General features: G+C 36.3%; 1 protein-coding gene across 1 annotated transcript; it reads left to right on the top strand.

Annotated features, from left to right (window-relative positions):
* Positions 1 to 15046: 15046 nt before the first annotated feature.
* PCDH10 (protocadherin 10) lies at positions 15047 to 58959 on the top strand. Its single transcript, XM_049885323.1, has 5 exons — positions 15047 to 18468; positions 20062 to 20120; positions 20669 to 20775; positions 29062 to 29367; positions 58509 to 58959. The coding sequence occupies exons 1-5, from the start codon at positions 15841 to 15843 to the stop codon at positions 58526 to 58528; spliced, it is 3120 nt and encodes a 1039-aa protein (XP_049741280.1). The 5' UTR covers positions 15047 to 15840; the 3' UTR covers positions 58529 to 58959.
* The last annotated feature ends 13130 nt before the right edge of the window (positions 58960 to 72089 follow it).

The raw sequence follows: 72089 nt of genomic DNA, 5'->3' as shown, positions 1-72089 counted from the left end.
TTTTTTTTTACTCATAGCATATTTATTTACCTGTAATGTTTAAAACAGAAAATGAAAGAAACAGGATAAAAATTATCAGTTACCGGTTAATGTGCAATTCTAAGAGTCCTTTCAGCTTTAAAATGCTTATCTTAATATTATACAATATATATTATATCAACTGGTCAAAGAATATACTTTTTCTAATATATCTTCATGTAATAAAATTAAAAACACTTTTCAACTACTTTTCAGAATTCATATGAGATTTGAAATACTTCATAAAAGCACCTTTTCATCTGAGGAAGTTTATCTGGTGTTCTTATGTTAACAGCAAAAAAGGGGAGGGGACTAGAAAGGGGGCTAAAATGACAATAAGCTTAAAACATATAATTCTTAACCCACTGAAAAATCTTCCCCGTCTACCTGTAGTAAGTAACACATAGAATTTAGCTGTGTATACTGCCACCTACAATTCACTGACGTATAACACAGTCTTCTCAGATCAAAGCAAGAACAGAATAAAAATTCAGCAGGGACAGTTGAACATCAACAATTTAAGACAACAGTGCCATATTAAGTAGAAGTCCTTAAATGTCATGGCCTTTATTTTTTCTCTCATTCATTTTATTCACAATTATTAAACTAAAACTCTGATTAAGGCGCATAACGTTTCTGCTTTTACATCTAAAACTTGTCTTCATATGTGTGGATCTGATTTAGGAGCAAGGAAACAGTGAAGTTCTTGTAACAGTTTCCAAGCTAAGAATCAGATCTTGAACTTCCTGTATGCCCTTAATACATAAAATATTACATAAGCTATTGCGTAATAAGCTGTTACGATGCCAGCTAAACCCATTTGTTTTAAAACACTAACTGAATTTTCCCATCTGGACACAATTTTGACAGGTCATTTAAAGAATGATGATACACATCGATAGTTATTTATTTAAATAAACATCTCATGTGTCCCAGGTTGAACATCTCCTCATTCTATGCTTCTCTGGGAGTACTGGCTGGTGCAAATGGTTAACGCACTCGGCTGCTAACAAAAAGGCTGGGAGTTCCAGTCCACCCAGAGGTGCCCTTGGAATAAAGACCTGCGGATTTAATTCTACAAGATCAGCCATTGAAAACTCTATGAAAACCCCTCTAACACAAATGGGGTCAGCAGGAGTTGGAGAAACTCGATGGCAACTTATTTTTATGCTTTCCTGAGATAGCTGTAATTTCATATATTTTAATCTTGGAAAAAATATAGTTAATCACATAAGGACCAGTGTACTAAAACATAAACAAGCAAAAACTTTTAGAGAAAATTCCAGTGCAAATTTCAGACAGAAATTGTTGCTTTTAATTGCCATCGAGTTGATTCTGACTCATAGGGATCCCACATGTGCAGAGTAGAACTACTCCATGGGGTTTTCAAGTCTGTGACCTTTCAGAAGCTGACCACCAGGCCTGTCTTCTGAGTTACCTCCAGGTAGGTTTGAATTGCCAACCTTTTGGCTAGTAGTTGAACACTTAACTGTTTGCACCATCCAGGGACAGAAATAAAAAAAACATAAAATAATCATTAACTTAGTCTCCCATTAGAAGATAATTCCTTTTGATTAGAAGATAATTTATCAAAGCAATCTATGCATGTTAAAATTAAGAGATTCTAGGATTCTAAAAAACCATTCTCCATTTGGAATCTAAAAAATCGGTTTACTATTTTGAGTGTCTCCGACTAGAATAAGCCTTTTTCTAGAGTTTCTGGGACTTCATCCCCAACAATTAATTGCATAATGGCATTTTTTTTCTCCTCTCTTAACAAGTAATATATTAAAACACTGACAATCTTAATTCCCATTCTTCACACAACAATGTCAAAAGAGACCCACATTGCAGTGGTAAAGAGGTCCATAACTTTCAATCCTGGGTTTCCTACCCAGAATCTTTATTTGTTGCCACCATCAGCAGTTCCCAGTGACAGGGGTTACTTCTGAGTAGCTCTCACAAGAGGGTTGTCTTAGTTACCTACTGCTGCTATAACAGTAATACCACAAGTGGACAGCTTTAACAAAGAGAGTTTTATTCTCTCACAGTCTACTAGGTTACAAGTCTAAATTTAGGGTGTCAGCTCCAGGGGAAGGCTTTCCCTCACCTTTGTCTCTGGAAGAAGACTCTTTGTCATCAATCTTCCCCTGGTCAAGAAGCTTCTAAAATACGGAGACCCCAGGTCCAGAGGACACGCTTTACCTCCCAGTGCTGCTTTCTTGGTTGTGTAAGGTCCTCAACTCTCTGCTTGCTTCCCTTTCCTTTTCATCTCTTGAGAGGACCTTACACAACCAATGTAGTTGAGGACCTTACACAACACAATGTAAAGGGAGTTTCCCTGGGGTGTGGTATAGGCCACACCCCAGGGAAACTCCCTTTACATTGGATCAGGAATGTGACCTGGGTAAGGGTGTTAGAAACCCAGCCAAATCCTCTTTAACATAAAATTACAATCACAAAATGGAGGACAACCACACACTACCAAAAATCATGGCCCAGCCAAACTGATACACACATTTTTGGCAGACATAATTCAATCCATGACCAGGGTACTGCTCTCCATTTTACCGTCTTGTATGATTGGAACAGCTTCCCTATTTCTGCTGTCCTTGACGTGTTTCTAGATTGTTTTTCTCTGTCTTGAGGAATAGACCTGAACAGTACAATATCAAGTCCTATTTTATATGTATATATATTTTTTCAATGCTATTATAGATCTAGTTAACCTGTGATTTTATATTTTTAATTAATGCTTGAATCCATCTGAAATTGCTTTTGTATACTGTGGGAGATGAAAAACAAAACTTTTCCTTTGGCAAGATACACAACTTTCCATTGTAAGCCAAGTGAATTTCTACATATGAGCTGAGTTTGTGTGATAGATTCTTTTTCCAGATCTGTTTACATTTCCTTATACCAAAATCATAGTTTTAACTGTTATGCCTTTTTTTCTTGCCCATGTGTGTGCATGCATGTGCATGCTTTAAAATTATACCTCTTCCTTCTGCTTTAAATCCACCAAGTCAACCAGTCTTTCTTCTTCTGAACTCACAACATGCTTCAAAATTATAATACCTTCTGATTCTACCTAAGGCAGCAAATTTCTCCCATGTTGACCTTATTTACTGTTAACATCTAACATGCCAATTGTGTGTGTGGGGCGGGGGAGGCCCTCTTTCTTAGCTTGTCATCTTGACCTTCTAAAATGAATAAAAATGAATAAAACCATTCAGAGTACCCCAAAGAAAAATTTACATTGTTCTTGTTTTGCAGGAAATTATAATTTTAAACACTGGACATAAGTAATAAAGGAAAAAAGACTAAGCTACATTTTAGTTAAGCTTTGAAATTGTAAAATATCAATTTTGGGCTTTTTCCAGAATCATGGTATTTTATTAGAACACTTTTATTTGTTTACTTCAAGATAGGTTTAAATTTTCTATAGGTGTTTTTAATATCTGATAAAACCGATTAATGAACTTTTTATCATTTTGGTTAAGAACATGGCTCTTTTATTTTAAAATACTGCTTTTCTTATTTCTATAGTTTTAGGATTGAAGGATTCTTTTATTTGACAGAGTCAATTGTATTTCTTCCAATTCTTTGATGTAAAATCTTAATACCTATTACTATATTCATGGCATTATGTACTAAAATTGTCAAAATTAAAAACAAATTGATGAAAAGTGAGTTACTTAAAGATACAATGAACTTATTAGAATGCCCAATTCTGAGCCTTAAGAATGAGCTTCTTGGATCAAGTAGACACATGAGACTATGTTGGCATCTCCTGTCTGTAGGGGAGATGAGAGGGTAGAGGGGGTCAGAAGCTGGCCAAATGGACATGAAAAGAGAGATTGGAGGGAAAGAGTGTGCTGTCTCATTAGGGTAAGAGCAATTAGGAGTACACAGCAAGGTGTTTATAAATTTTTGTATGAGAGTCTGACTTGATTTGTAAACTTTCACTTAAAGCAAAATAAAAATTAAAAAAAAAAGATTAATAATGGTGGAAAGCAAAGCACTCGTTCATTCAGTCAGCATGCCTTTATTAAGTACTAGTTATGTAGCCAGCAAATCCATGGAAATTTTAACCTTTCGCCTGAAAGCTTGTTAGGTTCCTTGGGCTTAAGTAAGTTTCTCTAAACAATACTTCTATCATTAGTCCTATCTAGAAGAATATAAATATGTACCTGCTAAATTAGACACTTGGTTAGGTAGTATAACTAAAAAGTTTTAAAAAATAAAATGTTTAAAGCAATATTTTGGGAAAATCACCACTCGACAATTAGTTTAAACAGCTGCAGCCAAGGTTCTCAAATATATATGCTAACGAATAAGCAATAATATTAGGTTTTATCATAATTCTCAGACTGAACATTGGCTATTAGCCCAAGCCATACCAAAAGCATTACTCAAGTCTGAATGCTGAATTAGGATCTTACTCATGTCTGCTGACCTTAAATTTTGCGAAGATCTTGAGGAAGGGTGTGGGGAGGAATAAATCAAATGAAACAAAATTGAGGCTGGCTGGCAGCATGGGTTTAAGAAACCAGGTTTAAAGTCAGGATATTGGCCCATAATTGAAAAGATTCACTTTGCTATTTTTACAATCTCTATAGAAAAGCTTTTTGCATCCCTGCCTTCACTTCTTTAATGAGCAAGTCCCTATAATCTGCTTTAGATATTTCTTTCTACTAATCTGTATCACTGTTTCCTTTAAAACCATGAAAAAAAAAAAAAAACTGCCCTTCTCTAGAAATCTTTGTCTAATTAATTTATTCTAATCTTTTCTTTACTCCCCAGGCACTCAGCAGTCAGTCATTATATGTATTTAGCATTGTTTTATATCGTTCAATGAAATTATTTAAACCTTTCTATATATATTCTTTTTTTTATCAATTTGATTATGAGATCTTCAAGAAATATACCATGATTTACATTTCGTTCCCATGATCTCAGTATTCCTATGGTAGGGCTCCTATCACGCCAACATCAGTGCACGTTTTTGAGAGACACTGCTTCTCCAGTCATAAGAAGTTATTACAGGGATTGCTAATAACAGCAATACTGGGTAGAAAACAGCAAGGAAGATAATGATGAAGACGGATGTAAAATATAATTGAGGCTTAAGGCTCAGAATTGGGCATTCTAATAAGTTCATTGTATCTTTAAGTAACTCACTTTTCATCAATTTGTTTTTAATTTTGACAATTTTAGTACATAATGCCATGAATATAGTAATAGGTATTAAGATTTTACATCAAAGAATTGGAAGAAATACAATTGACTCTGTCAAATAAAAGAATCCTTCAATCCTAAAACTATAGAAATAAGAAAAGCAGTATTTTAAAATAAAAGAGCCATGTTCTTAACCAAAATGATAAAAAGTTCATTAATCGGTTTTATCAGATATTAAAAACACCTATAGAAAATTTAAACCTATCTTGAAGTAAACAAATAAAAGTGTTCTAATAAAATACCATGATTCTGGAAAAAGCCCAAAATTGATATTTTACAATTTCAAAGCTTAACTAAAATGTAGCTTAGTCTTTTTTCCTTTATTACTTATGTCCAGTGTTTAAAATTATAATTTCCTGCAAAACAAGAACAATGTAAATTTTTCTTTTCAGTACCAATAAGTCTTTATCCATTCTATTTTCCCAGGGAAAAGAAAGGTGAAGCTAAAAGGATGAGCATTTGGTACAAAATGATGGAGAAGGGAAAGGAAGTACTCAATACAGTAAAATAAACCATCAAATAAACATATCCCAGGAACGGGGGTCATCAAAACCCAATGGGGCTCAGCCTACTGCCTTCAGGAATGAGGTGAAGGGATCAGACAGGTATATGCTTTCCTACCCTCCCTCTCACCCAATAAATTCAAGATTTCACACAAAGCTTTGGTTTCTAGCAGAAACATGGAGTTACATTCTTCCCTGTCCTATTAAACAATCTTGCAGCCACTTTGACAGAAGTTTCTTGCACCTGCATGAAAGTTCCTGAGTGGCTTGGAAATACACTCATCTTCTCTTTCTTGGTCTCTCACCCCCACTTTCTATGTGGAAGTCTCCCATTGCTTCTCTCTATCTTATCTTTGGAGATTAAGTAGCTTTTGTCCATTGAAAAACAAGTTTTGGCATGAATCACATCAAGGATTGACTGGTCTTGACTCAGAAGGCTGGAAACAAGGAATGGACTGTACCTAGCTTCTTTAGGTTTTTTGAACAAGATGATTAAGAGTTGTGGAGACACCCCCAAAATAAATGTGTATATGTGTGGGTTTAGGGAGGTGCTAAGAAAGTGGTAAGGGTAGGAGTCAAATTTTTAGGACAGATGATCTTGCCCAAAAGAGAAAACAGGAGAAGGGAAACACAAAAGAAAGGATGATTCAAGGTTCCCAATTCAAGAAGAGGGATCCTCAGGCTTATGTTTCAGATCACTTGGCCTGATGCAAAGCCTGTCAAAGGTGTGTTGGCTCCTTCTCTTTCAAAACCAAAGAAGTCTGTAAACAAAAACCCAGAAGAGCATGGAGAAAGACCAACACATTATATTTACACAAACTAGGCCACCTAGCAATCACCAAATCAGCAACTCATGAAGTTCAATAAAACCCAGGTGAACATAATAACTTAAAGGGGGCAGCATTTGGGGGAGACAAGATTCCAGGATCAGACACACATCACCCAATACATTCTACTGCATTTGCCCTGTTTCTCAACACAGAGAAGTACATTTGCAGTGATCTCACAGCATGTAAACGAACCCCCCCTTTCTCCTTCAGTTACCATGACACTATGGCAGCAAGTCAGGACACTGGCTCCGGGCACCACAAAGAAGCTCTTGCTTATGGGTCTCTCTGGAAGCCAAGCAGGAAAAGTCCAGAATTTTAAAAAGGTTAAGTATTTCAGTCCTTGATCATATATCCATCCTGGGTAGCAGAGGATGGGTGTAGAGGTATCATTCTGAAAACTTATGCTATCTAAACGTATTTTCACACTCACACTCCCTGTTGTGCATGGTAGGCTTAACCCAATTCAGTGAAGGGTGGGTCTGGCATGTGAAATGAGTCCCATGCCCTAGCATTAAAGGTTTGGAACAGGAGTCCCTTAGTACATTAATAGACAACCCTCAGCTAACCTCGGCTTCCTTTCTGAGCCTTTCACCTGGCCTAGCCTCTCCTAACCTCACTTCACCACCTTCCTGTTCACACACTCCCATTCTGCCAGCAGCAGGAAATCAAGTCATGGGGCAACCCAGTAAAAGAAGTAGTGTAAATTTTTGTTGCACCTGCTTAGTAAATACTTTAGTTTTATATTTGATAAGAGAAATAAAATCCCATGGCAAAGCAATGCCAGTTACGTTCAACAAATATATCGATATAAGTACCATCACATTCAAAACATCTTGCTATAGAAATAGTTAACATTTACTGGGAGTCTACTGTGTGCTCAGAATTTTATGTCTATCATTTCAGTTTTAGTCCCACAATGACTCCACGAGGTCAGAATTGTCATCACAGTTTAACAGATGTTAAAAATGTTTAATAAATTTTAATGGAATTGCAAGAGTTAAATAATTTTCCCAGGTTCAAATATCTAAAGAAATAAGTATGTGAGCCCAATTTGCCTCAAGTTTATAGTCTTCGTGATTCACCTCACCATTTTCTGCCAGCTTGGGGCCTTCTGAAATGAGTAAGATATAGAACCTGCTCTCTAGGACTCACATTATGCTTTGAATTATTGGGTATACTTCTAGAAGAAATTTGATTTTTGTTCCTGCTGTCAATACTGCCAAAATATTAATAAAAACTTACTTATAGTAAATAAATATGATGTCACACTCATATTCCTGTAATTATTTCTTTCCAAATTTAAAATTTTTAACTTCCATTTTTCTGCTAGCATGCTTGTCAAATAAATTCGTTTAGTTTTCAAAAACTTCAAATGAGAAGTAATACTTTCTGAGCAACACAGGAGAAATGACTACTATAAAGTGATAGCTGAAGCTTTACTTAAAAAACAACACAGTTTCCCTTTTAAATTAAAGTGCAGTTCAGAAATATGTAGAAAATAAATACTAATGTTTGCTCTTTGTAAAGTGAGTGCGCCTGTTTTTTTGTTTTCCTTGCTTTTACTCTGTGATGAACTAAGTGAACAACCCAATGCCTGTGGATCCATTGATCAACGTGATGTTTTTCAAGAATCAATATAGAGAAGAGGTGCTTTCCCTTTGGATAGGTTCATTTTATCCATTTCCATTTTCAGTCATTAAAATCTGATTCCCATGTCAGGCACTTCTGCAACATAAAGAATGTTTGCTTATAATTTTACTTCCTTGTAAGAAAATGCATTCAGGCTTTGGTTTTCCAACAAAATCAAAAACATGTTTATGAATTTCTCCACGGCTCAACTCAATGATGTACTAGCCAACTTTGACTAAGATAAAGTCAGTTCTCCTGTCAGTCTAAAATCTGGATTAACCCCATTTCTGAAATAATTTTTTTTTTTAGATTAGAGGAACACGATGTAGTAGAATGAGCCTGGACATGAACATCAGGAGTCTTGGATTTGAATTCTGTATTACTTTGGGTGAGTTACCCAAATTACAAATGGACTTAGTGTTCTTATCTATAATGTTGGGACAATAATACCTACAGAGATATATATAATAATAAGATAGGAGGAATCAAATATTATAAACCAAACCAAAAACCAAACCTAGTGCCGTCAAGTTGATTTCAACTCATAGTGACCCTATAGGTCAGAGTAGAACTGCCGCATAGAGTTTCCAAGGAGTGCCTAGTGGATTCGAACTGCTGACCCTTTAGCTAGCAGCCGTAGCACTTAAGCACTATGCTACCAGGGTTTCCCAAATATTATAGCTTACGTAAAAATGCTTGGTACCCATTAAAACCAAACCCGCTGCCATCAAGTCGATTCCAACTCATAGGTACCGATTAGCTATTTAAAAACCATTATCTTCTTTCACTTAAAAAAAAATAAGAAGTTATAATAAAATAAAGCATTGTAATAAAATATAGTATTGCTGAGCCTATTTAAATTAGAAATCAAACCTTTTATGCAAAGAGTTATATTAATCAGGCAGTAAAACTGAGAGATATATTTTTATTAAGTATCTGTTTTACTATATATCTTCTGATTTACTATTGTAATTCTAACATAATTCTAATAACTAATGTAATTCTTAAGCTTTGTCTGATATTCTTTCCAAAGCATATGCCTCCAATAATATTTTGAAACTCTCCAGAATATAGCTCTATGACTTTTAACCTTAATCACAATCTGGGTTATCTCTTCCCGTATTTATAAAATCAAGGGACTTTCCCTTAAGAAAACAATTTATACTTGCCAGCCAAACACTAGTATTAAGCTGACTTTGTATGCACTGTCAAACAAGAAATAAACCTGCTGGGGAAGAACAAAGAGACCTTTCTAGGCACTTTCTCTCTTACTCATATAAACTTAATCAGTGCTTGCAATTAATTTTTGAAATTGTTGTATATCGACCTCAATGTCTGAAGCTTCATTTTCTGCCTCTGGGCTCCATCAGTAAAACCCACACATCTCCCTGTTAGCAAAGCAGCTGGCTTTTTAAATGTGATGTCTTGTAGTTCTTATTTACAATCCTAATCACATCATTGATTTCAGTAATCTTTCAGTAACGGTGGTTATTAATGCTGTCAAAGCAGAAGCTGGGATTCAATTTTTTTGTCTTTTTCTTAATAAACCTGGATAATTAAGATTAAGCTTAATAATGTGACCCCAGAGGTCTCTAGGTGATTAGAAGTTTCCTGTGGTTGTTTATGCAATATAGCAAAGACACTACCTTCACTAAAAAGTCTATACCCAAAACCCAAAAACCAAACCCACTGCTGTCGAGTTGATTCTGACTCATGGTGACCCTACAGGACAGAGTACAACCTCTCCAGGGTTTCTAAGGCTGTAATCGTTATGGAAGCAGACTGCCACATCTTCCTCCCGTGGAGCAGCTGATGGATTCGAACCACCAACTTTTCAGTTAGCAGCCAAGCACTTAAGCACTGCTCCACCAGAGCTCCTCAACAGTCTACACGCGCCCCCAAAATACCCACTTATGCAAACCACAACTGGTTAAATAAAAAATGCTGAGTAGTCACTCTTCATAATGCAGAAATAACTAGAGTTTTGTATTTTTCAGACTCAAACACAAGCACCATATAAAATTTTATAGGATTGATTTTTTTTTTTCCTGTAATTTAAAAAAAAGTCCATACAATCTATTTTGGCCAAAACTAAGGTTAAAAAAACTTTAGGAATATGAACTTTTTACTACCTATGATGCATCTTTTCAACACACTAAGGTATAAAACAATGTTATGAAAACGCAGGAAGAAACCATCTGAGGTTGAGACATTTTGGAGAAATCAGACTTTTCAATATCCAAAACCATGGAATAAAAAGGTAAGATGAGGTCATGCATTTTGATCATAGGAAAAAAGAGGTCATGATTTAATAAATATTGTCATTCTACATCAGACCTATTTATTTTGCATTCCTAAAGGTGGTATGGTAAAGAAAAGGGAGTTTCCAAAAGGCTATTTCTTTACTATTAAGAGATGTGTGAAAGAGATGGCAAGTATCATCAATGTTCATCACCTCCACCTCCGACAAGCCCTCTCCAATATAATATTTGGAACCAGGATCAAACACTGTTGCCTAATTTTAAAATATCCCTGGACCTCTTATTGATCAGTGTCTCTTACAGAAAGGAGAAGTGTATAGCGTCTCACTGAAAGAGTATTATTAGAAAATGATATCGTGAGCATTAGGATGTATAATTCATGTTGCCTTCATTTGCTCAGGCCATTGTAAAAATCCATAAATCATTTTCTCGTTCATGTATCGCTTAAGTGCAATTTGTCATTTTGCATTAGACAGGTGCTTCAGCTTATCAGTGCTTTTAATTCACTGTTTAGAGTTTAACAAAACGCTGGGCCTGTTCATAACTGCAAAGACTAAAATTCGAAGCCACACCACTATTAACCAGCTTAAACAAAATGGTAAGTATATTTATACTTTGCACATCAAGGTAATGGTGCTTAATGGAACATCTAGCGTTCTCAGTTTGAAGAACAAGAATTACTTCTTTGTTGGGTTCAAACCTTTAGACCACAGAAACTAAAGCATTACCTGAATGCTTACAAATGCATCATAAATGCATTATACCCCATGCTGTAAATCTTTTCCAGAACGCTAGTGAACATTCCCTCTTTACTTCAGGTGAATAAAAACGAACACTGCTTGTGGCACTGCCTCCAAAGCATTGCCTTTCCACCTCCTATGTTAAGTTACATCGTTACAAATAGCCTATTCATACGTATCAATAAGTCATGCAAAGAAGCCTGACTTTTTGCGTTTCCCCTCTGAGCTGCGCTTCCTGGGAATGACCAAAATCATGTAGCTCAATCGTGGGTGAGCCTGGCGTTTGGAACATCCTTTATTGACAATTTAAATTTTTTTTTCTTTAAAGAAAAAAAAAAAAAAACTCTCAAAGCTCTGGGCACACTGCAATAACAAGAGGATTTAGAAACAAATTGCTTTCCAGTCATGTTAAATCAAGGCAAACACTCATTTATCCAAACGCTGGTTAGCAAACTTGCTTCCCTCCTGCCCTTTTCAGTAAAGGGTAGGGAAGAAAGCAACCCTAGTTTCAAAGTTTGTAGCTATGTATATAAAGGAGGCATCTGTGGGATCCTTAGCGGCCCTTAGCCCATTTCTGCTGCACTTAGTTCAGTGAAATAGAGGAACGTGTGTTATCACTCTAGATACCAAGCAGGACTCTCTTGAAAATTTATTTTGAGCCCAACCTCCCCCTGCCCTGCCTTAAAAAATGCTTCTTCCGTCTCTCTTAGGAAACAGTTTGTCCCATGTCGTTGGCTCAGAGGTGGTTTCTTAAATGGCTAGGGATTGCTTCTCCCTTCCCGCTACTGTAATGGTGGGTAGTAGGACGCAGTGTTTCTTGATCTTCCTCATTTTAAAGAGGTCATCAACCCCATCACCAAGTCTTTTATTTACGTAACCAAGGGCTTCACTAAATTCTGGGAGCCGGAGAGAGGATGAAAAGAAACAGGAAGGGGAGAAAAATCGGCCTGAATACTACAGCACGGTAGAAAGAAAACCGATTACATTTAAGAGGCATCTTTAAATGACAACTTTAAAGTGCTGTTTTGTTTGGTGGGGGACGGGGTGAAGTTGTTTTAACGGCTCCAGGGTAAGTAGGCAGAGAAGGCTATTAATGCCATATCTGAATCTTGGCTTTAAACAAGATGTTCTTGGAATTGCCCTTGGCTGGAGCTGCCTAGTGGGAGGTGGAAGGCCTGGCTCGAGTCTGTGTTCCCCGGAAGAAGACCCCAAAGTCACCCCGCCAGTCCCAGGCCGGCGCCGCAGAGACTGGAAGTCAGAGAGGCGAGCCCTCTAGAGGATCTGGGCCGGGCGTCGCCGGCGCGGACACAAGCCTCTGCGACCCAAGAAATCCCGCAGAGCCCCCAACAGGCGAGCCTTGCTCAGCGAAGGCTCCAAGCAAAATTCTCTCGTTGCCCTGTGCTCTTTTCGCCGCTAGGAGACGCCTGTAACCCACGTTTGCGAAGAGAGCCCCATTCAAACACATCTGCTACCAAAAAAAAAAAAAAAAAAAAATGCAGCTCAAGTGTTACAGTGGACGTAGTGATTATTTACAGGCAAATCTGGCCATCTCTCCTTGTTTTCATCTCTACCTCTGGGAGCTCCCTGGTTCCAGCCAACGTCCCAAGTCAGGTCTAAGTTCATCTACATTTCTAGAGCAGAAACCCCTTCCCCAAACAATTTCTGGGTCTGCATTGTCATTCAGCCACATGTCTCTCACACTCAAAACAGTCGCGCGCGCACGCACACACACACACACACGAACGTTCCAGACATACACACGAACGCATTAGAAAATTACCATCATTTTAAAAATGCTCCTGGATTCTGATGAGTCAGCTTGAAGAGCTCAAAGCATTTCATTTCAATCCTGCAGAAATGAAGAAAAAGAGAGGGGGGAAGGGCGTAGAGACCCAAAGCTGTATTAATATTCAGATACACTATAGTGTCCTTTTCACGGATCCACAGGTCCTTGTACAAACTGCCGCTCCATTCTCAGCAGCAGACGTGATGCTGAGATTATTTTAACTGCTGTGGTTTTCGCTTGGCTTTGGCCGGTCGTCAATTCACTGCAGCTGGAAAAGGATTAGCCATTTTTGCTGGCATCCTTTCCTTCTAACCGCTCAAAGGCAGTACCTATCTCCATGAAGAGGGGTGTGGGGGACAGTAGACACGCACTCACGGGACTCGCAAGGGCTTGCCTCAGTCTACCATCACGCCCACGGACCCTGCCCTAATTCCCTGAGGGGGAGGTAATGGCAACGCACCTCGGGGTCAGAGAAAAGACTCTTTTTCCTACAGGTTTTGGCGGTGTTACTCTCGGGTCATTCATTACCAGGAAGTCACAGGGGACCTTCCTATTTTGTGCTGTAAGAAGACTAAACAGGGACTGCTTTAGCGAATAAACCACCCAGTCCTTGCGGACAGCTTATTAATTAATATAAAATATATTATTTTTTCTTGGAGGGTAGATATTCAAACTACTCTCTATCCGAAGAGTTCGGTGCTGTATTTTAACTTAACAAGAACTGGATGCGTGGCTGCACCGCGTCGCCCCCGAGCCTCGGGAGTGGACACTCGCTGCTCTCCAAGCCCACCCTTAGGGACCAAGGGAGGCTCGGTTGGGGCTTACACAGAACTGTGTGCGGAGCCAGAGACGACCGATGAGAGCAGCAGACAAGTGCAAGTGCGTTCGCTGATACCCGCAGCCACACACACTCGGACCCCCGTGTGCACCTCTGTGTGCTCCGCCCTGCCCGCGGCAGCTGCCGCCTCGCCGTCCTGGTCCCAGGAGCCAGACCCCGGCCTGGGCAGGAATCAGGGCCTTGGCTTAGTATTGGGGGTGGGAGGCAGGGGGGGCATCTCCAATGGCCACAAGAAGCAGAAGGTAGCCTGTCGGCGCAGCCTCCACGGAACACCTGCCGCGCGACGCTCCAGGGTGTTGTTGCGCCTCTTGGCGCCCCGCAGGGGCTCGGTGCTCGGTGCTCTCAAGCCCGGCACTAGGATGGCGAGCTCGAAGGCAGAAGCTCAAATGAAACTCCTCGGTCATTTACCCAAGAGCTCAAAACTCGAAGCTAGGTCGCCAAGCGAGTTAATCTATTGGGTAAGAATTCTGTGGATACGCATATATGGAGGGAAGAAGGCACGTCTAAAGCATTAAATCTATAGGAGCTACCAGAACACACGCCTTGGCTTGAGTCCCTCGGCTTCTTAGGACCCATCTCCGCCGCACTCCCCTACTGCTTTACACACAGCCCCTTCTGTCCCTCACGCTTAGTTTGATTCATGCCACATTTACATCCATTTTTTTTTAAATGTCCTAGCAACTTCTGCCAGAGTCCTTTAATTAGGTAACTCCAGTCAATTAGTGGCTTTTCTGCAACTTTTCCCCCCTCGCGGTGATTTATTTCCACGACCTGGAGCTGGGGAAATACCTTAAAGGAAAAAAGAATGTTAGCATCATTGGAAACCCCGCTCCTGGGAGATGATACCGCTGCTGTTATGATGTTTTTCGCATTTGCTGATGCAAACAGGGGAACCTCTCTATTCCCTCTCCATTACCTGCGGCTGGGGACTGGGAACTTTCCGCGGCAGAGTCCCCAGCTAGCACCTCGGGACCTGCCGGGCTGTTCTCGCTCTCACACTCACACTCACTCGGGTCGCCCAGGCGCCGGCTCGGCCTCGCCCCGCCCGGCTGCAGCGTGACGCTCCTGCTTGACAGCCACACTGGCCAATCAGCGGCGGCTCGGTGGGAGGTGCTCCTCGCCGACTGGTTGGCAGAATGAGGGCGCTGCGCAAAAACAGAGAAGCCGAGCGCTCCAAGCTCAGAAACTGCTAGAGGAGATCACAGGCTGTGAGGCTGAGACAGAAGGAGGGAAAAAGGACTGGAAGGGAGACAGACAGATTAGAGGGAAAGAGTCTTGGGAAGGAAACCACGGACAAGAAACTGCTCATCATACTAACAGACAGTGGAGATAAGGACCGAGAAAGACAAGACTATGAAAGCCAAAAAATACAAATAGAGGAAAAAAATGCCAAGAAGAACATCCATCCGGAGAAATGAAGAGAATGAAAGTTTTATGCTGCAGAGCCGTTCTGTGCTTTTTCGGCACAAAATTCTCTCGCTGTTTTTAAGCCCTTTTGCATTTGCCAGCAGTTGACATTAAGAGGCATGTTCAGCGGTGCCAGCTGCATCTTCTCTTCCTTCACCTCTTCATCTTCCTCCTCCTTCTCCTCCTTCTTTTCCTTCTCCTCCCATCAGCAAGAAGACAAACCGAGGACAGTCTTGAAATATCGAAATTTCCTCCTTGGGATTTGCCAGCGCCGCGTTGCGCCAAGACTGTGCGAATAAAGGACGCTGACTATTGTATTATCATTATTTTATTAATTGGTCAGTGGGAAGATTACAGATGAGGAAAGGGGACGCCTGTCACCCTTCCTGCGCTAAGATTGAAAAATGAGGTTGGACTGGGGGAAGCCCTAAAATGAAGCAAAAGGAATAAGATTTTTAACGACAGAAAGCCACAGAAGCTCCCCACGTAGCGCACTTTTATTTGTATTTTTTTTTTTTTTCGTGGTGGTGGGGGAGGTGATTGGGTGGCTGACTGGCTGCGGGAAGCTGCTTCCTTTCCCTTTGGAGATGATTGTGCTATTATTCTTTGCCTTGCTCTGGATGGTGGAGGGAGTCGTTTCCCAGCTTCACTACACGGTACAGGAGGAGCAGGAACATGGCACTTTCGTAGGGAATATCGCTGAAGATCTGGGCTTGGACATTACAAAACTTTCAGCTCGCAGATTTCAGACAGTGCCCAACTCAAGGACCCCTTACTTGGACCTCAACCTGGAGACCGGGGTGCTGTACGTGAACGAAAAGATCGACCGCGAGCAAATTTGCAAGCAGAGCCCCTCCTGCGTCCTGCACCTAGAGGTCTTCCTGGAGAACCCCCTGGAACTGTTCCGGGTGGAGATCGAGGTCTTAGACATCAATGACAACCCCCCCTCCTTCCCGGAGCCGGACCTGACAGTGGAGATATCCGAGAGCGCCACGCCGGGCACCCGCTTCCCCTTGGAGAGCGCATTCGACCCAGACGTGGGCACCAACTCCCTGCGCGATTACGAGATCACCCCCAACAGCTACTTCTCCCTGGACGTGCAGACCCAGGGAGATGGCAACCGATTCGCCGAACTGGTGCTGGAGAAGCCGTTGGACCGAGAGCAGCAAGCGGTGCACCGCTACGTGCTGACCGCGGTGGACGGAGGAGGAGGGGGAGGAGGAGAAGGAGGAGGAGGCGGCGGGGGAGGGGGCCTGCCCCCCCAGCAGCAGCGCACCGGCACAGCCCTACTCACCATCCGAGTGCTTGACTCCAACGACAACGTGCCCGCCTTCGACCAACCCGTCTACACTGTGTCCCTACCAGAAAATTCGCCCCCGGGCACGCTCGTGATCCAGCTCAACGCCACGGACCCAGACGAGGGCCAAAACGGCGAGGTTGTGTACTCCTTTAGCAGCCACATCTCGCCCCGGGCGCGGGAGCTCTTCGGACTCTCTCCACGCACTGGCCGGCTAGAGGTGAGCGGCGAGTTGGACTATGAAGAGAGCCCGGTGTACCAAGTGTATGTGCAAGCCAAAGACCTGGGCCCCAACGCCGTGCCTGCGCACTGCAAGGTGCTGGTGCGAGTACTAGATGCTAATGACAACGCTCCAGAGATCAGCTTCAGCACCGTGAAGGAGGCGGTAAGCGAAGGCGCCGCGCCCGGCACAGTGGTGGCCCTGTTCAGCGTGACAGACCGTGACTCCGAGGAAAATGGGCAGGTGCAGTGTGAGCTGCTGGGGGACGTGCCGTTCCGCCTCAAGTCTTCCTTCAAAAACTACTACACTATCGTGACTGAGGCCCCCCTGGACCGAGAGGCGGGGGACTCCTATACCCTGACTGTGGTGGCCCGGGACCGGGGCGAGCCGGCGCTCTCCACCAGTAAGTCGATTCAGGTGCAAGTGTCAGATGTGAACGACAACGCGCCGCGCTTCAGCCAGCCGGTCTACGACGTGTATGTGACCGAGAACAACGTGCCGGGAGCCTACATTTACGCGGTGAGCGCCACGGACCGCGATGAGGGCGCCAACGCCCAGCTAGCCTACTCTATCCTCGAGTGCCAGATCCAAGGCATGAGCGTCTTCACCTACGTGTCCATCAACTCCGAGAATGGCTACTTGTACGCCCTGCGCTCCTTCGATTATGAGCAGCTCAAGGACTTCAGCTTTCAGGTGGAAGCTAGGGACGCTGGCAGCCCCCAGGCGCTGGCAGGCAACGCCACCGTCAACATCCTCATTGTGGATCAGAACGACAACGCTCCTGCCATCGTGGCGCCCCTGCCAGGACGCAACGGGACTCCGGCGCGCGAGGTGCTGCCGCGCTCGGCGGAGCCGGGTTACCTACTCACCCGCGTGGCCGCCGTGGACGCGGATGACGGCGAGAACGCCAGACTCACCTACAGCATCGTGCGAGGCAACGAAATGAACCTCTTCCGCATGGACTGGCGCACCGGGGAGCTCCGCACAGCGCGCCGGGTGCCAGCCAAGCGCGACCCCCAGCGGCCTTACGAGCTGGTGATCGAGGTGCGCGACCACGGACAGCCGCCCCTGTCTTCCACAGCCACTCTGGTGGTGCAGCTGGTGGATGGCGCTGTGGAACCCCAGGGAGGGGTCGGTGGCGGTGGTGGGGGGTCGGGGGAGCATCAGCGCCCCAGCCGCTCCGGTGGCGGGGAGACATCACTGGACCTCACCCTCATCCTCATTATCGCCCTGGGCTCGGTGTCCTTCATCTTCCTGTTGGCCATGATCGTGCTGGCCGTGCGTTGCCAAAAGGAGAAGAAGCTCAACATTTACACGTGTCTGGCCAGCGATTGCTGCCTCTGTTGCTGCTGCTGCGGCGGTGGGGGCTCGACCTGCTGCGGCCGCCAAGCCCGGGCGCGCAAGAAGAAACTCAGTAAGTCCGACATCATGCTGGTACAGAGCTCAAACGTACCCAGTAACCCGGCCCAGGTGCCTGTAGAGGAGTCCGGGGGCTTTGGCTCCCACCACCACAACCAGAATTACTGCTACCAGGTCTGCCTGACCCCAGAGTCCGCCAAGACCGATCTGATGTTCCTGAAGCCCTGCAGCCCCTCTCGGAGTACGGACACTGAGCACAACCCCTGCGGGGCCATAGTCACTGGCTACACCGACCAGCAGCCCGACATCATCTCCAATGGAAGCATTTTGTCCAACGAGGTAAGGCTGAAGCGAAAGGACCACCATCTCTCATCTCCTCCATCTGAGAGCCTCCTTTAGTCCGGCCCTTGTATCTCTGGTGCATTGTGTATTTTTTAGGGTATTAGCTTATTTGTATCGTTGTAGGGGCGGGTTCACCTTCTTCCACCCCTTCGTGTGTAACCTAACCTACGTGTTGTTTCTAATCTGCGCTCCACCCCTCCACGTTTATTTCCATTCCCTCCCCTTGGTGCTTTGCCACCTTGGAGCTCGCTATCCCATCTTTCCTTTAAAATCTGAACCTCCTCTCAGTCCTTTCCCTTTTCAGAAACCTTGGGGTAAAGTGGGATGTGCGGGGAGGGAGGGAGAGTGCGGAGGAGGGACTTCCTAGCACTGGCAAAGATCTTTTTCCTTTTGATCTGTCCCAGGCGTTAATAAAGTTGATTCTATTTTGCTTTGTTTATCGACGCTTTCAGTCGCGTGTAAAAGTAACCTATAGATTGTTCTAACTTTACACAGTTGTCTAAACTCGAATGCATGTTTTAGTGAATGAGTTATCAGACCCCTGTCCTCTGAACTCGGGTTGCAGAAAAGCCTTCAGTTCTTCTCTGGACAACTTTCACAGCCGCCCTTGAAGCCGGACGCCCACACAGTGTGAATTTGAATGAAGTTGCTTTGGCACAAACGCCTGTAAGAGTCAACTAGCAAAAGGCTTAAACAATTGTTGTCTTAAATATATCTTTTACCCAATAATCACCTTTTTTTTTTTGCCACTGTTTTTTGATCAAAATATGCTGTTGGCTTTCTTCATCAACTAATTTAGCTTGTCAATTCCGATTTATCTTTAAAAGATGCAGAAGTGGCAAAGTTGGAGGAGGGTGGAGGACAAAGTTGATTTATGTAAAAGAAAGTTTGGACTAGAAAAGGTATGTGGGTGGCGGAGGGAGGAGGAGAATACTGAGGGCTTTTGGAGGGGAAAGAATTGGGGGAGGGTTATGAACTCTTTTCTTGGCAGATTATTTTATTTATTTGAGTAGCAGACATTATTATTTGACTTTCACGAATATTTGTACAGCTCATTTGTATCTTAAACACATTTTGAAAATAAACAACAAAATAATTCCACGAAATATCCAAACTTTTTTTTTTCTTATTGAGCGTGCTCTTTTTCTTGTGTCAACCAGTATGCACAGAAACATTTTTTAGGCTACTAAACACTTTCTTTTGAAAGATCATATGGTATAACTAGGTTGATTGGGTTACAGACAAGTAGTTCATGAGCACTATGAGGCCATTTGCGTTCTCTCCAAAAAAAAAAACACACACACACACACATCTAAAGTCAACCTGTATTTCTGCTATTTAAGAAGTGTAGTTGTTGTTCTTTGTTTTTCCCTTCCAAGCTACTAAAAACTAGATTCAGGTTTCTTTGCTGATGCCTGCTTATCTCCCTTACTCAGCAATCATTAGGCGAAGGTGTTAGGTGAGCTTGGAAATTTCTAAGAATGTGTACACAATTACTTAAGCTAGTTATCGTACCTAACTCAAGAGGAGAGTATTAGTTAGACTCTTACCATTCAAATACTCTTTATTTATTTATTTATTTTTTCCTAGACTAAACACCAGCGAGCAGAGCTCAGCTATCTAGTTGACAGACCTCGGCGAGTTAACAGGTATGGATGTTTTTTCCTAGCTTGGTGTATGGATATTGTACTGCCTAGCAAAGTCAGAAAGTAGGTATATTGTCAGGTATTAAAATACAAAACTTGCTAAAGGATTTCTGATTAAGGCAGGCAATAACTATCGATCACGTTGGTTTTCCTAGATGGTACATTCAAAGATGGGTGTGCTTCATTTATTTTTAATTTACTAAAACATTTAAATATTTTATCAGTTTACACTCCTACGCTGCTTCAAGACTCCCAACTCTTCCAGATGTCTATTTACATGTATGTTTTACGATAATGATATATACACTTAACTCCAATCATACAATAATGCCTAACATTATGTGAATCAGCATTCAAATTGACTGCTAATACTCAATTTCGAAGAGTTAGGTTTAGGTGATGAAAACTAGCTTTATGCACAAATAAAGCCGACTGAGGTCTATGAGAATGCAGCACCACCTGTGACCATGTGGTGGCAGAAGAATGTTTCCTGTTTTTTTCACTTTTTTTTTTTTTTTTTAATTCTAATATTCACATTTTTGTACTTCTAGTTCTGCATTCCAGGAAGCTGACATAGTAAGCTCTAAGGACAGTGGCCACGGAGACAGTGAACAGGGAGATAGCGATCATGATGCCACCAACCGCGGCCAGTCAGCTGGTAAGTGTGGGTATGATCAAAGGGCAATCTAAATGCGGGATTTTGTTAAAAACAAAAAAATTATTCTGAAAAGAATAATGTTCTAGATAATTTTCTGGTAGCATTACAAAAAGGTGGTATCATCCTATACAGATAGTCATACATTCAAAGAGGATTTTAAAAATTTATCTATTGAACCTTCATGGGTTGGAGAGTTAGAAATTAATTGCTGAGTATGTTAGGATAGGAAAAGTTTCTTCTTTATGTAATGTTCTTTAATGGAATTTTCCTGCATACAAAGAGCCACAGCACTTTCACCTGGTCCAATCTTGAGTCTTTAGTCAATTAAGGTATTATTAGCCTCACTTATGAATGAGATAACTGAAGACGAATGAGATTGATTGAATTGCATGAGGTCACGAAAGCATAAATGGATGATTGGGGCCTAGAATCCAAATGTTTTCCAGAGTAATGCATTTTGTGTTCCACAAGGTATTGAATGAAATGTGAGAAAGAATAGTGGTTAAAATTCACAAATAGGTTGAAAGTAATATTTCTAATTTTGGGTCCTTGGGCATACGTAAACATATGATAACATATATTTTCTGCAAGGTCCTCAGTCTCCTCATATTTCCAACAAGGTCCATGACCTGACAAAAGTTGAACTTGTGTATATCAGTAATAGTCGATGAGAGGACTGTGATATGTATATTTTATATTATCTGATTTTACTGGGTTACTTATTTTGTAATCTTTCCCTATATAATTCTAACTTTTAAGTTTTATAGTACCCTTATAACCCTGATTACTAAATGTTAAAATGAAACTCTTAAAAGATATAAAGTACATACCTTGTTTTTTGTTTTTACTTATTCTATTTTGTTTTGTGTTTATCTGAAGCATAACAACCTGGAGAAGCAAGTCAAATTTATAACTTCTAAATACAGCCATCATTGGGTTAAACTCAGTTCCCTTGACACTTGACCTTTACTCTGGCTAATGTTATAACCATAGAGTGACAGGGCCCTCATTTTCAAGGTAGCTTGGTCCTCGAGAGCATCCATTCCTTAACATACTCTCTGAACCTTTGAATGGTGCTGAGGCAGTGTGTCAAAGGGCAGTGTATGCCCCATGGTCGCCTGGCAGCAGCGGTTGCTGCAGGTCTCTCACTTAGCTAATGTGTGCTGTGTGTGCGTTGCCCTTAGCCTTGGGAAACCCAGGCAGGAGGAAGGGGAAAAAAGGCTGCTCAAGGGTCTCTTTATATTGCTGCAAGTCATTAATATGCAGACCTAATGAGACTTGAGAACTGCCAAGAATCCCCGGAGGTCTCTGCCCCTTGCGGGCCTTCACGCTAAGTGAACAGAGCATCTATTTAGTGTCTGGGAACCTGACAACAAACCAGATCTTGCCAGAAGTTTATATTTGAGAACAAAGCCCCTTTCATTTTTGGCCTATATATGGCATATGATTTATTGTTATCTTTTCAAAGCTGTACATTTAGAATTGCTCGTTCCTATTCTTTTTTTCAGAATTTCTAATTTATCAGTCTTTCAACTTTAAAGCAAAATGCTTAAATATTAGAAAAAAAAAAAAGGATCTGCATGTTTCCTTGGATGCGTTTTATTCCCTGCCCACCACCCTCCGTCTTTCTGTAGCACTCCAGTCTCAATCGACATTTCAATTAGTTTAGTCCCTCAGCCATGATGAGCCGTAATAACCTAACCAAAGAGAGAGAAATGAATAAGCATCTGCAAAAGGGGCTAAGTTTGGAATATAGCTGGGAATGTATCCTTATCAGTGCCTCTTACCAGTAGCTGTTCTCTTTGACAGGCACTCAGTGTTACCACTCTTGTAATGTTTCTTTCACATTTTTTGAGATGTCAAAGCATTTAAAGGAGTAAGGAAATGCTAAAATGTGTTTCTACAGAAAAGATTTACAAAAGAACAGTCTGTATTTTTCTTGATAAAAATGGAAAAATCTTTACTATCTTTAAATTCTTAAGCATGTAGAAGTATTACAGAGTTACCAATCTATTCATGTGTTTGATTAGCAGTTACAGGCCGCCACAGCATGCTGGGCACGATAATAGCTGTTTTAGCGTTGTAATAATATACTTATATTAAGAAGTAATTGCACTTTTGTGCTCTGAATTGCAGTCAGATTTACTATGTCTAATTTTATTGTAAAAGCACTTTTGAAATGTTTTCTTTTTCAATATAAAACCCTAAATACAGAGAATTAAAACACATTTACTTAATGACTTCTTTTCAGCCCATATTGATGATGTGTACTGTAAACTTACACCCAGTAGCTCAAGTATTTCCAAAAAGTAAAGCCCATTTTTGATAAATAGGTACAAAATCTGTTTTATTTCTTTGTAAGGTCCAGATGGACATACTTAGGAAATATTATTCATAACACATCTATTTTCAGATTAGGAAAAAAAATAATAGTACTTTTTACTCAGCTAGGTTTTAGATAGGGGAAAATGTTAGATTATCAAGGGGGAAAAAAAAAAAACAACAGTGGAAAGATACCGATATTGGTTTGAAAACTCTTAGTTTGCACCTTCTTCCTATACTATTTAGCTTAGTGTTTCACTTGTTTAAACGTCCTAACTCTTTCTTTATCCTCACTTGCTTTCTCTCTGTTAGCATCACTTGGTATCTATTTATTTAGGTATGCCTTCCATTTATTTGTCTATGAATAGTTTTAGTTTTTTTCTTTCTTCCCCCTTTTATTTTGTTTTATTTTTGCTTTTTTCCTTTTTAAACTATTTGAAGTCACCAGTCCTGCTCATTGAAGGGCTTTAAACACGGAGGCAGCTGCAGAGAGAATTACATAAGCTTTTTCAGTTTTCTCCTGCACCTGGCTGCATGTGTGCAATGGTTCGGCTTGACCACTGCTCTGTGGCACTTTCTTTCTATAGCCTTGTCAAGGTGCTTTCCGTTTTTTTCAGCACACTATTGATGTATTGGTTAGATATGGCAGAAGTCCAAGAAGATGTGGTAAATGCATGCATAAACCATCACAAGAGGAAAAACTGATTAATCACAGCTTTAAGTGGCTAAGAAAGTCAGTAAGAAAGAAAGTCAGAGTGGACTTTAAATAAAAATGTTTCCAATTGTGTTTATTTTTCTGTAATTCAGATTTTAAAATTATGTCATCAGATCATAAGGTATTCTTTCTAACAGAATACTGATAAACATTATTGAATATAAACATAGTTGCATATTCTTGAACATTTTTAGTATTAGTGGAGGTATTTAAAGGAAATCTGTTCGTTAGCAAGAAACTATTGTTAACTATGGACAATGTGCCTATGACTGGGATTAGTTATGAATTTGTTAATAGTACTTTGAGGATTTTAAAAAAATGTTGAAAAAGAGAATTCTAAAAATGATTCAATTAATGTTACTTTTTATTTAACAAGTTACCTGAAAATTTAAAAATTTTTCTTCTCATGAATTTTTCTTTGTTATAAGAGAAATTTAGCCTGTAAATATGCTTAGTTCTTGACTATTATAAGATTTATACATCATACCTGGTTAAAATTTAGCTATAAATTAAAAAACAAAGTGATATGAATTGCCAGTGTTAATCTAATTAGTAGATAAAGTATGTCTTTAATTGCATTAAGTCATTGCACTATTAAAATACCAAAAAGAAAATTCTTGGCTCAAACATAAAATACAAACTTCCCATTCCCAACTCTAACAAGAATTTAGATATTGGCAAACTAGCTACTGGGTTTCTAGATAAAATAAAGTTAAACCTGTGTTTGAAAAAACCTCTACAGGTTTCTGGTGAATCTCGGAGTTACAGTCTGATACTGTGGAGAGATTTATAATGGGGGAAAATATCTGGAAAAATATTGAGAAAAACGTAGACATTTGGAAGGATGATAGGTAGGGAGAAAATGTTTTAATCTTTTTATTAGTGAATGATCATGATAGTTTTCTTCCCAAAAACATTTTCCTAAAAATCATGGCAATATTCATGGTTAAAATTAATATCTCTTAGTTGTCCTGGAAAAGCTGGTGGAGTAGTGGTTAAGTGCTATGGCTGCTAACCAAAGGTTGGCAGTGAGAATCCACCACGAGCTCCTTGGAAACTCTATGGGACAGTCCTACTCTGTCCTATAGGGTCGCTATGAGTTGGAATCAACTTGATGGCAACGGGTTTAGTTGTCCAGTTTTAAGTAGGTAAAGGGAAGACTGGAAATTTCCTCAAAAAATGAAGAGTGTTGATTTCCCTTAAAATTATTTTATCATGTTTGGTTGGAAGACAAAAAAACAAAAAATTTTTTATGAAGACCCGTTGCATGGGAAAAATATACACTTATGACATTCATTAGAAAATAGCACAAATGGAATACAATTCTAATAGTTTTGAAACAACATTTTGTTCACAATGGTGATACCCATTGCCTCTGACTGTAAGGGACAAGCTACTTATCTTTTGAAAATTTGTCTAAATATAACTTTGTATAACAGGCAGTCTATCACGTCAGCTGTCATTCCTTGCAGAGCAGTTTATTTCTGCAAAGTGCCAAAATATAAATAACTTAGAAAAGAGGTTGCAAGTGAAAAAATGTATATACGTTGAAACACGTCTTTGAAATTACTAAAATTTCAGAAATGAGGGTTACCCTTTTTTTTAGCATAAATTCCACTTGTTCTATGGTAAGAGTATTTGAGAGAGAGAGAAAAAAAAGGGAAGTTCAGCTTATTTTCTCTTGGGCCTTCAATTCATGCCATTAAAAAAAAAATTAGGAGCAAGGTGAAATGTATGGAATTTAATTTTTAAAATGTACTATATTATTTGGCATCCCCGTGCATCATGTGGTCATGTATCACAACAAAAAAATAATATTTCTGCTTATTTGCTATTTAAAGTAATATATTTAATAGGATTAGTGATAGATGATAAAAGATAAACCATCGTTGGTAGTACAGTGATCCCTAATGTGAAGAGAGGTAATGGGATAAAGCCATTTGATTTTCAAACTGTATATCTAAAAGACAAATGTATAATATCTACTTTCAATTAATTTTTCTGTTACTTATTAGAAGTTTATTGATTTGCTATCTATATTATATGTTTTTTAAGGTTTTATTTATGTTTTGATATTTTCCTAATGAGAAATAAGTGCATTTGTTTTATCAGTAAAACTGATGAAAAAAAATTCATGCCCAATTTGAGCCGTCTTACTTTTCATTCTAGTTATATAAAGCTGTATGTTGTTGCTATGGCAGTTCCATCTGAAAACCAGTAACGTTTAAGTTTACCAAAAATATTATTTACAAATTTTTTTTTCTTCTATTAAGTTACACTCTGTTCTTCCAACAAAAAACCTTAATATATTTCTCATTTTCTTTGGTATGCACATGATTTATATATATATATATATATATATATATATTTTTTTTTTTCCTACAGATTCTCAACTCATGAGAACTCTGTTACCAATATTAAGGGAATTTTAACTAGCTTCTAGTAATTAAGAATGGCAGAAAATTATACACTAGCAAGAGAAAGAAATGGGCACCCCTGAGTATAAGTGATATGTGAAAACAAGTTATACTGAAACTACCATCGAACATAATCAAACATCTTTATATTAATGTTCAGATACTAGTTTATTAAATTTTTTGGTGTGAGAACTTAACATATAAAAATTCAAAGAGTATTTGGACATAGTGCAGAAAAAGATGTGAAAGACTGTATGGTTTTATGTGGTATATTTAAAATACTGTCGATCATGCGAAGAAAATTGTATTAATTCCAAATTTTAGATTCATACCCATCTTTAGCAGGGGTCAATAATAAAATTCTGTCTTAATATTTGAATTCTATCGACTCTTAAATTTTAATATAATTTAATTTTAGTTTGAAAACAAATAATCATTCATAAAAAATTTTCCACTAAAGAAAATCGCATCTGTCAACCCTCCCATCACATTATAAATAACCCGTTGCTGTCATGTCAATTCTGATTCATAGCGACCATATAGGACAGAGTGGAAATGCCCCATAGAGTTTCCAAGGAGCACCTGGTGGACTCAAACAGCCGACCTTTCGGTTAGCAGCTGTAGCACTTAACCATTGTGCCACCAGGGTTTCCACACTTTAAGTAGGAAGCTTTTAGAGTAAAAAGTACAGTGTGTCAAAATGAAAATCTCCTCTCTGCTCTTATATCTCCTCATCTAGTACGTAAATGTGTGTCAGGGACATTCTCCATTCGCTTTCACTTTCTAAATATCTTCTTGCAAAAATAGGATAAATGACTGAGCTTCTCTTTGTCTAGTGAAACATGTACAGGTTTTAAATGCTATCTTCAGTCTGATTTCCTTAATCCCAGCTTCAGCTCACGTCTACATTCCTCAACAGTTCACTGATCAGTAATTTATTTCCAGGCTTATGCATGGCAATTATCAATGGAATGTTATAATCTAAGTCAGGCTTGGCATTAATACAGTTTAATTTCAAATAAAAAAGTCATTATAAAAAGATTAATAAATGATAAAAAGATTGGTGCTATTTTCTTTAAATTTACCTAATTAAAAAAAAAAATTAACTCTCGTTAATTCCAAAATACTTGTGTAGAGTGTTCATAATTTTGAAAACTTGTTTTCTCTATTTATATATGCAGATATTAACGTATATATGCAGAATATGACAGAATACTGTAAGAATTTGGAAATCAAAACTTGCTCAAGAGCTCAGCTCTCATATCTATAAAAGAAATATCAAGTATCCTCGTTAAATAAATCTTACTCTGTTAAATAAAACCTAGATTTCCGCACTAGACGTGGACATGAGGGTTTCTTCTGTACAAACTGGGGCCCTGGTGGAGCAATAGTTAAGAGCTTGGCTGCCAACCAAAAGGTCTGCCGTTCTAATCCACCAGCCACTCCTTGCAAACCCTATGGGGCAGTTTGACTCTCTCCAATATGGTCGTGATTAGTTAAAATCAACTCGATGGCAACCGGTCTGTACAGATTAATCATACTTCAGTTATTTCAAATTGTTTCTTTTCTGAAACATATTCAATAAATGTTTCTTTATCTAGAAAAACATTAAAATGCTACTTTTGTTTTTGTGCTTGCTTTTCTGCATAGTGCTAAATATGAAAATGAATATCAGTACTTTATAGTGCTCGGCAATTGTTACGCTTTATTTAAGAAATTGAATGAGCTTTCTTGTGTCATAATCAGGTAATGTTTAGTAGTCTTGTCAATCTAAGGAAGAAATAGAATTTGAAGTTGTCATTTGTAATCTTGATATTAGAGGATTAGTAAGCAAACAGTACTGGGTTGACTGGGCCAAATGTTTTCCAATATAGAGCAAGCAATAAGGCATTTGTCAATAGTATCTGCAGCTGATTCACCCTACACTTGGTTACCTTGGTTTCTCTAATTACAGTCGTTTGTTCTGGGTTTATTAAGGTGGTAAATGATTTTAAAAAAAAAAAAAGCGGTTTGTAATAGTATGGAGTATCAGAGTGTCACTGAGAAATACCCTTTAAGAAGCCATTTCCTAGGAATCTAGAAAAGCCTGCTGTTGTCTACTCATGAATCTTACTTCATTCTTATTAATTGCTGATTTATTAATGCTTATGCTGTAGTTCTGTTGAGTTTCACTTATGTTTCACATCCAGATTTCATAACCTAAATATCATTGCTAGCGCTTGGCGTATTTTTGACTCTAAGAAAAAAAATGTCAGATGACTTATCATCATTATGAATTACTGTTTATGAATTGTTTACAAAAGAAGTGTTTTACACTTCTTTTTCTCTGTCATGAACTTCACAAGAGACCTTTTAAGATGTTCATTCTTCTGCTCATGACTTCCTAGTTATTTAAATAATTGACCTCCAGCATTTCTTCTCAAAACCTTGAGTAGTTTAAAAACATTGTCTCTTTGGCAGAGGACTCTTACCTTTACCATCGCAGATCCTTTTGCCTTTTTTTAAAGTGATGAACAAAACAACCAGAGATTTTTGTCTTCCAGTGGGTAAGCATTTGGCTGCTAACCAAAGGTCGGCAGTTCAAACCTACCAGCTCCTCCTTGGAAACACTAGGGGGAAGTTCTACCCTGACCTATAGGGTCGCTATGAGTCGGAATTGACTCAATGGCAGTGGGTTTGGTTTGGTTTCGGTTTATCATGTTAACCCAAGAAAGACTGGCTAAGACATCTTCACCCTTCACTCTTTATGCAACCTGTAATCTTTCATCTCTAAGCAACTGCTCGTGTTGCTGAAGCCTGCATCTGGAGTTTCTTTCTTTTTTTTCCTAAAAGGTATGGATCTCTTTTCCAACTGCACTGAGGAATGTAAGGCGCTGGGCCACTCAGATCGGTGCTGGATGCCTTCGTTTGTCCCTTCTGATGGACGTCAGGCTGCCGATTACCGCAGTAATCTGCATGTTCCCGGCATGGACTCTGTTCCAGACACCGAGGTGTTTGAAACTCCAGAAGCCCAGCCTGGGGCAGAGAGGTCTTTTTCCACCTTTGGCAAAGAGAAGGCCCTTCACAGCACTCTGGAGAGGAAAGATCTGGATGGACTGCTGTCTAATACACGAGCGCCTTATAAACCACCATATTTGAGTAAGTATTACACAAAATGCTGTATAAAAGTGTTCCCTTGGAGGAAATAAAGTTCAGTACTCCATTCTTCTAAAACTAGAGTTCAGATTGTTTTCAGAAAGAATGGATAAAAGTAACTCGGCTTGAGGCAGCACCTAAGTGTGGGACAGGTTTTTAGTGTGTTAGGTCATCATCGTTAGCAACAATAGAACATAATTTTTGCTTGTGTTGAAGAAAATGTTTTCCAAATGCTCTTCATACCTTATTTGACCTCTCTTGCTTGTGTGATTTTTATGTGTTTTGGAGGGCTAAATTAAGGCAGAAGAACTTATGTCTTGATACTTGAGTTACTTGAGATGTGTATTTTTTTAATTGATGTCAGCATTATTGCCTAATCGTGCTTTTACCATAGTCATATTTAAAACCTTAAGAAAACCCAGAAAACAATACAGACATCATTTTGACCATTTAAAATGATTTAGTAATACATTATGTCTGCAAGTTCCTGATCAGAATTACGGGATCTGAGTGACAGAAATGCATCCATACAGGAATACTCTTCATTTATTTAAAATAATAGGTTCTTCTAACATAGAAAGGGGCCCTGGTGGTGCAGTGGTTAAAGTGCTTGGCCGCTAACTGGAAGATTGGCAGTTCGAACGCACCCAGTGGTTCGACGGGAGGAAGAAGTGGCAGTCTGTGTCCATAAACATTGCAGCCTTGGAAAGCCTATGGAATAGTTCTGCTCTGTCTTGTAGGGTTGCTATGCGTTAGAATCCACTCAGTGTAATGGGTGCTAACATGGAGACAGTTCCTGGATTGTGCAAAGGGTTAGTATGCTCGGCTGCTAACCATAATTCTGGAGGGTCAAGTCCACCTAGAGGTAACTTGAAAGAAAGGCCTCGTGATCTGCTTCCAAAACATCAGCCATTGAAAAACCCTGTGGAGCAAAGTTTTATCCTGACACACACGGGATTGCCATGAGTCGGAATCAACTCAATGGCAGCTGGAAGATAGAGATATGGATAATTGTTGTCAATTATTTCAATATTGGGACCATATTCTCTTGGTGGATTATTTTCTACAACCCCCGTGAACAATAAAAATGCTTTGAAGTTCTGTAGTATATATTTTTTTGAGGATCTTGGTAAAGGAATTATTTCCATTTATGCTCTGCTACCTAGGAATCTTTTCCTTTTAGTTAGCTGATATATACTACTGAAAATTCAGTGTCTTGGTCAAGCCACATGTGAAGAAACTAAGCTCATAGCAACTCAAACAAATAATGACTTTTATCTTACACAGCAAACTCCTTGTACATGGTTTTTCTTACTTTCATCTTCTAATGCAAAAAAGTCATGGGACCATAAGCTAGAAAGATGAGATGTATAGCTGTATCATTTCTATTATGATGCTAAAGTGAGAGGAAAAAAGAAAGAAAAACACTAAAGGAATATGTATTTTAGTTATTATGATTATATCATGGGAAAGGCATGAATTGAATGCATTGAGCCCATGACTGTTAGACTTCAGAAACCAACAATTGTGCTTTCCTATAAATCACTGATTTTTTTTATTTGCTTTATTTTTTAAAGTCATAAAATAAAAGAGCACACCTGCTTAATGAAAATAAATGCGTAAAATAAATGCGTAAACATAATAACTAAGATGTAATTTAGATGCTAAATTTCTAAAGTTTAGCAGACACATCCATCCACATATACCAGTGATTTAACATAGCCTAAATTCTAATTTTCTTAATAAATGAGAACTATGAGGTGGTTTTTGCCTCTCAAATTGCATTCTGGATGCTTGAATTTTATTTTATTATCAAAAACCAAACATTTCCAAAATTTAGGCAGAGCTTTCTCACTATTGTTTTGCTTAAACTAAGAATATACATTATAGAGCTACATTATCCATAATTTAGGGGGAAAAGGTCAAATGACCTATGAATCTGAGTAATTAAAATTTGTACTTATAAGTAAATACAAATATTTAGTATTAATATACGTAACAGATAAATCTACTTCTAATATAGTAAAAAGAAATCAATTCACCCTCATTGTTATTTAGGACTAATCTCGGTGAAGTTACAATTACATATAGAACTGAAATTTTAAATGTCTGCAAATGTCTTATCTTTACTGACTAACTTTTCTTTTTAATTTTAACAATCATAAACAATATTTTAATCTTAAAAAATATGAATGCATACATTTTAATCCAAGTGTCTCTACTTCTTAAGGATCTAATGTTCTCATTTAGAAGTTTGATTTCAGGAATTATAAAGTTGATAACAGTTACGTGTGTTGCTAGATATCAGTGAATACATCTATTATTTTACCAAGAAACCTTAGATTTGTTTGCATATCGTCCAGATATATGGTTAGAATAAATAAGTTTTTAACAAAGCTTTCTTTCAGCTTTATCTGTTTTAGCCCGTTCACAGGGCTCAACACTTAGGGTTTGTGTTGAAGTGTGACCTAGATGGAAAATTAGCAGAAAGATAGCTGTTAGGTTGTTTTTGCTTATACTCTCCTAAGTATTTCATAAAACTCTAATCATGTCTCAATTCATTTATTTTTAACTTCTAGTGTTTAATGTCATCTTGGACTCACAATTATCTTCAAAATTGCATCATGATTCTGATTTAAAAGGCATAATCAATTTTATGGCTAATCTAACACTACAAACTATAAGTCAAAACTATTCCTGACTACTGTATCCCCAAATTCAGAAGGTGAATTTGTTAATATATATATCATTTAACATCAGAAAAGGAAATATTCTTATCATCTAAATTGAAAAGCATGTCCCTTGCGTAATTAAAGAAGGTAAAAATTGACACTAATTACTTGCTTTTAATCAGAATGTTTAAGTAATTATTGAGGTAGCAGTTTTTCTTTTGCTAAACACGAATTTAGTTTTATAATGAACATAGTGTACCTTTTGATGTTCAGAAAAGTAGCTGTATATTTAGTTATTTTTATAAAGATCTAAAAATGCCTAATGAGGCTGCCACTGTCATTTATAAAATGATGACAGAGAAGTGGTGCTATGCTTAATAATACAAATGAGACCATTGTTTATACTCAAGAACTTTCCATTTCTGTACCTCTGATAGCTAAAATCAAAATTAAAAACTGCAAGAAACCAACTTTTACACAAAATGAGATGCATTCACACGTTAATGTACTTTACATTTTTAGAAGAATACCAATACAGTCATGCCATCTTCTCCTTTTCTTCTTCCCTTTTTTAAATATATATACAAGAAAAGATTCATGAAGAGGATACATGATGCCTTTAAAAAATAAAACTCATTTTCTTTGGTCAGGAGTAATTTTGAACACATCTATCAATAGCTGATTAGTTAATCATGAGCACTTTATGAATATGCTTTCCCTCATTTTGGTTTTTAATGTCTTGCTAATATTCTTTAATGTGTTAATGCTTGCTAATACTCTGATTGGCAGCAAAGGTATACACAGGAAGACTGAAGAAAGATTTAAACACATAAAATATGGACCTATACTCAAAACACAGTATTTAGCTTTTCTTTTAATTTAACATCGTTACCTTAAAACGTTAATGAACGTTAGCTTTGCTTTGGGTTTTTTTTCTTTTTTCAGAATATTAAAGAAAAAATGCCATTTGAATTAAAGTGAATTAATTGCTTCTAACACTTTAAATGATAATAAAATAACACAAGAAAACCCATTCTTTCAGGTTTTAAAATAACATTCATTTTTATCATAAAGAATTCAAGAATTTGTTTAGAAATTTTAGCCATCTATCAAATGACATCATTTCAAATGGCAATAAATTATGTGTAAAAACTCTAGGTATTATCAGCAAATAATAAACATAAAAGTAATCTACGTTCAAGAGTGTAATTGATAAAAGCTGTAATTTCGTGTTTAAACACGGGCAGTGTTTTGTTCTGTTATACATAGGGTCACTGTGATTTGGATCCAACTCGACAGCACCTAACAACAACATAATTTAGAAGAACCTCAGTGGTTAAAACAATACTCATTAATCATTCTTATTTTTATGATTTTGGCTTCAAATTTTTGACATTGTCTCTAAAGTACAGCATTCCCTTTATCAACCTAGAGCATTGTTCATTTTCAGTACAGCTTATATTAATACCATGCTAAAGGAACAAGGATTGTTACATGGAACCTTGTTGCTTTCTTGTCAATATATGCAGGTTCATTTCCTAAAAATAGAAGACAATCGTAAGCTAAATAAGCGATGAAATTTTATCTAAGTATGGTTGTGAAAATCCTTCTATCATTTGTTTAAATTCATAAGTAAATTATATTGAATAAGGTGGAAAAAATATATTAACATAAGGATTTTTTGATTTCCAAATCCACATATTTTTTTCTAGAATCAAAAGACCAGAGTAGACCATCTAGGGAAAAGTGTAGTGTTGCATTCCTGTCTTCCTATCAGACGACATTTAGATTACACGTCCTTATATACCAAAAATTTACCCTACTGTCTCCTGACCTTGCCTTATACTCACCAACTTGTGAGCCCCTTTGAAATTTCATCTCAGCTCACCCATGTTTTAACAAAAGAAAATGTGTTAAAACTTTGAAACATTGTATTTAAAATATTGACAACACTTTGCCTAGACCTGTTCTCAGTAAGCCTCATTTTGGAAGAATCTTTTAGGCACCTATATTTTTTGTACGGAAGTCCTTGGGTGGCACAAACGGTTAAGTGCCGGACTTCTGGCCTAAAGGTTGGCAGTTCGAACCCACCCGGAGGTGCTTTGGAAGACAGGCCTGTTGATCCATTTCCTAATGGCCACAGCCTTGAAAACCTTAGGGGGAAATACTACTGTGCATATACGGGGTCACCATAAGTCAGATCAATCTGAGTGCAACTAACAACAACTTTATTTCTGCAGAGCACTTTCCATTAATTTCTTCCAGTTTTTGTACGGATTAGAATTGGAAAACATGTTAGGTTTAGTAGCATCTCTTCCAATCTCTTCATTATCTCAGTCTGCCCTTTGTGAATTATTAACTCCACAATGTGGTTTAAGAACGTATATAGAATTCAATATAAAAGTATTTTCTTATTGGTACACATTACCCTCATATTTGCATACCCCTGTGTGGTATTTAAAGGAGCCCTGGTGGCGCAGTGGTTAAAGAGTAGACTGCTACCCCAAAGTTGAGCAGTTAGAAACCGCCATAGGCTCTGTGGGAGAAAGACGTGGCAGCCTGCTTCTCTAAAGACTTCAGCCTTGGAAATCCTGTCGGGTCGCCTGAGCTGGAACCTACTCGGCAGCAGTGGGTTTGGTTTTGATGTAGTATTTAAGGAGCCTTTTTTTTTTGTGGGTGCAGTGGTTAAGTGCTTGGCTGCTAACTAAAAGGTTGGTGATTCAAAATCACCAGCCGTTCTGTGGCAGAAAGATGAGGTGATCTGCTTCCTTAAAGACTTACAGCCCTGGAAACCTCTGGGGCAGTTCTGTTCTATCCTGCAGGGCTGCTATGAGTCAGAATTAACAGAACAGATAGGTACTTTTACAGGTACAGTATCTGCTCTAGGATTTGTATATATTTCTTTCGTATCATAAATATAGCATCACCTTGTCAAATATTAAAATCCACAAATAAGTGTTTTTGTCCAGAACCAGAACCTTTTAAACATTTCTGCCTTTAGGTATACACATCACATATATATATATATATAATATATATATATATGTTCTTTCCTAATTTCTGTTCAATTTTTCTTCAAGTTGTACTGTTTTGTTGTAGTGTCCTCTTGATGATTTTTTGTTTTGTTTGGTTTTCCCACTCTTCTTTATAAGAAAACATCTAGATTCTTGAAACTAATTTTCTTACTTTTTTTAGTTTGCTCCTGTGATGAAACTCTGGCCTTATAATCCTTCCAGTCATACTATTTTTCCTTTAAATTCTTTACTTAGGAGTTGAGCTTAGATCTCTAATAAACAAAAAAAGGTGACTAACTTCAACCCTGCTGAGCAGGAGACAAATAACAACTCAGGATCAGGAAAAAGTATGGAAAAAAAAAAAAAATAGAACAAAGCAAACACAAAAAACCCAACGGTTCATATTTTCTATATATTTACTGTTAGAAGTCAGTGTTCTGATTATTTGAAAAATGATAATTTATCCACAATTCATGTCATTACTCCTGGTAACTGATGGAGCAGTTGACTGGAATCTCCTTGTAGGACTAGATACATGAGATACGATATTATCTTGTTTTTTCTTTATTTATTGGCTAATGATGTACCACAACTAATCAGTCTTGAAGTGAAGGCTGTAAAACTACTTATGAGGTCCGGATATGAAACAGAACTGTTCATTTTACATCCATATTTCTGGCAATTTATGTAGACAGAATTTGCTTTTTACTTCTTCGGACACCGATACTTCTCTGTGGCTTATATAATTTAAATTCTGTGCCTTTGGGTGCATTGGAACTAGTTAATATCCAAGAAATTTTTATTCCCTTTGTTGAAGAGTTTTCTAAATTCTTTTTATCAACATTCCTATTATCTGTATAAGTCTCTGTAATATTTAAGGTGCCATTTTAATATGACATCAAATTAACTTGACTTTATTTTGATTATTAGACCTGTGGTTACCCAAACTTTCATACTCTAAAAGCAAAATTTACATTGTCATTGTTAAATAGTATGCTTAGCAAATATTGTTTCACCCTTTATTAACCTTGCTAAAATCTGCTTCTGCTCTACCTTTTTTTTGTGTGATACAAGTACTGCCTTGGCATACTTAGACCCATTACCCATCTATCCAAAACAAGCAAACAGACAGACAAACCCGTTGCCATCCAGTTGATTCTGACTCACAGTGACCCTATAGGATAGAGTAGAACTGCTTCATATGGTTTCCAAGGAGGGGGGCTGGTGGATTCGAACTGCCAAATTTTTGTTTAGCAGCTGCACTCTTAGCCACTGCACCACCAGGGCTCCTACCCATATGCGGTATATTATAAATGCTAAATAATTATGATATTAAAAATGAATGCATGAATGAATGTGTGTTTTTAAAATACTCAGATTTTCTTTTAATGCCATCCCTATGCTTTCATTTATAAACATGTCTGCACACACGCAGTTGTGAATATCTCCAAGCAAACAAGCCAAACCCATTGCCGTTGAGTTGATTCCGACTCCTAGTGACCCTATAGGACAGAGTGGAACTGCCCCATACGACTTCCGAGATGCGCCTGGTAGATTCGAACCGGTGACCTTTTGGTTAACAGCCATAGCTCTTAAACACTATGCTACCAGGGTTTCTTGAATATCTCCAGACAAACTTTTTCTCTTCCAATTATTTTTTTTTATGTTTTATTGCTATCGTAGGGTGCTGTCAATTCTGACGTATAGTGACCCCATGTGGCAGATTAGAACTGCCCCATAAGGTTTTCTGGGTTGTAATATTTACGGAAGCTGATCGCCAGCCTTTTCTTCCAGAGAGCTGCTGGTTTGACTCAAACTGCCAACCTTTTGGTTAGCAACCAAACTCTTAACCATTGCACTACCAGGGATCCTTTTTTATGCTTTAAACTAGTTTAATTCCCTGTAGCTTGCACCTGCACCTTTTTATGAGAAGTAGATTTGAACTCTTTCAAAAGATGGAAATGCACCTAACCAGAGCGTTTTGTAAAAAATGATTGGGTTTTTCAATACTTTGGGATTTTAAATTTCTTTTATTTGGTCCTAGGAACTTATTTCATATTCTCCAGAAGAGCTAAATTTGTTTTCTATTTCTTAACTCTCTTAGAATTTTAATTACTCCCTTTTCTTACCTTGTCTGTAAGATCTACATATTTACTCGGCCCCTCCTACATTAGCACTCATCTTGCACTTTTTTATAAAGCTGTAGGCACATATTTCCCTCTGGTGCAGTCACTTGTTTTTCTTATGTAATTCTCATGCAGGACCTATTTACTTGCACGCTCTTAATTACATCTGTGAGTTCACAGATACTTGATTAAATACAAAGTTATACATTTAGTTTTTTAAAGAAGATTTTATTGATAAAATTTATTTATATGTTTATTAAATATTTCACAATGCTCTAGTTTGTTAGTCTATTATTCAAAGCAATTTATTTAATGCATACTTTGAGTTTGAATTTAGCATATTAATATTCTTTATAAACTTCATTTTGTATTACAGATCGTTTTCATCATCTTTCTTGTTTTGTACATTGGAAGTAAACCCATATAAGCACTTTGTCCATCATAAGAGCTTAACAAAAGAAGATTACCACTTAAAATGTAAATAGAATTATTCAGTGCAAAGGATTGTCTACTTGGAATTTTTTTTTTCTGCCTCAACATACTGAAGATTACATAGGTCAAAATTTAAATGCATTAATTTATGAAGGTATTGTAAATAAGTCTAGAATATACAAATTCGATTGCATTTTAATATCATTAAACAATATTTAATACACAATGCGCCAGACTTTTTTTGGGCGAGTGTGTGTCTTCTGAAATCCTTTTAATAGGAATTAAAAAAAAAATAGGAATTAGATAGCATCATTTAGGTAATGTATCTTGGAAACTATTTCAGGGTGTGAGATTCATTGTTCAAAATTAAATAATACTGCCGAATGAAGGTAAAACTCAACATAATGTTATTCAATTTAATGTTTCTCAAAGTTTAACAAAATCCTTGCAGTTTTATATTGAGGTCTTCTAAGACTCTCTAATCACTGAAAAGCTTGATCTATTTTTAGGTGAGAAGAACAGGAGATTTGAACATACGAAACCCCAAAATGTAATTATGAACCAAAGGAACATGTACAATAGCAAATTGGAAGCTAGAATGTTGCAAATAATATTTTTAAGTTATGATTTATTGGTGTGAATTTCACTTCTGATTCTCTTAACTGATGCATGATATGGCCTCATATGTATACAAATATAGTAAATAACAAGGCACTTACTTACCTGTATTCTTTTCCTAGATATACATTTCTTTTAACTATATGGATTGAAGAGATCATATTTGAACTTTATTGGATAAAGTTTGTATTTACACTAAATCCAACCAAACCCATGACATCAAGTCGATTCTGACTCACAGTGACCCTATAGGACAGAATAGAACTGCCCCAGAGGGTTTCCAAGTGGCTGGTGGATTCAAACTGCCAACCTTTTGATTAGCAACCGTAACTCTTAACCATTGCACCGCCAGCGCTCCAAGGTTTCTATATACGTGTAAAAAAAACAAAACTAAACCCATTGCTGTCAAGTCAATTCCTACTCATAACAAGCCTATAAGACAGAGTAGAACTGCCCCATAAGATTTCCAAGGAGTTGCTGGTAGATTTGAACTGTGGACCTTTTGATTAGCAGCCTGACCTCTTAACTACTGTACCACTAGGGCTCCACTGTTAATCTGAATTATCAATGATATCTTTTTTAAGTTGTTGAGTTCAGCGAGTGATAATAAATACATCTTCTATGTTCCTGTTTCAGGATGCAGTTGTGTGGATATACTTGTACACATGCACATCCATTATAGAGGCATTATACTTTTAAGTAGCTTATATCCATCAATTACCAGAGAAAGAATAGGCTGAGATTGTGTTAAATACAAGAGTAAATTTATTTAACTAATGGCTGCTTCATGATCAGAACATGACAGTATGGTGCTTGCTTAGAGCCAGATAAGTGATACAATCAAATTTGGTGTTTGTTTTTTTTTTTTTTAATTTTACTTTTTAAGGTACTGGTTGTAATTTTTTCTTAGAACCTATTCAGAATATATAAATGTAGCAAAAGTAACCATGGCAGTAAAGAGAGTGTTAGATAAAGAATAAAATTCATTACTGGTGAGTCGATTCTATCTCATAGAAATCCTATAGGACAGAGTAGAACTGCCCTACAGGGTTTCCAAGGAGTGGCTGATGGATTTGAACTGCCAATCTTTGGGTTAGCAGCCATAGCTCTTAACCATTGTGCTGCCAGGGCTCCCGGTGTCAGCTACCAGTGTTATGTATTTATTGGGAAGACATTATTTTACTGCTTGGAAAATATTGCAATTACTAAGACTTTTTTCCTCCTTTTCATGTTGACATTAGGCAGAATCTTGCACTAGATGCCAACATTACCTGTGTTGGATATTTACTTACACATACTAGATGATCAAATGTTCTGAGGCTCATGTATGTGCCAGTAACTATTTGGGCTGAAAATTGAGAGTTAATACTTTCTTGCATACAAAGTATATTTTTAAATGTTTCTTGTCAAAATTTTTTCAGACATAAGTGTCTTAAATAAAAAAAAGACGTAAGTGTAGATATAGTACATAAGTAAAATTGGTATCAAATGCACTTTTCTGGATTCAGTTTTGAATCACCCGAAGGAAATATGGGGGGGGTCCCCTCTTATCTCATGTATAAGTAAATTGATACGGCCTTTTGTCACTTAAAAGTAGAATACATGTAAGCAGTCCTCAGAAGATTCTAAGTGAACAGTGGCAACAGTCGACCAAGAGGATCTAGTAATTTTTTCTTGATGACAGAAAATGAAAAATCCTGTAATGGTTTATGTAAGATAAAATGTTTCACATGTAGCTTTAATTGAAATGGTGCTAGAAATAAGTACATAGATTTTAGAGTTAGTGTGGTGGTTTGACAGTTGCCATATATTAGTATACCTCAAAAATATAAGAAACCTAGAGTCTGACCTGTGAAATTAGGATAAAGTTCTTGTTCTTTTTTTTCCCATTAATAAAACTGATGTCAGAACTAAACCCTTTGCTATTCACTAATAGTGCTGATTTGAGATTTATTTTTAGAGAATCACACATCAGATGATTACACTAGAGGCCATATCAACAATACCTACCTATATTTCCATCCTTAATTTATCAAAGTATTTTTTCCCATAAGAACAATTTTAATAAAAAGCAATATTATACTGAGTTTATAGAGTTCTACAGAATTATGTTAAAAAAAAATTTAGGATGGAAAATTTCAAGCATATACAAAAGTAGAATAGTTAACTACTTAGGTTTTCCATCACTCGATTTAAACAATTATAAAAACTTGGCTAAATTTGTTTCATCCAAACCCTAACATCCAAACCCTTTATTCAGATTTAAAAAAAAAAAAAAAATCCAGAGATTCTGTTGTTTCATCCAGTAATATTTCAGCTAGTGTTTAATAAAGTTTACTTTTAACACAAGAGTAGTATTTCACCTTAAAAAAAGAAAAGGAAAAAAAAAAACCCATAAATTTCCTTACTACTGTCAACTATTGTTCATATTTCCACAATTTTCTCATAAATATTATCTCTATTTACAATTAATTTGTTGTGATTCATGATTGAAATGAGGCTCATAGATAGCAATTGGTTGGGGTGTCTATTAAGTATTTTCATTTTAAAACTGTTTACTCAAGAATAATATACATAGAAAAGTACAAAAATCATAAGGTATAGCTCAAAAATTTTAATAAAATGAGCACACCAGTGTAATCAGTAGCCCAAACATTAGTAGGTACTGTGTCCAGTAGCCAAAACTTTACTGATTTTCCAAGAATGCAGAATTTTGTCTCCTATAGTCACTACTAGCCCAAGGGTTGCCCCTGGCTTTTAACCAAAGATAGGTTTTAACCTTTTTATATTTTTAATAAATGATGTAATGCATCAAGTTTGAGTTCCACTAAAATTTAGTAGCCAGTTATTTTCAATGATAATGTAGGGAGAGCTATCCACAGAGCTTGATGTTCATTGGTGTGTAAGCTAAATAGACAACTTAGTTGGTATGTGTTCTCCTTGGGTATGATTTCTTTCACTATCTTTGGAGTTCTTTTCGTGTCTAGTCCTTCAAAAATGCTCAACGTTTGTATTTACACTTTTATTACTGATTGAAGCATAATCTTATGTTATCGTACTGATGTTTTTATGGAAACAAACTTTCAAATATGTTAACCCAAATACCAGTAAAAAAATTGAGATGTTGGTACTTCACGTTTCTCTGAGCCTTTATTAGACAATTACGGCAAATTATAGACTTTAATACTTCGAGGGGACTCTGAATATAGTAAAGAGATTAATATTTTGAAAAACAGTTTAGCTGAAGAGAGTTTAAAGGATTGAGAGTCTGTGAATTCAGAAAGGGAAAGGTGACATAATAGATGTTAAGTATTTAAACGAATGTTATACAGATAAGATAGGGATCAGTTAATCTGCCTCTATTGAGAGCTGAAAAGAGGAAATGGATCTATGTTCCATCTGGAAAGATTTAAATTACAAATTATAGGAAATATCCTGGTCCTGGCATTTGCTCCTGAGGGACGTGGAAACATTTTACCTTGCAAGCCTTACAAACTAAACATATGCATGTCATCTGTGACTTGGTGGAATAAGACTTTCTAGCCCTGTGATGTTATTTCCCAAAAATGCTTTTCAAACCTGGTCCTGGCAACGGGGTGAAAGGGAAGAGTCTCAAAGGAGAAAGATGACTATAGATTTAAAAGATCTTTGTCAAATATTGAGTTTTCCCTTAACCGAGAAGGCTTACTTCTCTTACACTAAGAATTTTCCACTTCTGACATCACACTATCTCCTGCTGAATTTTGAGGAAAATCTTTGGTGGCAGTTAACTGTGAAATGGCCTGGAATTAAATAAAAATGAAAGACCTTATTAATGATTCAGGGACAACTTGTCTGGTATTCTTAACTGTAGTAGTAATATGTGCTTTCATACTTATTTTGGAGATAGAGCAAGCAGGCCATATATGCTCATTACATTATTGGTTGATAATCTAGAGAGCAGAATAAAATGCAGCACTGGCTTGGTAATACGGAAGTGTGAGTTAATCATACCTATAAGAAAAACAAAATGAAAAGGAGAATAATCAAATGGTGAATTCTTTAGCTAAATATTAGGGTTAAAATTAAAAATAACAGTAGTAGCTACCTATTGAGTGCCCATTTTATAGGCATGAATAGGTGATATAAGACATAATAAAGGCACCAATTTCCTAAATATTCAGGAATGTTATAAAGGAACAGTTATTTTTACGAGTCAAAGATAATGGAATCTCAGACCTAGTAAACATTTTTGTGTCAGATACATGAATATTTTATTATTATAAAAATATATTTACTTTTAAATAGGCAATAGAAAATGTGGAAATTCCTTTTGTATACAGATTGGACTGGATTCTAATTTTCTTGAACTTGAATTAAGCTAAGAACTAAGGAAACCTGTATTTTTAAAATTATGTAGTGGTACAAAGATGATAATTTCTCAAATTATATAACAAGGTAATAGACTCTTACTGAAATTGCTGTTAAAGATATACGTATTTTTTAAATTCAGGCTTATATTGGAATTAGTTTTAGGAAATACTTGACATTTAATAATTTAATTTTTATCTCCAACACTTAAAATTAAGCTTGTGACCTAGAAACATAATCTTCGATAATTTAAACTGCTAAAGCTTTGTAGGAATTCTTTGTAGAAATTATAGTTTCACGATGCTTATAGAAAGTATGCTAATATATCTAGTATGATGGAAGATTCTTTCCTTTAAATAAAAAGCTTTAAAATCATTTACAATGGGCATGTAATATTGCTTTGAAGTTAATTTTAAGGCTATGGCCTTTTTTTAATCTTCCAAAGTTTTCACATTTACCAGGCTTTCTTTAATTTCAGAGAGATATCAATAAAACCAAAAAAACCCCGTTGCCGTTGCATCAATTCTGACTCATAGTGATCCTGTAGGACAGGGTAGAATTGCCCAGTAGGGTGTCCAAGGAGTGTCTGATAGATTTGAACTGCCAATATTTTGGTTATCAGCGAAGCTCTTAACCACTGCGCTACCAGGGCTCCATTATTTTTAGTACTACTATTTATTGTGAATAGCAACATGACACTTGAATATTGTTAAAATGTTTTTAATCAGCTGTTTGAGGCAGGTACTCTCAAATAGCTGAGAAAACAGTGTGACCTACATTTAAGAAAACTTACTGTTGAACACCTATTATTCCAGGCACAGTGGTCTTCAGTTTTCTTTAGAACTAGATGTTATGAATGTCCTCAAGGTCTGGGGTATGGGAATGTGGTTATGGCTCATGAACTTATCACAGGCTGGTGTGCATATCAGAAGGTCAGTATCTTAATTTAAAATACACATAAACTTAACTGCTTTTGAGAACTGTCCATTGGAAAAATACAAATGCTATCAGAATTCTGAATGAGAACGTAAAGGAAATTAGACTGATTCCTGGTGATCACACAGAGCCTAATCCTCGTTCTGTATAGGGATACCGTCTCTACTTCACAGATCGAAATAATCAGATCAGGTCATCTCAGCAGCATCTGTTTTAATTACTGACATTTTTTTCCCACACCTCCATGCATACCACTAGCCCTCCATTCAGATAATTTTAAAACCGGAATAAACCAACCTTGGGTGTGTTACAGTGCTAGTGGAAAGTTTTCAACCTCCTTACAGTGTTCATGAGACACAACTTGCTCACCTGGTTGGTCTGTAGTCTCTTCAGTGAATGCTCAAAGAATACTGTGGTCTTAATATTTCAGAGAAGGGTTTTCTAAGTATTATTCATTTTATTCATTTTGTCATTTTCGTAGCTTGGCACTTTCAATTTCATAAGATAGCATTTTCTGATTTTGTTCTGAAAGGATGCATTTCCTTTCTTCACTCTCGTGACCTTGTACGCACTTAGCAGAGTGGTCCTCATACCAGAGCAGTGATTTGCTGCAGTTAAAAGCTCCAAGATGGGGCCAGTCTGTGGCTCAAATACCGATCCAGCCAGTTACTAGCTGTGACTTCTACAATTTCTTTAACCCATCTGTAACTCTTTTCTTCTCATCTATGACACAGATCTGCAAAAGCTCATTTTGGATATTAAATTATTTAATATATTTAAAGCAGTACACGCCTGGCCCAAAGATGCCCTCATTAAGTGTTCAGAGCAACTGTATGTTCAGTTAAAATTGGAACAGAGACATCAGCCTGAGTATGGACAAAATTAAAATTCCAAGCTTAAATAGTCACAAAAGCATGATTATAACTTCTAAATTTTCATATTCTCAGTATTTTACTTAATTTGTGTATTTACAGTGAGTGAAGAAGTCACTTGATACGTGCAGCAAAGAGCAAAAGTAATCTTACAAATGATACTCTTTTTTGAAACAGATTTTATATTTTAGTCTGAGAAGCAGCATCTTATCTTTGAAGGTTATAGAAAAAGACATAAAATACTTTTTCAGTTCAAAAACTTAAAAAGTGATAAAAACCGATGGCCATGTACAAAGTGACTTATTTAGACAATTCTGGGCTTAAACAGGATATGTTTACTTCAAGAGATAATCACCATGTAAAAGACACCAAAACCAAAACCAACCCATTGTCATAGACTCTATTCCAACTCATAGAGACCCTGTAGGACGGAGTAGAACTGCCCCCATAGGGTTTCCAAGGCTGTAAATTTTTATGGGAACAGACTGCCACATCTTTATCCCGAGGACTGGCTGGTGGGTTTGAACTGCTGACCTTTCGGTTAGCAGCCAAGTGCTTAAGACACAGATGCCCTAAAATCATCACACAAAGTTACTGCAGTTTGTTGGTGTGAAAAACTGTAAGATGTTTCAAAGATATCTCTGTCCGCCATACAACAATGTTTAAACACCTGTTGTTAGCTGCCCCAGAGTCCAGCCAACTCATGGTGACTCCATGTACAAGCGAATGAAGTGCTGCTCAGTCCTTCCCCATCCCCATGATTTGTTGCCAGTCGGACAGTCATGATCCATAGGGTTTTCTCTGGCTGATTTTTGGTAGTAGATGGCCAGGTCTTTTTGCCTAGTCTGTCTTAGTGCGGATGCTCCAGACCCAAAGATTCTCTTGCCTTTTTTCTTCACGAAAATCCTGTTATCTGATAAACCTCTCTCAGTCAGCCTCATATTTACATTTTTGTACCTTTGTCTTTCAAATTTAGAGCCAGAAAATGGTGTCACAAGGCTATTTGAGAAATGCCTAAGAAATCAAACACGTATTATTTTCTGTTAATGGTTTATTTATTGAGCTCTCCATGTAGTTCTCATGTTTTTATGACTGTGTGTTTTCTATCTTCTGCCTTCTACATCAGTTTTACATATATATCACTATTTCACCTGAGTAAGAAGAGACCTAACAACTAAGTCCTAGTACCTAATTGTATTTAAAAACCATATATTTGCAAGTCTTTTTAGATTTATGTCTCATATGAAGACCAAAAATTTTTCATAAAATGTTGAAGCTTCAGGCATTAAATAATGCTCTTTCCCAACAATGAAAGGAATAAGGTTTTTAAAAGGTTTAATTCTTTTTTTTCATTTAATATTATGCTTGTGAAATTGTCATAGTCAACTGCAATTAAGAACTCAAATGCACTGGTTTTCAATGATTCTATGTTGTTTTAGTTTTGCATCTTATTAACAGACAAGAAGATACTAATGTTATTAGAATAAAATGTCTCTGGCTATCTTTGTCAAAGATCCCTTTCAGTAATCAAGGAAGGATTCATAGAGCTGTACTTTGGGGTCAATAGTCTAGTACGAACTGTATGAATTTAACTGGTAGAGGCAAAAGGCATTCTAGGAGCAGGGCATAGCATGACCAGAAGTATAGAATTACAGAAGCAGGTAACTGACATGGAGATATGAATATTTTGGGTTGCTAAATATATAAGATACATACAAGAGGGTACTGTATGTTAACGTTTGAAAGTTATGTTTTGAATAACAATACCCAGAGTAATTGTAGCTACGAATTATTGAGAACTTACTATGAATCCTGAAATCCCTGGGTAGTGCCAACTGCTAAGCACTTGACTACTAGCTGAAAATTTGACTGTTTGAACCCAAACGGCCTGGTGATCTGTTTCCGAAGGGTCACAGCCTTGAAAACCCTATGGGGCACAGTTCTACTGTGTACATATGGAGTCGCCATTAGTTGGAACTGACTTGAAGGCAACTGGTTTGATTTTGAGCTAGGCTCTATTCCAAACATTTTTCAGATATTAATCCATTTAATCATTACAATAACAAAATGAGGGAGATAGTCTTACTATTCCCATTTTATAGATGATGAAACTGAGAAAAAGAGATGCCTAGTAACTTGGCCATAGTCTCTTGGTTAGTTAGAGAGATCCATGCTTTTTACTTGGGACTACACCTGATACTATAGCGGGAGTTTATAACCAATTCACTGTTTGAATCCCAGACTTAAGAAACTGGACACAATTTAAGAAGAAAGTCAGTAAGGATTCATCGCATGTTGTGTTTTTGTTTTACTGGCAGAGTCTTACTGTAGTGGTCAAGCTTTGTGGCAATAATGACCTGAACAAAAATACTAGTGGTTGAGAATAAAAATTAAGGGATCACTAAGGTTTTTTTAAATGAAGAAAATTTGGAAAAAAAAAATTCATATGATTAGGAAGGTAAATGTAAGAATAAAAAGTAAAGAAAGTAGTTATTAAAAACAGTTCTCAAGTCTTGAGACTGGACAACTCACAGAAGGGTGCATCCCCAATGATAATAATTTTTTCTTTAAGTTTATGGACAGGGAGAGCATCAGTTTTGATTGAAAAACTGATAAGCGATTAGGAACACCCCAGAAACTGCATTTTAGTAAAATGAAAAGGTAAGATATCAAATTACGTATGATACATGTTTTACTGTGCAGCGAGCCAGTGAGAAAAACAAGCATAGTTTTCTGTTTAAAATTGTTTAAGATTTTGTTTTGGAAATGAAAAGTAGACAAGAGGAAAGATCACAACTAAAAAATACTAGTAAATGAGCTATGAATGGAGTTATTTTTGGATAGAAGAGACTTGACCAATGTACGGGACCTGTGAACACTTAAAATAGGTTATATTAAATATGTTATTTTAAATGACGTAAAAAATTGCCTGTGTGCCTTCAGTAGTTCTGTGAGTTGCACACCAGATCATTCAAGGGTGAAATTTACTCATAAGTGCCTCTCTAGGAAAGAATAACCCCAGAAGCAATCTTTTATAAAAAGAAAAAAATTGAGTCTCCTTGTCCTAAAGTGAATTTAGTATTAGCCTATGATCATTATCTGTCTTATTTTTTCTTCATTAAAATTTGTGGAAAAAAATGTCTGGTTTACTTCCGCAGGTTTCTAGCTTTTATTGATGCTGAGACTACCCGAGGCTTGAGATAGAGGAACAGAGTCACTTCTTTGAGCAAATCATTTCATCACTTTTTTCCTTCTACAATTATATTGAAGGTATCAGTCGCAAAACACCCAGGCAGACTTTCTGACTGCAAAACATTTTGTTAAGTTTTGAAAATCTGCAGGGAGGGAATGCAAACTATTCCCTGATAATGTAAACTTTAAACCCAGGGTTTTCTCCACTGAACTCTCTGAAAAAACACACACTTAGGTTTTCTTTTGCATTCCCCAAACTCAACCCGTCCTGCCTAGTTCGCCAAAATCAAAAATCTGTTTTTCCACTGGAGCCTTGGTAGCGACGTGGTTAAGAGCTCAGGCTGCTAACCAAAAGTTGGCAGTTCAAATCCACCAGCCACTCCTTGGAAACCATGTGGGACAGTTCTAGTCTGTCCTGTAGGGTCACTATGAGTCGGCATTGACTCAACAGCATACAACAACAGTGTCTATTAATTAGATAATTGCTCTATGATTCTAGTGTCAATTAGTTAGATGATTTCTCTAAGACTCTAATATTCTCCTCATTCATATTTTTCAGGCTGTCTGTTGCCACCACAATTACATTTACATCTCAAAGTCCCTTATATTTAATCCCTGCTGACATTTTTTACTTCGTATCATTCAATGCTTCTGTCAGTTTCTTGATACACCATGTTTTCTCAGGCCCTTTTGTAACTTTGCACATTTTTTTCTTCCTCTGGAATGCTCTCTCATCTACCAAACCACCCCCTGTTCCATCTGCATGGCCATCTCCCACTCATCAGTCAAGATTCATCTCTCTTTACCTTTAATGAGAAGCCTTACCGGACAGAATTATTTAGACTTTTCCCTGTAACTTCTTGTAGTTTCTTATACATGATTGCTATTGCAGAAATCTTTTGTAAAACAATTGTTTGCATGCTGTTTTGTTCGTTGGGCTGTGAGATACTTTCGAGCAGAATCCATGTGTATTCTTTTTAGAGCCCATGCCCCAGAACTGTTTCTGGGGCAAAGTAGATATTACATGTTCTCATAGACTACGTCAATGAATCAATAAATGACACATCCCGAAACCAAGGAAACCAGTAGCATTGCTTTGCTTTCGTTGTCTAGGCATCTACCTTGACTTAGATAAATTAATATAATTCCTACAGGCTCTGAATGCCAAAAACCAAACCTATTTCCAGACCTAAAATACAACTCCCCTGGCCCGGATTTCATCTTCTTCAACTTTCCATGGTTTTCTTATTTTTTTTCTGGCCTTAACAGTACTAGTTCTTGCATTCTTTTTTCTGATCCACCCTTTTCTCTTTCATAACTCCTTAACTAATGTGCCATCATCACCAAGTGCTAATTTCATTCACTTTTTTTAAAATTTTCTGTCACATATCATTTAAAAACATATATGTAAACATCAAGCATACGCAAGGCGACTTGAAAGATGAACATAAAAGGGAATCCCATTATGGATACATGATTATGGGCAGGATGTTGTTGATCAAAGTATTGGACAACTATGGCTGGAAGTAGTCATCTGACTTCCCTTTAGGTTTCTGGGGCTCTCATGTAATACATTTTAAGTCTTTGGTATTTTTATTCATCATAATTATTGAATAAGCTATTTTCAAAATAAGCTATTTTCAGATTTTTTTCTTAGTTATGTGTGATTTTGCATTTTATTTTATGGACTTGTGGAAACTAAGGATTATCTCAAATCCATTTTTTAAAGTATGTAGTGTAACAAAATGCTGTTATATTTGTAAGAAATTTATTATGAGATATAAAGGTAGGTTTGTACATTTTTCGTATTTTAATAATGATATAGATATTATACATATAAATTTACTTTGTCAGTAATGTTTAACTCCAACTAAAATCGATTATTTAAAATTTGATTTTTGCCCTGGATTTATTGTGATACTTTCATAGATAACAAATGTGTAATATATCATTTTTGTATTATTATATGGTTAAATACTGGCAATAATTAAAATGGACCATAATTGAACATGAAGCTTAAATTTATAGACGGTAATACAACTATTTAAAGATCTAAATCTTGACATCTAATTAGAATATCACTAAAATGAGTATTTGAACATAATATCTTATTAGCACTTTTTAATGTTTTTAGCTGAATTTGATTCACTGTTTATCAGTTTTAAAATATCTGATTATCTGATATGTTAAATTGAAAGGAGAGGGAGGTGGTTTAATGGGTTTCTCAGATATAACTAAAACTACTAATGTATGTATATATACATATAGGCTTAAGTTTTAGAATAATGAAAAATTATGTTTATTTTGCAAAGAAAAAACATTTTATTTAGTGTGTTACATCAACCTCACAAAAGCAAGGATTTCACTAATAAGCCAGGTTAAAATTTCTTTATGATAAAAAGAAAGAATTTAACTGACAGTTAAAATTTTCTTCACAAATGGTGATGAGGCAATTTGTCATTAAATATAAATTCATATGAAATAACTGAGTTTTATTTCTTGACCTCTTTTTGAATTTTGACAAATTAATTCTAATTTTTTAATAGAAATATGTACACAAGTTATAAAACTACAATCTTACAAAATAATTAGAGAACAAAGTGCAGCCTTTTACTTGCGTCCTTGGTAACTAGTGTTATCTGTGCTATTATGAAATGGGTACCTTGAGGATAGGACTGCCAGATTTAGCAAATTAAATACAGGACTCTCAAATATTGTATGGGACATGCTTATACCAAAAAAAAAAAAAAAAAGTTGTTTATCTAAAATTCAAATGTAACTGGGAGTTCCATCTTTTGTAACAACCCTCCTGAGCCTTTTTACCTATGCCTCTAAATGCTTTAGTGTGGAGGTGTTTTTCCATCCATCCTCTCTGGTCAGCTGTCACTTTTTAGGGTGTCAGTATTTTCAACTCCCTCTGAGCTTACAACTTCTGCTTTTAACCTGCTATTTTCTCTGACATAAAAGTAACTGAATTATGTTTGAGGAAATCAGATCATTGAATAACTAGCCATACGTTTGTGCACAGATTTTAAGTCATTAGGCTGGATGTGTCTATTTTGATAAAAAATATCCTGTATTAACTGAGTGACCAGTATTTTACTTATTGACTCAGAAGACATTTCACTTATTTTTGTGGCTTAATTGTCTAAGGTCGTGTTTAAATTATTTTGAAATCTGACCCTTAGTTTGAGCAGGCTATTGTTCCTGTTAGCAAGCCTGGATTCGTGGGTACCCCATGCACAGCGGTTGCTTCTGTGCCGTCCCTGTAACAGGTGTGGATCAGACCATTGTGATCCACAGGGTTTGGGTGGCTGATTTTCAGAAGTAGATCATCAGGCCTTTCTTCTTAGTCCATTTTAGTGTGGAAACTGGGCAGCATCATGGCAAAACACAAGGCTCTATTGATTCAGCACATAATCATATATTTTAAAAATTAAGGTCTTATGTATTTTTTCTTATATTTTTTCATCTTACATTGCTGGAATTCATGTTTTTGGTTTTCATATAAAAAATGAAGTTGTTTGCATCACTAGTAGTTGGGGTAAATATTATGATAATGATGTTATTTGGCAACAATAGTTCTTCGTAGGCGCCTATATTTGTAGGAATGACCAATCCCATTCAGGCATTTTCCATGCCTTCTGCTTTGAGAAATTAATGCTAATTTCAACCTTTCAGAGAAGTATCTAATTTGAGCTCCTTATAATGTTTTGAGGGAAACTACTTGAAATACAAGTGTCTAAATGTCAGCAAATATTATCAGTTTTGTGATTCTCAAAAATAAAATTAGGAACCATTTATTCTTTAAAGGAGCATATGGATATCTTTTTGGAATCTCAGATACACAAAATAATGGCAAAGTAAAGGATACTTAAATGGAAAGGGTCCTCTATGCTTATTAAAGTAAAATGTAATTGAGTGATTTGTCCTCAAAAGAAATTTCAAGGGTACTTCTTAATTGTCAATGTAATGGATGACATTTTCAAGCATTACTGGAACAAATCATAGTTTCTGTATTTTAGTGGATTATTGCGAAGGATTCCAGAAAAAAAATTCAATGATATAATAAACATAAAAAGGAATATATGTTAGAATTTTTTTTTCTAAGGTTATAACAATGTAGGTCCAAGACATATAAAAATAATTCAGTGTCCAAATTTCATTTTAAGATTCAACGAAGGCAGTGGGGTTTTGTTTGTCAGAGGAGTGTGGTGCCGTGGCAAAAGTGTTATGGGTGAGGTCATGTCCTATTATTATATTTTCCCCTCTAAGGGGAAATTTATTAATCTTTCAAGACATTGTTTTAATCTTTAGGTAATTTTGGGCTAAAAAAATTTTGGGCTAGATCCCTTCAATATATAAAATTCTAGGCAAACACATTGTCTTCGTATTTTACAAATATTTGAGTTTAAAAGTTTCATGTTTTTAACATAGATTGTTAACACTTTTTTGGTCTAGATGGAAAGTTTATGAATTATTACTATGTTTTTTAGATAGCTTGCTCAAATTGACTTAAGTACTGATAATAGTAAAGTGTATTATCTTAATTAAAGGAGTTAATACACTATAGCTGTTTTTGGGGAAAGTTTGAAGCACTCATCATTAATATAGTTAGAGATAAGGGTTTTAAAACAGAACACAATTGAGCTACTATAATTACGTCTACCCTGTTGAGAAGATTAGAGATAGTTGACATGGTTGCAGTAACCCACAGAATAGATATTTACTCATGAACCAGTTCTAAAGGTACTATTGTCTTTGCAAGAAGGTAATTTTGACAAAAAAAAAAAAAAATAGATGCACACACACACACGCATACATATATATATGTATATATAGAGAGAAAAATTCCTATATGCCAATGAATCTTCTTTTTAGAAGGAATCTATCATGTTCCATTACGACTCACTTCCTCATAGAAAGCTATGTGAGGGTAATAGTGTAGTGATACACTCTTGTGATCTGTACTTATGGACAAATAAACCAAAACCCATTGCTGTTGAGTTGATTCCGACTCATAGCGACCCTATAGGCAGAGTAAAACTGCCCCATAGGGTTTCCAAGGAGCAGCTAGTGAACTTGAACTGCTGACCTTTTGGTTAGCAACCTGAGCTCTTAACCACTGCACCTCCAGGGCACCTCTGGACAAATAGAAACTCTTATACCCAAGGCTTAACTAATTCCTTTTCATAGCAATACAGTTTGGATTAAAAGTAAACACTAAATAATGCTAAATTCTGAAATTTTCATTGGTATGAAATTCAGGGCTTTGCAGAGTGCATCGACTCTACTTGATCTCTAGGGTACCTTAAAGTTATAAAATAAATTCCTTCTTTGTACATATCATACTCAGTGAGAAAATTAGGCCAAATTTATCTTTAATCCATAGTCTTCAAATTGATAGTCTCAGGCTAGAGTATAGCCATCTTGGTAATGCTGGAGTTTCGGGAGGGGACTCCAGCAACTCTAAGAATAGAGGATTGTGCTAAACATGTTGCTGTCCTCTCTTAGAAATGATTCATTTTACTCAATCACTGGTGTTTTCTGTTCCACAAAACTACACTTGCCAAGTTTCTTCTCTTTTAAAATATGCATGAATGTATATTTCAATTTAGTAAGCATTTATTAATTGCAAACTATATTGTAAGTATAACACACACATAGACTAAACTAAAAATAAGCTCCTGACCTTACTACGTTTTTCTTATGTTAATGATCTGAAGGGCTGTGTGACTCCTTTATTTCATAAAGTTTCCTTTCTAAATGATTAATCAAGTTTATATATGGGAACCACCTTCTCCAAACAAATTCTTGACTCCCCCTTAATTCTGTCAAGCTAGAATAAAAATGCATACTATTTGATGAAATAAAAAATGTATATATAGCAAGAGGATAGTGTGAACATTATGAAATAAACATAACTAAGTAGTTTATGCTTCACTAAGGCATTATTATTGGACAAAAAGACTATATAATTACTAATATTAGGCTTCCATCTTTTTACAATCCATAATAAGCACAACATGTAATTAGTTTTTTCAGTATATATGTCAATATGTATGTATTATATATATGTATATTTAAATTTAATATCTATTCATAATTTTGTGAAGAGGAAAAAGCATTTACAATCTGAACAATATGAAACTATATTTTTAAAAGTAAAGGCAAATATAAAGGTGTTCAATGCGTAGGTTAAAGACAAATCAGGTACCTTAATAGTTAAAATCTCTATGCTTATTTCTGTATGTAAGGGTTAAACCTTTTTTAAAAAGTCTTTAGAGAGATTTTAAAGAAAATTCTCAAAAGCAGTTCAAGGATAAGACAGCAGAAAGTTAAAAGAACTGATTATTGAACTGGACAAATCTCTGACGGAGGCTTACTTTTAAACTGTCTTTAAGTTTATCATACGCTTTTACGCAGAGAACAGAGAGCAGGTGTTTCTGACTTCCACGGGGGTAACGGGCTCAAACTTTTGTATGCTAGATTCATTTTATATATAAAGAAGTGTCCTGACTGTGAGGCTCATTAAACATTTGAATGAGCTTCGGAGTAGGTTACTGATCTCAGCCTCTGGAAGTTTTTCACTGTAGTGGAGAGTCTCAATCATCTAGGCTGTTTAAAGGCTGTTCTTTCTTTCAGTCGAAGGGATGTATTAGGTTACTTCATAAGATTCATTTATCACTTCAGCTTCTGTGGCTTATACTGCCACAAAGCCCAAAGGGTGTTTTACTTCGTGCTATGAAAGTACGGGGATGTGAATATTCAAATTATTGTCATTTTAATGAATCATATAAAATCATTCTTCATCAGGCAGTTTCCTGGTATAAATAGTATACCAGTACTGATACTCTTACAGTTATTTTTTCAGCATGCATATTACATTTATTCTTCTTAAGTCAGTAGCTAATCGGGATTTTTCAACATTCCACAGCAAAATATCATGTTTTGCAAATTATCAGACAATAACAGGATTCTACAATATAAAGAAAAATATACACCATGAACTTTCTTAAAAAATATGCATATGCTAAATTATAAGGAGGTAGATATTTGCGTATATTTTTGTCTTTATGAACAATTTTTCATGCTATAAGTCAGTCATTAAAATAAGTATCTTAAATCTCACATTTCTATGAAAATACAGTGAACCAGTAAAAGCATAAAGTTAGAAAGGAACACAAGCAGCCCTTTTCCTATTACTTTTAGATTTGATTCAAAACAAAACCTTTCCCCCTCACCGAGTGACCAGTTCCCTACATTTGCTGATGCATAGTGAGGGGAAAAGAATGCGTTTGTGAAACAGAAAGAAAAGAAGAATTTCCAAATGTCTTTGATAATTCCAAAGTTTATATAGACTGGAAGAGAAATCAGAGAGATTCAATATAATTGACCCATTCTGCAGTCGAAAATGCTTCAGGTAATGTATAGTCATATTACTTAAAACTATGGAATACTATTAGAGGCAATGCCTCTACAATGTAATCACATTGATCGGTTTTCCTGGATACTGTCTACCTACTACCATTGCTACGTTGACTAGTACAGTCACAAAGGATTGACGATCATTGAGTATTCAAACTCACTTCTTAAAAGTCTTGAAACAGTGGATGTGACGAGAGCTTTGGAAATAATATTTGCGTGTTCTCTGGATTGCCTGACAGCACTTCAGATGCTTGGGATTAGCTTCGGAAACGGAGGAAATCATCCTTACCCATTCTAATTCCTTCTGACCTTCAAATTCAGCTCTTAAATTTGTCCTATTCGGATTTGCATTCCTAAATTCACCAATAGGTGGGAGGCAAACTTAATAAAATATGATTATAGTTTTCAGAGCACTACCAAAATAGGTAGAGTTTAAAGACAACATACATGTAACTGTAAGGATGAATTAAAATATGTCTTTGAAGCTTACATGTGTATTTATGGTACTTAATATAATATGTACTAAACTTCCTGTGTTCTTATGACAATTAACTGCCTCAATTACTAAATTTATTTTTATCTCCTGACTAAATCAAATGAACATACTATGTCCATGCCAATAGCTTTTCCCATAGGTAATCTTTTAGCCTAATTAGAAATGATATTTGTCTGATTTAAATCATGTGCTAAGTTGACTAATTTCTGTATTTATACTAAGATGTAGCTTTTTTAGTATATTCATTTTTCACATAAGTAATTTGCTTATAGTTTGGGTGATCACTCTTGAGTTTCTTTTGCCCTTGAACTACTTGAATGATGTTTTCTATAAGCCAGCATTTTCTGATTTGTAGTATTAATACCTCCAAGTTATTGTGAAATAGGTAAAATTATTTGTAGGATGGCCATATGCCTGGATTGCCTAGGACTGTATAACATTATGTCTGATGTAATTATTAATAGTTTTCCTTTTCACTCATAAAACTGTCTCCAGGTTGGAGTATACCTTATTTGGTCACCATCATTATTGTAGCCAATAAATTTTATAAACTTCATTTTCTTTGGTGGCTAACTATTTAATTTACTAAAGAATTTTAAATTCTGATTAGTAAAAACAAAATAGATTTGAGATCATCTAATTCAGGCTTTAATGAAACAGGAAATTCAGATTTAAGAGCATAGGAAAATAAGACTTAATTCTATTAAGCTGCACAGAAGGCAAGGTCTATATTTGCTTTTTAGACATTCTCTTTAGCATTATGACCAGCTCGGTTTTAAAGCTACCATGTTATGTTGTTGCTGTTGTTAGTTGCCTTCAGTGCAGCCTCATGGCAACCTCATGTGTGCAGAGTAGTATTGCCTCATGGGGTTTTCAAGGCTGCGAACTTTCAGAAGCAGATTACCAGGCCTGTCCTCTGAGGTGACTCCGGGTGGGTTCAAAAACCAACCTTTTGGCTACTAGTCAGGTACTTAACAGTTTTCACCACTTATCATAATAAAGTCTTAATAATTGTTAGCTACCATTAGTCTTAATCCATATTATATGATATTACAAAATTTTTTTCAGACTACTTAGACATATTACATTGATGATGACTGCTTATCACAGTTTCTTTTTTTATAATTCTTTGTGCTTTAAGTGAGAGTTTATAAATCAAGTCAGTCTCTCACACAAAAACCCATATACACCTTGCTACACACTCCCAATTACTCTCCCCCTAATGAGACAGCCCACTCTCTCCCTCCACTCTCTCTTTTTGTGTCCATTTCGCCAGCTTCTAACCCCCTCCACCCTCTCATTTCCCCTCCAGGCAGGAGATGCCAACATAGTTTCAAGTGTCCAACTGATCCAAGAAGCTCACTCCTCACCAATATCCCTCTCCAACCCATTGTCCAGTCCAATCCATGTCTGAAGAGTTGGTTTTGGGAATGTTCCCTGACCTGGGCCAACAGAAGGTCTGGGGGCCATGACCACTGGGGTCCTTCCAGTCTCAGTCACAAAACAAAATGTTTTGATTGTGTTTAATCCTGGTTATGCAGAGTACATATAAACAATCAATTTAATTTTAATTTCCACCAGTGATGGTATTTGATTTATAATTTTAAGGTTGGTGTCCCTGATAAAATATAAATTTGTGTAGAAATGTTTGATTATTTTGGTCAGAAACTGAGTTGATGATAAAAAATAATAAAGAAAATATCAGAGAAAACAATCTTGGAAAAACAGATGACTAGGTAATCTACTTGAAATGATTGGACATATCATAGGAAAAGCTTTGAACTAATCAACATGTTCTTCCATTTGGTTAAAAAAAAAAGGCAACAATTGGCCAGATGAAAACAATTCAATTGTACAATTTAGCATAGTTCTTAATTTTTAAGACATTTACATATATATGATATGTGATTTTTACAACAATGCATATTTTTATTATAAACCTATTATATGGCAGATATTAATTTCGAGGTTATAGTTTCTTCTCTCATTATACTCACAAAATACTACGTGGATTACGGGTAGGTAGGAAGAAGTATCCTTTTCACTATAAATGAATGAAACACCTAGAAATCATAACACTTGAACGATTGAATCCTGACACTCTGATTTATATGTTTGGTAACTATAGAGCAAAATTGGTAATATCTTTTTCTCTACTTTGGCTTTACCCTCTTTGTGAGAAAATTGATCCCTTTTAGGGGATAAATTTACATATTTTTAATTCTACAGGCAAAAAGAAGTAAAATAAAACTAGAAAGTCTGAACAAGCTTTGAATTTTTTAAACTACATGAATATCTTTTGGTATACTTATTTCTCTATTTTATATTGGTTTTAATATATATAATTTAAAAATTATTAAATTACATAAATTATTCATAGAATTTTCTAAAGACTTCTTTTGGAAATAAAGAGTGTCCCACGTTCTTTGCTGGGAGGAGTTTTAAGGAAGTACTCAAATGAAGAGGTCATTGTTAAAGGTAATGGGAACTCTACCACAGCTATGTCCCTGATTGCATCATATCAGAGCTGTGACAGAATGACAGAACTGCTGTCCACACCTTCAGAAGAGCAACATTGCACATTGCTGTTAATGAGTCAGAAGGAAGCTATTGGGCCTATTAAGTGAGTGCTTATTGCCTATTTCTTTAACTTCAGCTCTGAAATACTAGTATGTATGTGCAATTATCAAATCTAAATAGTAAAGTAGGGATTGTTTTAAGGATAGTTTTAAAAAGCTAATGTCCACATAACTGATGTTTGGTATATAATGTGTACATTTCTCCCATGTAAAACTGACTTATACAAATGTCAGTAACAAATGACAAAATAATTACTAAAGGTCAAGGTCAAGGTAGCAGTGAAATATTTTGACACTGCATGGATCAGGTGTGGAGGCACAACTTGTTTTCAGTTGTATTTGTTTCTCTTAGAATACTGTGCATTTCTAAACTCCAAAAGTCAGCCTCTTTGTCTTAGAGCCTTTTTTTCTGTTTTTTGTTTTTCACAGCACGGAAAAGGATATGCTAGTCAATTCGACAGGACTTACTGAAGCAGCATGATTTGCACAAAGTCGACCAACAAAAGCATCAACTTTTCAACTTCATTATCTTGGCCATCCAGTTAGTTCTGTGCAACCGAGTATTATTAGATTGCTGGCGGAGTCATCGTGGCCAATTTTAGGACATAATTGCTCTCAGCAGGCCTGAGAAATGAGTTGAAATGTGCAGAACTGTAGAAACTTTAGAGGCAACTGACCTTGCCTCTCCGATCAGTGTGTGCCTGTTTACAGCACTATGTATCTTTCTCTCTCCAAATGTCACTGAGCCCTTTAGATGTTTGTATTCACCATGAGAAGCCAGTCATAAAGATAAAGGAAATTTGTGCATTATAAATGCAATATCACTGTTTTAAACTTGACCGTTTTATATTATTTTTGTGTGATCAAGTGTTCCCCAAACTATTCCCAACTTTACAGATTGTGATTATGTTCTTTTCACCTGTGGGTTATAAAAATTGTATTCTGAAAACCCACAAAAATATCAAAGACATTCTGTAGTTTATACACCGTGTTGCAAAGTGTTTACTGTACTATTTCAAAGCTTCTAAATAAATATAAAATATATATATTATATTATATAATTTTCCTAAAATGTGGTACAACTTAGTTGGTTTTTAAATGGATTCATACAGTCCACATCATAAATAAAATAAAAGGTAATTCAGGGTCCCAAAGATAAACTTACTGAGAAAAAAAAGTCATCATTAATAGTTTCCTTCCAGCTTTCATATCCTAGTCAACCCTGTTTTTCCTTGTTTCAAAGAAAATGACGCTCTAAGCTACAAAATTTTGTCAAGAACTCGTACTGAATTTTCAATGCCAAAGATGTAGCTGTCGATGTTATCAGACTGAGCACTGAACATGTAATATCAAAATATCTTACAATCTACATTATTTCAATTCTATTTCTACGGCTTTGAATTTAGAATCACTTAAAACTTTTATAAAGGATCTATAAATTCACCTGTATATGTTGTTAGAAAACAAAAAACAGAAAAAGAACACTGGGTGTTTGTACATTTTGTGGTGTAAAATATGTAATTCAAAGTTACTATTTTAAAAAGTCCTCAATCATAACTCACACAGAATTTTATTTTACATAGTTTTACATAGTTTTGTGACTCTTAATTACACATGAAGATAAAATCTATTTATAACTCTATATGAATATATAGAGATATATAAATATTTGAACTGATAAAGAAAAACTCTAAGATATTTAGGATCCCTAAATTTAAAATAAATAAATCTGGAGATAGAAACATGGTATATTATTGTTGCAGTATTATGTGTGAATATTAATAGCTTAAATGTAGTCAGTGTTTTATTAATAAGAAAATTCTTCATGAATCTCCTCCTTGAAAAGTAAAGTTTGTCTTTTATTTTTGTCAACAGGTTAATTATTAAATTCAGTGAGATGCATTTTCCTTTCTTTTATGTATATATATATTTTTAACTGTTGTTTATTGCTTGTTGAAACACCAGTAAGAGAGAGAAAGATTAGAGAATGTGAGACAGTCTTCCAAGCAAAGAACAAAATCACCACAACTCCCCTTTAAAAAGCCTTCAACATTACATCTAAATGTTTGCCCAACCTAAATTACAGACCTATTTTGAAATATTTCACTTTATTTTAATTGACTTATTATGTTCAATGATAGGCTGAGCTGCACTGTGTTATTGAAGAATAGACTAAAACATAATACTTAAAAAAATGCTTTTCATCTAATTTTATGTAATTTAAATGAGATTTTACTTTAGTTTTAGCAGTAAAATGCGTACATATGTTCAGAGGTCTTTGATGTATACATGTGAGTGATATCTTTGTATCACTGATTTTGTCGTTATCAAATTACATATTAATATGTCATACTCCCAATCAGCTTATATTTAAAAAATTATGTGTGTAATGTTCTAGTCTTTGGGGGATTCTTAAAAAAATATATAAAATTAATTGATCATCTATAATACAAAAAAGCACATTTACATTCCCTAAGTGCATTTTATCAAACTTTTGGCATTTCTACATTAATATTTTGAATAATAGACTATTTTATTAAGAAAATGTTTCTATATAATTTAACTGGAAAATAGTCCGTTGTAATTGCTTTTTAAACAAGAAAGTGATTTTCTTGTTGAACCAGTCTGCTTTAATTAAAACCTTTCATGCATTGGGTTACAATCACGGGGGAAAATACACATTCATCTTCCTTATTACATGCCATTGAAAATAAGGTTATACCTGCTTTACATATAATGGCTACACGAACTAATTTGATTTAAATAAGTTTTCTTTAATTATGTAGCCCTTCATAGTATTGTATATAGTCTCCCTTAAAGCACCTTCTTATACCATATGTTTGTGTATTCGTTACTTTTGAATATATCATAGCAGCTAGTTATACTAATTTGCATTTTAGGGCTCAGATTATGTCATCAATCTACCAAAAACAAAATAAAAGTTTTAGCAAAACTGTGGGACAAATAACATTATTTAAACATAAAATAATAAGTGATTAGGTCATTAGTCAACTCTCTATTGAATCAAAAATAAATCAGCGGTTACAACAAAATAAGGCTGATATGAGTGAATTAGCTAAAATGTCATTTGCAGATGAAGGGGAGTCTAACATGGATAAAGGCAACCAACAAATACTGAAGATTTCCAAATAAACATTTACTGGATCAGTATGTCCAGGACTTTTAGAATAGGCTTTCTATTTAATCTGGTCATCCTAATATCCAATCTCCCATAAATTCTATACTCATCAAAGAATAATAATATCCAGTTTATTAGACAGTCTTTCATTATTTCAGAAAAGACTAATCATGATACCTACTCCTTGTTAACATGGTCAGTTTTAAAGCAGTAAGAAGTCAACAAATTTTCCTGTGGAAACAATGTCATAATGTTTCAAAGGTATGTCAAATGACAGTTTTTAGAAGTATTTCATCCACATGTACCATTCTAATTTTTAACTTGTGAATGTAGTATTGTGAAATAATTTAAAATCAGATATTCAAACATGACATTAGAATTACTTTACAGGTATAATGGTGTCAACGATATAAATGTTTCATCTTGGGAAATATTAAGGAATATGTTTATTTTATTTAATGATGATATTAAATGCAATGCCTTTATCAAACATTGCAAATTAAGTACTATAGTAGAAGATTTACATATTTTAATTACTCATTCTCCCATTTCATTTCTTAGTAGTTTAATAATGTGCAGTCAGATGTTCTATAATGTCAAAATCCTCTGCTTCTGCAGTAAGGAGAAAAACAAAACAAAAACTCCTTGCAATTCTCTACATCAACTTTAATAACCGTGCATTAGTTGTACTCTTTTTCCCTTCCAAAAATTATGAACTGGAGTTAAATTGCTCTTTAAAATCATGACTCAGTCAGAATGTGGCAAATGTTAAAACAGGACAAAAAATCATTCGTGTTGTTGACTGATAATAAGCAGTGTTACACTTCATTGCATGTGTTTTTCTTTCCCTCTCTCATGTGCTTTTACTGCCCGAGGAATTCAAAAATACTTAAAACATTGATATACTTGATCATTTTTCTGAAAATCTTATATTTTTCATATTGTAATTTCTTGGGTTCTTTAACTTTTTCAATTCTAATTTTGTAGTGGTAAAGGCTTTGCACTTAACATCCTTTTTAACAAGGAAAAACAGAAAATGACAAAATTCCATATTTTTTACACCATGGAGTAGTAAAATTATTTTATATATTGTTAGTACTTCAAGGAATAACCCTCTGCTAAGTCAAACAAAATCCTTATATAGTAATTTGTGAAACTGTTCAGTAGAGTATTTTTTCTTCTAAAACTTGGCATAGGTTTTAGATTATAGCATTCTATTAGAATGCGAGTAGATGGGTGCCGCCAGAGTATTGCAGGCAATAATATGACAAAAATTCTAATACTTTTAGTGTGCATGCATGTATTTCTAACCACTGTTATTTTTTAAGTATTTGTAAAATTAGAAAAATGCCTTGATTTCTTGGAAACTTGTCACGTGCTTAGTTTGAAGTTTTACACTCCAGATGTTTTTGAGCTGTGCGAAAATACTGCATTAATGATGCAAAATATATTAAATTTTCACGAGGCTCAAAAACTTCTGAATGATAGAACTCAGACTTCCAGTACATCCATACAGCTTTGAGCTGAAAGGAAGCAGGGAATTTCAGCTCTAACCACACTTTTTTTTTTTTTTGAGACAGTTTATCTGTGAGTGAAAACAGGGTATTATAACAAAAGATGAGTTTCAATCTTAACTATAGTGTCTGTTACTGTGAATGCTATAATAATACATAAGTAAAATGAGTGTAAATGTAATATATTATTTTATACTGCTGTATACATATGAAATAAATAAAAGTAGGATACATATTACGCCATTTTTCAATGCATGGATCTTCCACTGACGCCTGTGGGAGCTTTGAATAAAAATCGCTATGAGTCGGAATTGACTCACTGGCACCCAGCAACAAGTTAAAGACAACTAATGCGGATTTAATAATTTTAGTCTTAATATAACAGACCTAAGGGATCATCTGTTTAAAACTGTGTCTCATTTGAAGGAACATATGCCTAATTTTCAAGGATTTCACAATATTTATGGTTTACAAAGGAGGCAATTCCATATAATTCATGATACCCACATGAATCTTTAAAATGCATATTTTTTCATCTAATGTTATATTTCCTTTTTAATTTTCTAATTTGTAGTAATACCAAGGGTTCACAATGATTAATATAGAGGTTGTAATCAAAATTTCGGTGACTTCAAGCAATAAAACAAAACTCATTTAAAGTCAATGAAAACATAAGAAAAATAAATTTCGTAGTGTTATTATTTTCCTAAAAGAAAATGATTCAATCAGAAGCATTCCTGTTAGGAATGTAAAAAGCTAATGACTGAATACATTAATAAGGGAAAATGAAAAAAACAAACACAGAAGATAGAGAAGAACATTTTAATTGTTATGGAGAGTTATGGTCTTGATTACATCATATCCTTGAATTAAAATGCAGATATTTTTATAATGTAAAACTAATCTGAATGACTCCTATAGAAATTTAGGTTCTGAAATAGCTAAAAGGAAATAGAAGAAATGTGTGCTTCTTCGTCTTGTGTTATTTGTGTAACTGCTTTTCATGAGTTCGAACTACACATATCTAGTGGGAGGATCATTTTTATGAGATAAGGGAGAGGACTAGGTATTTATCTTGCTACAAACATTTAATAGAGCCACCTCTATGGTAGAAAAGAACTGAATAAAATGGACAGGAATGATAGATTTTTTTGATCAACTATTATCAGCTGTAATTATAAATGGTCTTGGTTCTCCTGTAGACTTCCTGCTATCCCTTACTTTCCCCCTTTTCTGGGATTATCATTTAGTCAAGATAATGTGTTTTCAGAGGTAAAATTAATTTTTATTCCATTTAAAACATTTATTGAGGTTCTGAGAATAAGGGAATGTAAGGATGTATGGCTTCAAGAAATCTGCCTTCAAGTAAATTTTAATCCGATTTGGGAGCCAAAAAATTTTACAGAAAAAAAATAAATGATTTAAAAAATGATCAAAATCCATCAGTGAATCACCAATCAATTTAATGCACTTTGACCATAATGTAAAAACAAAAATAAAACACATCATTTCATGCTAAAAGTAAATAGTACTTTGTGAAATTTATTTTTTATATATAGGTGTGAAATAGGATGCAATGTGAAGTTTATTTCTTACTTTGAATCATTGCCCAAAATATTTGATATCTAATACAAATTTAGATTTAAATTATTTAATGCTGCAGAAAGACAGGAACAATCTTTTCAAAACTTACTTCACATCTAAATCTTAATCTTCAAAAAAAAAAATTTTTTTTTTTAAAAAAATCTTTACTATTTATAAAATATAGATAAGTACACCAAATTGCAGAATTTTTTTGTGTGCATGAGAATTAGGTGAAATATATGTGAAATGCATAGCATAATACTAACACACACTGTTAGATTTTATTATTATTATTTCCACCACTTTTCCACTATTCTTGGTTACTGAAAGTACAGAATACAGTCTACAAATTGAAATAATTCATTTCCCAAAATTCCAGATTTCTGTGGAGTGCCATCTAAACAGTGCTAATTTCAAAACCCAAGATGAAAGTAGACTTGCCTTTGATATTTACTCAGCAGTTCTTCTCACCTTTGCCTCTCTACTGATCAGAGGTATAGAGTCCTGGAAGTAAAGTTCACAGCTGACTAGTTTCTAGTCATCTTCCTCAACTCCTTTTGAGACTCTCAGATTGCCCCCTATTCCTACTACCAGTAAATATACATATATGATTGCACCAGAACATATTTACCTGATTCTTTTCTTTGACCCCAATGAGCATCCTGAATATCTTTCTATTTTCATGTTAGTTGGACTTAGTGCATATCTGAAAGATTTTTATTTCTTTGCACATGACTTTTATATTATAAAAATGAATTTGAGCACTATTCTGTACCTGCCTTATTGAATTGGAATTTTTTTAAGGGCCCTCCATCCAAATTTCTTAAAGTTGTCACTAATTAATTTGGCAGACCCAGTTCCCTAGAGTGTCCTTTGGCTGTTGAAAATTTTTCTAAGATTTTGTTTTTTCTTTTTAATAAATAGGATGGTCTATTCCCTTGTCATGAAAAATAGACTTCAAATTTATCAGTTAAAATAGTTCATAATAATTTGTGACTAACAGCATGTCTGAAGGAGCATGTATATTTTAAAAGGGAATTTATTAATCCATGCAGAACCTTCTGGTGAGGATATTGTGTGGATGAAAATATTTTTTGCCTCATTTTACTTATTTACTTTTCTTTGAGGGCAGTTGCTAATCATTGAACAACCTTCTCCCAATATGTTTGGGGGTAAGGAGCATTTCAGTAGCCTTGCAATCACCTAATCTAGAACACAGTCCTCACCCCTACTCCCCACCCTTCCCCTACCTTTATAATTGCAAGTGGCTCTTCTCTTGATATGGAAATCCTGGTTGAGTAGTGGTTAAGAGCTAGGCTTCTAACCAAAAGATCAGCAGTTCAAGTCCACCAGATGTTCCTTGGAAACTCTGTGGGGCAGTTCTACTCTGTCCTAGAGGGTCACTGTGAGTCAGAATCAACTTCATTGCAACAGGTTTGTTTTTGTTTTTTTCTTCTCTTGATCATGAAAAAGGGAAGAAAACAAGTGTTGACATTTTAAATTACGTAAGTCTGAAACTCAGAATTTTATTCCAAAAGCGTTAGAGTTCTCTTAATCTTAATTGTGGTTCCTACTTAATAATGGAGTGCCAATATCTTTCTCTCAAAATTGGTGTGTGTGTGTGTGTGCATGTGAGTATTTGACTGTGTGTATGTGAATGGGGAGTGGTACTAAAAGGCACAAGAGAAAGTCATATGCAGGAATACATAAAAAGGAAGAATGAACTTGCCTCTCTAAAGACCTATATTTTGTGGATTTCTATAAATTAGTCTTCAGAATATTAATACTCCTGGTTGGAAAGCAATAATATTCGATCATCCAGAAGATGGCTTGGGCTTTTTGAAGCTATACAACTCACTGATCAATTTCTTTTGACCTTGTATGAAAACTGCTTTTATTTATCACAGTGCTGTACAGACCACAAGGAGGCAACACAACGGTTTTAATAAAACCTACTCGTTAAAAGTTGAATCAGAGAGGGAGACTGAGAGATGGAAGAGTTGGAAGAAAGTGACAGAGACATAGAAAAAAGAGAGAGAATGCAATTATTAACTTCATTTCCCATTGAGTTTTACAGACTGAGAAGCAGTTATGATTTTTGAATTTCATGAATTTATATGGATACCTAAATTAAAACAAGGAAAAAATAATGAAAAGAAATGATAGTAATTCTAGTTAAATCACACAATGAGCAAAGTTTACAGTATATGCTAGGAGAGAGTTAAAAAAAAAAAAGTTATACTACATTTTAAGGAGCCCTGGTGGTGTAGTGGTTATGTGCTTAGCTACTAGCTGGAAGGTTGGTGGTTTGAACCCACCAGCCACTCTGCAGGGGAAAGAAGAGACACTAGGCTTCCATAAAGATTACAGCCTTGAAAACCATATGGGACAGTTCTACTTTGTCCTATAGGGTTCCTATGAGTCCAAATCAACTCAAAGGCAATGGGCTATATTACATTTTATTTAAAAACATAGTAAAATTAAACTACTTCATTGGGATGCCTCCATAGATGCTTACTTTGTTTCCTTTCTTTCTTTTACAAAGATGTGTGTACTTAAATGACAGTATTTGCAGATAATAACCCATAGTCCTCAAGTCCATTTGGACTCATAACTAACCTATAGAACAGCATAGAACTACCCCATAAGGTTTCCAAGGTTTGGCTGGTGGATTTGAACTGCTGATCATTTTGGTTAGCAGCCATAGCTCACTGTAGCTCTTAATCACTGTGCCACCAGGGCTCTACCTTGCAGATATTATACCATTAAAAAATGCTTTAATGATCCTAAGATAATATATTTGCAACCAGAGGGACCAGTACAAGACAAAAATTGGCTATAATAGCACTAACTGATCATGCAAGAAACGTGACACTGGCATAACATTTCATAAAACCATAGAACAAACTTGCAACCACTGTGGTTATTGGTTAAGGGTATTGCTGCTAAGGTGAAAAAAGAATATCAAACTGTAAATCAGTTATGCACAGTGTACAAGATGTAGCAGGTATTTTTAAAGTTTAGATATTAGCACAGATATTTAGTTTAAGATATTGCATTATGAGAAAAAAATTAACATTATTTTAGAGGTGTCAATCCCAATATTTGATATGTTAATAACAATAATTATAAAATAAAAATAATTAAAAAGTGAAAATAAATACTGCAAATAACTAAGCATTAACTCAATGTTATTTTAAATCTCTACACAACTACACAGCAGATGAGTACAATTAATTTACAGACTGGAGTAGTAAAAGTGAAAGGAAACGGGCAGAATTGAGAGACATTTCAGAGCAAACAGATTGTACTTCCTCACTGATTACATGGTCACCTAGCTGAGGAGAGTGAGGGAGAAATTACAGAAGACTGAGGTTTTTGCTCGGCTTAGTGGATTGTGCTGCCTTTACACAAGACGAAATATAAAATAAAGGAAAAGACTTGTGCAAAAAGATGATCTTATTTGTAGAAAAGCTTCTAATTTTCTCTTTATCATTCCAGTTTTATTATATGTGCTACCCAGGTGAGACCTGAACTGCATTATATATAAACATTTCCAGAGACTAAGTTGTGCCTGACCAAAACCACGGTGTTTCCAATTGCCTCATGTGCATGTAAAAGCTGGACAATGAATAAGGAAGATCCAAGAAGAATTGATGCCTTTGAATTACGGCGTTGGAGAAGAATACTGAATATACACCATGGACTGCCAGAAGAACGAACAAGTCTGCTTTGGAAGAAGTACAGCCAGAATGCTCTTAGGAGTGAGAATGGCAAGACTGCATCTCTCTACTTTGGACATGATATCAGGAAGTCCAGGCCCTGGAGAAGGACATAATGCTTGCTAAAGCATTAAAAAAAAAAAAAAAAAAGCATAGGGCCAGTGAAAAAGAGGAAGACACTCAACAAGATGAATTGACATAGTGGGTGCAACAATGGGCTCAAACATAGCAATGGTTGTAAGGATGGTGCAGGACTAGGCAGTTTTTCATTCTGTTGTACGTAGGGTCTCTATGAGTTGGAACAATTCAATGGCACCTAACAACAACAACATCAGCAACAACAATCTTTATGTCAAATGGCAATTTCTCCTCTGCATTCTGCTTTATTCTCTGCAATAACTTATGCTTATTATTACCATTTAGTCTATATCTCTTAAGTTAACTAATTTTTATTAATGTTTAGTTATAATATGCAAATTATATATTTTTCTCTTTCTGTGCAACTTTGACTACGTATATATGCCAAAAGTGGGCTTGAGCAACTTAGAAAGGTTACAGATGAAGTAAAACTCTCTGGTCTTTCCTGTGAAGCACGCATGACAGAACATAATGAAGAGGAAAAAATGTTAATAAAAAACACACCACTGTAAAAAAATGTACTTATTTTTTCTTCCATGTGAATTCAAATAATGTTTTCAGCAAATCATATTTTAAGTCATAACATCTTTATGTTGTTGAACTGGTGTTTGTCAGCTTACGATCCAATCTCTACTAACAATCTTATTTTCTATTGTTTTTTAAACTGAGCCTTACAGAATAATAGAATTTTGGTACTGAGCAGGATCTTGAAAATTTTCTGGTTCTAATCCCTACTGTGAGGAGGAAGAGACAAATATACGCCAACTCATGGAAGAACCTAACCATAAACATAACACCTTAAACCTTTTTCTTGACTCTGAATTTTCAACTTATGTCCAGCTGTGTCTCCAGTATCTGTAGTTTATTTTAACTTAAAATTTTAAGAAGAACTATAATTAATAATATACAAATGAGTTACAGCATCTAGAACTTCCCTTTACACTTTAAAAAGGCAATGCCCTCCCTATGCCACACGTTTACCTGTAAAAATGATCCTCACAAATACAGAACCATGAAATTTGACCTAAGGAACTAAAGACAGTCCTAAGTATCCCTTATAGATTCCTATCAGAGATGAAATGGTGTCCTTACACATGCCTTTGTTTTTGTTCCTCTTAACACACCCACCGTATCATATTGCCGGCATACAAGAAAAACTGGAGTCACAAATATGAGTACATTTTCCAGAGATATCATGTTAAATAAACCACTACTCCACTAAGAATGGGTTTGAGTAAGCTGACTTTCCAAAAACATCATCATTTCACCTAAACAACTCTTCCAGTTCAGTGCTTACTTCAACCAATTAAGTCAAACACTAAAAAATAAAAATAGGAAAGTAGATAGAGGTTATTTTAATATCCTCCTTCGGAGCCCTGGTGGCACAGTGGTTAAGAGCTTGGCTGTTAACTAAAAGCTTGACAGTTCGAATCCATCAGTATCTCCTTGGAAACCTTATGGGACAGTTCTACTCTGTCCTATAGGTCCCTGGGATTTGGAATCAACTCAGCGGCAACAGGTTTACTCACCCCATTGGCGTGGGAGGGATTCCTGCCCTACTTGAGGATGACCGAATACTCGACACCTGATGCTGTAAAAATAACATGGACAACAGTTTATTAGTAACATGTACTCGGAGCCCACACAATACACAGGAGTTGCATGTAGGAACAGCGTGAACGACCAGGGTCTGTAGGAGGCAAGCTTTGTAGTACTTACAGGGTAAGGTGCACCCTCCACCCCCAATTTCCATGAAAGGATGTGGTTGGCTTATTTTAATAACTTTGTGAGCTGTCAGGGAATTGAAATCCACTACTCAGGGATAAGCAGGAACTTGTGGTGAACCCCTTCATAAGGAGGATTGTTTAGCTAGAGGTCCTTATCCAAAGGAGCGGAATGGCAGAGAACTTGTGGATATGCCATTCAGGGACCCCCAGGTTATGCCAGAGGTCAAGGAAGAATATCACACTGGTTCTTACTTTAGGCCTTATGCCATGATTGGCCCCTTGATTCTTTACAAATTTAAAACTCAGGGATGACTGAGACTCTAGGGAGTAGGAGAAGTGCCTCCCTTGGAAGTGAAATAGGCACTTGACCAGGAGGAAGAGACACACATAGTGACATGGTCCTCAAAAACATAAACTGTAGAGGAGGCGGGGCCAAGATGATGTAATAGTCAGATGCTGTCTGTGGTCCCTCTGACAACAAAGACCTGAAAAAACAAGTGAATCGATTATTTATGACAACGTAGGAGCCCTAAACATCAAAGACAAAGTTGAGGAATCAGACTGAGCAGTAGGGGAAGGGTCAGATGGTTCAGAAACAGCAAAAACTTGCCAGACCTGAACTGGCTGACACTAGCACCCTGCAGGCTGTATCAGCTGGTGTGAATGGTGAGGCAAGCAGTGGTGCTTGAGATGTGTTTTCCACATCAGGAGAGACCAAGAGGTGGAGAGTCTGCTTAAACATTCTGAACCAGTGAGAAATGGTGCTAAACTGGCAAAAGATAGGTGTAAGTATCTAACCTACCACCCAGATAAAAACAAACAAACAAACCCTTTTGAAAAGTAACTCCCATTTACCTGCCCCCTCCCCACTCTGCTCTGGGTCCCAGTCTGCTTCAGCAATTGCTGAGCTCCCTGGGCCTGAAGTAAGACCTGCCCCTCGCCCTAAGCCATTCTCCCAGCTTTGGAGAGGGAACACATCAACAAAGAGGAAAAAATAATCTGCCAGCTCCCCTAAACTGAGAACTCAGGGCAGACAAGGCCCCTTTGCTTAAGCACAGGCTTAAGAGGTCCACGGACTTTGAATGGCTTTCACTCCTGTGTGGATCAGTGTGGGCCCATTTCAATAGGGTAGGCCATCATTATCACATTATAACAAGGTATATAACTGAAACCTATTTTCATCTCCATCTCCTATAAGTGGGAGTGGCAGATTGGTGACATTTGACACTGCCCTGCCCATTAAGCAGGGTCCTTAGCTACACACCTCAGGGACCTGAGCACTGATGGCTCCACCCACTTCACCAAGCCACCTGTGACAGGGATCCAAGAATAAGTGGTGACTCCCAGTCCTTACAGCCAACAGTATTGGGTACCCATAGTTCAGCTGCAAAACCCACCTACCTACATGCTGCAGGGAACAGAGACACACCTTCCACCCAGACACTCAGGGGCAGCAGTCATCCCCTTGCTTTGATCAGCACATGATCCCCTACTACAGCCAGATACCAGTACTTCCTCCAGTCACCCTTGCTCATCTAGGACTATGAGTGAGAGCCTGCACCACACACGTGGTGACTGACAGCCTGGACCCCTGAGTTGAATCCACCCAAGAAAAGTAAACTGACTCCTAGGCTCACATACCCAGTAACAGCTCTAGCCACCTAGAGATAGGAGGTGAGAGCTTCAAAGATGCCAATAGTCAAACTAGCTAACATGACCAGCCTATCTGGCATATCAAAACAAAACAAGAAAGTGGAACACAGTAAGCAAACATAAAATCAATAATTATAATAACTTATCGATGGCTTGGAGACAACAGTCAATATCACATCACATAAGAAGGCAGATCATGATGGCTTCAGCAAGCCACCAAAATGAAGAATTTAGAAACCTTCTGGAGGAAGATAACTTCTTGGAATTACCAGAGGTAGAATTCAAAAGACTAATATACACAACTCTTCAAGAGATTAGGAAGGAGATCAGGCAAAATGCTGAACAAACCAAGGAACACACAGATAAAGCAATAGAGGAACTTAAGAAAGTTACACAAGAGCATAATGACAAATTTAACAGGCTACAAGAATCTATAGAGAGATAGCAAACAGGAATCCAAAGGTTAACAATAAAATTTCAGAATTAGACAACTCAATAGAAAGTCAAAGGAGCAGAACTGAGGCAATCAAGTC

The sequence above is a fragment of the Elephas maximus genome, chromosome 5 (genome assembly GCF_024166365.1).
Source record: "Elephas maximus indicus isolate mEleMax1 chromosome 5, mEleMax1 primary haplotype, whole genome shotgun sequence".
NCBI lineage: Eukaryota > Metazoa > Chordata > Mammalia > Proboscidea > Elephantidae > Elephas > Elephas maximus.
Note: the sequence above shows the minus strand (reverse complement) of the source record. Positions and strands in the feature narration are given on the sequence as shown.

Excerpts from the sequence above, each read along its gene's own strand:
- PCDH10 (XM_049885323.1), top strand. The coding sequence starts at position 15,841 with ATGATTGTGCTATTATTCTTTGCCTTGCTCTGGATGGTGGAGGGAGTC. Across the intron at positions 18,469-20,061 it reads GAAGCATTTTGTCCAACGAG|ACTAAACACCAGCGAGCAGA; the intron begins GTAAGGCTGAAG and ends ATTTTTTCCTAG. Across the intron at positions 20,776-29,061 it reads CAACCGCGGCCAGTCAGCTG|GTATGGATCTCTTTTCCAAC; the intron begins GTAAGTGTGGGT and ends TTTTCCTAAAAG.